This window comes from Rhinichthys klamathensis, unplaced genomic scaffold (assembly GCF_029890125.1).
Source record: "Rhinichthys klamathensis goyatoka isolate OS25496 unplaced genomic scaffold, OSU_Roscu_1.1 h1tg000011l_1, whole genome shotgun sequence".
Classification (NCBI taxonomy): domain Eukaryota; kingdom Metazoa; phylum Chordata; class Actinopteri; order Cypriniformes; family Leuciscidae; genus Rhinichthys; species Rhinichthys klamathensis.
Window position 1 is genome coordinate 11,978,519 of NW_026606564.1, and position 72,089 is coordinate 12,050,607.

Consider the following 72,089-nt stretch of genomic DNA (forward strand, 5'->3'; position numbering starts at 1 on the left):
TATCACATAATAATTTTTATATTCTTTGTGCTTGTGAAATTATATTTTCTTAAATGCATGTGATGTAAATAACCAGTTTCTTTTAGGTGCATTCCAATCTTACTTTGAGATTGCACGTAGTACACGCAGGACACGAAGGCCACGTAACCCACAAGGCCGTTTGTCTCTTTCTCTGGGATCAGTAGAAAGGTTAGAGGGTCCTAAAGGCAGCGTGGGCACATATGATTCTTCGCTGGACATATGGTCAAGCTATATTGAGCGTTACTATCAAACTTTATTTGTTGTATTAAAATGTATTCTTTCCAGTATATTTCCTTCCTTGGGAGTAAATGCCAGTGATCTGTTTTTCTCCCAAACGAGTGAATGTTTTAGCATTATGTTTTGGTATACTTAACTGATAATAAGGAGCTCAGACTCTCTTCAGCCTTGATGGGAGCTGTTATTTGCTAGTGTCTGTTATTTGTGTGTGTGTGTGTGCGTATGACATTCTATGTAGGTTCTGGACGTTCGGACCAGACACCCCGGCGCCCTTCTCTAACCTGCGAGGCCACCACAGACCTAAATCTAATGAGTGGACGACAACTATCTTGACTAATGGCGATAGGCACCCCTATCTCCTCACATGTGTTAAATTGTTTAGGCTTTCATGTTTCTTAGCCAATGAGAATCATTCAACCTGTAAGTAATGACGTAGCTTAGACCTTGGAAATGGTATAACTGCTGTGATCTTTGTAACTGTAAGGGGGCGGCCTACAAACTCCTGTGTGAGTCTTGAAGCCAGGGATGCATCAGGAACGATTCCGAGAGAAAAAATTAAAAAAGTTGTGACCCAAATTGGCGTGGACCAGTATATGTAACTGTGATTTTGGAGTATACTTTGCAGTTTCATCACGCAGAAGCCAAGCTGTGTTGTTCAAAGATCGCCGCCTCCATTTCTGCTATAACTTCAGGTGAGTATGAACCATGATTAAGATATGACAGAAAAATATAATAACTTCTTGATCAGTAACCTGAAGAGTCCTGAAACAAATAGTGAGACAGGAAAAGCAAACGCTGGAAGCAGCTGTGCTCTAAAGCCCTCACTTTAAATAAATTTGCAGAAATGATTAAGTAAATGGTAGTCAGGATTTTGATTCTGATTGGAAATTTAAACAACTTGACTGGCTACAAACAAACAAAGAAACGGAAAGATTAAAATGTTTAGCCTCGTATTGCTTACGATGATTACAAGAAGCAAGGGAAAGAAATTCTGGGTCTGGGATAATTTCCCTCGACAAGCGACTAAAGTTAAACAGGCACTTTGTGAAAACAACTTAGAATATTTTGGAGCATTTCGATGCAGCTTATGAAAATGGATGTTCTGCCAATAATAATGATGAAGATTATGATTTGGCTATTGTGAGGGAATCCACCATTGGTGGACTGTAAAAAGAATACAGAGAACTGCTTATCAGTGGTTCTGTTTGCATTCCTGAATGGGACACACACTGCTTCAAGGGTGTGATGCTGTAGTTGAGGCTGAAACAAATTCACCAGATGACAGAGAGTGTTTTAATGGTAGTCATCAGGACCATTTAATACGTAACTGTAAATTCCCACAGAGAAGGTGTTTAAAAATGTGATAAAATGACAACACATTTCTGGTAATAATATTGGTTTGAAAGTAGATCAGTGTTTAAATGACGACAGTGACATTTTTCGTCTGAGAAATAAGAGATAAAACAAGGTCAAAAGATTGAAGTCTTAAAGTGAATCCTTTTGAAGAAAAGATCTATAATAGTAATTGTTATAAGTTGATGTAAAATGAATGACTCCAACAAATGTGAGTTGCAAAATATATCAAAGTAACTAAAAGGATGATTGTGTTGTAATTCAACATTTTAAAAAGGTTTTAGATGATATAGAGAGACTAATCTCACAGATGATTTACAATAACTGCAAAAGTATCACAAGCAGAGAGTGCTTGCCTCGTCAAACTTAGTGTGAATCCTAATTGGTGATTGGAGATTGATAAACTCCAAGAGAAAACTTAAGTCAAATATTAAACTATGGTTGAGAACTTGACAATTAAAATTGAGATTGAGAAATGTGAAACGTTAATGAGAACTAGAATAATTATTTTTATGTAAGAACAAATAAGCAGAAGCAGTACTGGATTAACAGTTGCTAAATGCTGATTAAACAAACAGCTTGAAAAGTTGACCATGAAAGAACTAGAAGCTGATGTTTTGCTTTCAAAAGATAAGTTTGTTATTGGCTGTAATGAAACAGTTTGCTTATCTGAATCTGATGATGTGTGTGCATAAATAATATGTTTATTTGAAACTGTATGTAATATCTGGCAAAGATGCCTTAAGCTGGGATAGAGTTAAAAGATGGTAGATAAAGTTAGACGTTCAGAGTGCAGTGTACCAGTCCCTCCCTCATTCAATGTCTCTCTCTCTTCAATGTCAGCTAAAAGCTGTAAAACTGAATGACTTTAAAGAAGTCTTTAAAATAATAATGCAGATCTTAAACGATAGAAGACATTTTATTTTATTTTAGGACCAGTAACTTCTTTGTCTCATTTAGTCCCCACCATTCAGGACCGATGGCTCCGGCTACAGATGAAGTACACTGAATGTACGGTTGTGATCTAAATTCACTGAGTATAATCTAAGCAGCTAGGTTTCTGCTTTTAAGATGGTTAATGGATTTAAGTGATTAAATACTGTTGTTATTGACCTGTCTCACTGTGTGAACACTATTAGGCAGTTGGAATGGCTCTGGTGACTCTTGAACGTGCCTTTCCTAAGCTCTAGAAAACAGCTGAGTTCTGTTGAAGCAAACAGCCTGTGATGGAAAAGAGCAGGTACCAGTTGTGCACGAGGTGATTTCTCGACGACGGGTAAGACCTTCTTTGGCCAGACAGAGGGCAACCTAAGACAGAGAGTCACCGCAGACACTGGGCATCTTGAGATGGAGGTGTTTATGTGAGAAAGGTATGAGAGTGGAGCGGATGACTGTGAGGCCAGCAGCATCCTTTATCGTTAGGGCGGATGAGCTGTGAGGAGTTACAGGCAGTCTGACCCAGAAACGTGAGTGTTCCTCTATACCAATCACCAGAAACCGCATTCATTGTATGGCTTGTTTTTCATTGTCTGCAAATATGCCAGGGGACCACACCCTGATGGAGATTATAGATAAAGGGCTAACAGAAATGGGCTTTCAGGGGCCAGCTGAGAACAGGAGGGGATTGCCATTAGTTGTTGTGGAGACAGTAGCAAAACTTTTTATGTACTGGTTGCCTTACGGGCAAGGAAAATCATAGTGTTGATTTTGAACTAATGTTATAACATAGTTTTAACTCCTGAAGGTCGTTAGACATGGTGGTGGCTAAAGATGAAGACAGCTTTTGTAGATTTAAGAAAAGTCTGGATAACAAAGGTGAATGGTCAAAGATTATTGTAACGAATTTAATATTACATTTTATATAAGTTACAGTCTTAGAAATTTATTTATAGTGAGAGAGACTGCTTGAGCGGAGGAAGGGATGGTAACTGTGTCTGTCTTTCTGTCATCGGCCTGCTAGAGCAAGCTGAAGCAAAATAATGATAATGAAACAAAACAACCCAGCTGACCTTGTTAAATTCTAATGAATAATGAACAGGCATGCTTTGAAACTGGTTGGGAGACCATGTAAAATTAGGTAGAAGCTACCGGAAAATGGGAAGTTTAAAATCTTATTTAAAATTTAAATCTTTTAGCAATAATATAAAGAAAAATGAATATTGAAAATGAACAGTTAACATATGTGTGTCTAGTATGAGTGCGTGTGATGGTGACAGCACTTTATGTCTTGTATGTATTAGTTTGGGGTACTTTTATTTCCTGATTTTGAGGATATTGTGTCATTAACCTCTGGAATTAGTGTTTTATCATTACAGATGGGTTAAGTGAAATGACCAACTTTAAAAAAGTTGATAATTCTAAGACAATCTGATGAAAAGACAATGCAGAACATGGGACGAGCTTTAATTGGAGTGGTTTTCCAGCTCTGTCTGCTATTGGTAATTATGAATGCTTTTGTCATTTATGATATTGAACTGAATTACTCTCTGGATTAGTATTTTATATAAATTGGAATTGTAAAGAAGATTGCCGTCCATTCTGGGGTAAAACTCTTGTCTAAATTCAACTGAGGGTCTAAATTTAAATAGACAACTAGGTGGGATCATAAGGATAAACGTAGGAAAAAAAAAATATATATATATAGACTTGACGGCAGAGAGACAAAGTGGCACATTGGCTAAGTCACTATCCAAATTATCCAGAGTGAGCTCCCTCATTTTTATTGAAAGGCCGGAGGGCGAACAAAGGAGGAGTGAATATAACTTCAAAAAAAAAAAAAGGTTTTATTTCTCAATCCATTAAATGGATGTATGACATTAGATGTCTAAGAAAACTACAATTTAATAAAGTTAAAAAGAGAAAGCAGCTATATGGCTGTGTGTGAATTTTAGGGCTTGAGATCTGAGTAACATAATATTTTGATTTGTGAAAAACAGTAAAGATAAGTGGTACTTAAACATTTCTAATTAGATTTTTGGATCTTAAGACTAACCATTTGATAGACAAATACTGTGAGAAGTAGTTATAATGAAAAATAAAGTTGAAGTTAATGATAAGAAAACAAGAGTGTTGAAGAATTAATAAAATGCCATGATTTCCCAATTGAGGGAACTTTAAGTGTCACTAGGTTGACAGTGGTGAGAGACTCGGATGCAGAAGGAACTGGCATGTAGGGCAAGATGGAAGAAATATAGTAGAAAAAAATGTATGTTATGAAAATACAATTTCTGATAGGATTTATGGAAGTCAAATTAAGTTTAAATGGTATGAAAAAGGTTAGGGTTAGACATTGTATGATTGACAGGGATTCAAGTGATATAAGGATAAGGAATGAACAAAAGCTTTATTAAGCAGAATGGGGAACGATTCTATATTTTAGTGGTAAAATAATGACTGAAATGATGATGTGAATTTGTTTTATTTTATTTCTATTTTTGAAACAAACAAAAAAGGGTATAAGATGTTATACAATTAAAATGGTACATGCTATGTGACTGTAAACTGAAGGATGATTTCAGTAAAGACTTAAAGTGCTTACATCGATTATTATGGGTCTTAATTATTAATATTTTATTGTTTGTTGTTTATTTTTAGTTAGACAACCATTGTGTTTTAAGCCTAAAGGGTCTATAAAAGGGGTACTGAAAATAATGGATTAACCATCCAACTTTGTTTATAATAAAAGGATTTGGAAATCATAATTTTATAAATAAAAAAAACTAGTGCATATATTCTGGTATTCATGATTATAGACAATGTCTTTATTTAGGATCTGTGTAGTGACTGTGGATCTAGCCCATGCTAGGAATACAGCAATAGTGCTTGCTTATTTAGCCTGGCTTCCAGAGAATAAATATGTACTTGTTTCGTAATCAGTTATGTGTTCTATAAAAATTTTAACCTGACTGATAAACTGAGGAAGAATGACATTGATGTCCTGTTGTGAGTGGAAGGTGGGAGAGCCTCTTAATGGGGACTGGAATTTTTAGTATCCAGCATGTCCGTGACGAGGTGAAGAGACAAGTGTGACCCGTCAGGGGAGCATGCGTCACCACTCCTCCCTTCCGTAGTGACCTCACTGGTTAGACACGTGGCGGTATTGGACCCCACATTGGTCTAAAACGGGGGACTGAAGGGTTGGTCAAAATCCCTTGCCTCTTCAAATACATATATAATCATATATCATTTTGAATGGTTATATACTTCCTTTATAAAAATCAATAATCAAATATATTCATTATCACATAATAATTTTTATATTCTTTGTGCTTGTGAAATTATATTTTCTTAAATGCATGTGATGTAAATAACCAGTTTCTTTTAGGTGCATTCCAATCTTACTTTGAGATTGCACGCAGTACACGCAGGACACGAAGGCCACATAACCCACAAGGCCGTTTGTCTCTTTCTCTGGGATCAGTAGAAAGGTTAGAGGGTCCTAAAGGCAGCGTGGGCACATATGATTCTTCGCTGGACACATGGTCAAGCTATATTGAGCGTTACTATCAAACTTTAATTGTTGTATTAAAATGTATTCTTTCCAGTATATTTCCTTCCTTGGGAGTAAATGCCAGTGATCTGTTTTTCTCCCAAACGAGTGAATGTTTTAGCATTATGTTTTGGTATACTTAACTGATAATAAGGAGCTCAGACTCTCTTCAGCCTTGATGGGAGCTGTTATTTGCTAGTGTCTGTTATTTGTGTGTGTGTGCGTATGACATTCTATGTAGGTTCTGGACGTTCGGACCAGACACCCCGGCGCCCTTCTCTAACCTGCGAGGCCACCACAGACCTAAATCCAATGAGTGGACGACAACTATCTTGACTAATGGCGATAGGCACCCCTATCTCCTCACATGTGTTAAATTGTTTAGGCTTTCATGTTTCTTAGCCAATGAGAATCATTCAACCTGTAAGCAATGACGTAGCTTAAACCTTGGAAATGGTATAACTGCTGTGATCTTTGTAACTGTAAGCGGGGCGGCCTACGAACTCCTGTGTGAGTCTTGAAGCTGACTTCTGCTGATGAAAATGCAAACCATCTTCAGTAAAACTTTTCTTAAATTTTTTTATAATTCTGACTCCGGGTCTTCATTCTTCATATCTGGTTCTGGGTCTTTGACTGTACACCCCTTACAGGTCACACCACTGCAAACTATCAAAGATTATGTCACACCAGAAAACTTCATGCTAGCAGTTACTGCAGTAAGACACACAGCGGGTTTCAACGAGGAAACTAGTAAATACAAAACTGCATCACTTGCTCTAAAGCTTGGACATGGACTGAAAAATTTGTCCATGCTCCTTGAAACTGATGCAATGATGAAAGGTGATAGTGTTGGTGCAACAGCGGCTCGCTGCTTTCGTCAAGTGTATGATGCCAGGTGGAATGAGCTTATATCAGCCAAAGCCTTACAGGGGCTCACAGAGTCCAAGTGGAATTCCCCACAGCTGTTACCTTTTACAGAAGATGTAAAAACTCTGCATTGCTACCTGGATGACAAGCAGCGCCAGTTTTACAGTGACTTGACATCAGTGTGCTCATCTTGCAACTGGGCTAACTTGACAAAAATGACTCTGGCACAAGTCATTTTATTCAACAGGCGTAGAGAAGGGGAAGTCTCCAAAATGCTTGCTTCTACATTTATCCTAAGAGACAAATCAGAACATCATGAAGATGTTAATGTAGCTCTCTCTGAGCTAGAGAAAAGTCTCTGCAAGCATTTTGTGAGACTTGAAATAAGAGGTAAGAGAGGGCGGAAGGTGCCTGTGCTTTTAACCCCTGCGATGGTGGATTCCCTTCATTTGCTTGTGGAGAAGAGAAAAGAATGTGGAGTGGCTGATAACAACTTGTACATGTTTGCAAGGCCATATGCAGTGTCCCACCACAGAGGGTCAGATTGCATTCGCTACTTTGGGAAAGTTTGTGGAGCCAAGAACCTTCTCTCACTCACCTCTACAAAGCTCAGGAAGCATGCAACTCTCTCAAAAGTACTGAATCTCAATGACACCGAGCTTGACCAACTAGCCGACTTCCTTGGCCATGATATCAGGGTCCATCGCCAGTTCTATCGTTTACCTGAGGGCACTCTCCAGCTTGCGAAGATCAGCAAGATCCTCATGGCACTTGAGCAGGGGCGTTTATCAGAGTTTAAAGGAATGTCCCTAGATGATATCAACATCGCCCCAAATGGTACCAATCCCTTTTTATTAGACAAATTTGAGAAAATGCAGATATTGTTTTTCCAGTACACTCCGAATAGCGCTGGGATGGCTTTTTTACCTGCCTTCTTTTTATTTTAGAGACAATCCTGTGTGACAGAGAAATCCAAGAGGCCAGACTGGAGGAGAACATGCCAGGTATCTAATTCAATACTTGCTTTACTTGTAGATGCATGTCTGCATCAGTTTTTCCTGTCTGAGGTATTTGCTTCCAGAAAGATATGATTTGAGTTTGAGTATGGTTTTTACTGCTCTTTTAACACAATTTGGGTTATCAAAAAGGAATGTTCTCTTTCTTTACTAAGCCAAATCCTAACTCCTTCATGCCTCCACCTAGAATGGGGTGTAAACTAGCTTTGAGGTAATATAAAGCAGCAGCTTCTGAATTACTTTCCAACATCATAAATTAGGCTGTGTATATACACTCACCTAAAGGATTATTAGGAACACCATACTAATACTGTGTTTGACCCCCTTTCACCTTCAGAACTACCTGTTAAGCTGCAAGCCCACTTTTGAAAAATCCCTAGAAATGGCATTCCCAAACTGAAACAGATACAGTTCATGAACCCTTTGCACTAAAAGCACAAGTATGATCTCATTTGAAAGCTTACACCTGGTAGTTTATTGTAAATGTAGAATTAATTATTGTCATAATGAATTTTTTTTTTTAAATAGCTTCAAAGTTTTGTAAAGTTATTAGAAATTTATTTTTATGAAACATCTTCATGAAAATAAAATTTAAGTTGGCCCTGGAGCAATCTAGAAATGCACTGCAGCTAAAGCCATATGTGTGACCATTTTATATTTAAAATCTGAAAATGATAAGTCTAAAACTCTGTATTTAGTTAAATGTTTTTCAAGATCATGTCAAATTACTTTATTTTGATTAGACTGATTTAGTATCTTCAATGCAAACTGATGTTTAGTCATCTATTCAGTCTATTGTCTAGCTATTGTTTTGTGGTGCAAAACGAGCAACATTCAGTCTCAGTCTCCCCTGCACGCATTTACACCTCTCCAGACTGGTTATGGCTCTAAATATGCATTTCTTTTGTCTGCATTATAGCTACTAACGACTGGCTATTCACAGGCTATTCATAGGGTTTCAAACCCTAATTTCTTTTATCAAAGTTCTCACTAAATATTTGAAACTGGTATCAAATGCACTGAAACATTTCAGTAAGCATTCCTATTTAGAAAAAAATCATAAAACAATAACTGCTGGTATAGCAGGTGCACCTGGGCTAGCTAGCATGTTAGCTTAGCACACCATCAATACACGACCATTTATGAGATTAAAACCATGTCTGTTCTCCAAACTTACTTTATAACGCAAGTCGAGTGTTTTAAAAAATCTTCTGTGATCTGATTTGGCTTCAGATAAAAAAAAAATCAGACAGAAAATGTATTATTTATAGTGTTCTGCACGATGATGAAATCTATATCGATTAGCATTACATTATAAATATAATCTATTTTTATGAAATACCTGGCATGGCTTGAAGAACACAGGTAACTCAAATATCATTGCAATCATGTTTATTGTCTTCAAAACATCTTTATCTGCACTTTACAGCGATCTCTGGAAGCTTTGTTTTTGTGCATAGACAGTAAAAGAAAGTTTTTGTGGCAGGACTTCCTGAATGTCACATGGTTATGCACTTATTCGTGTGTTCCATATATGGACTTTACTGAACACACAGCGCCCTCAGACTGTCAGTATGAATTGAAAACACAGTACATCAGAGTATACAGCGCTCATAATGATTACATCGACGCATTTGGGTATAAATTCAATAAACATTATTCCTGTCTATAGAAATCTGATGTAAACCTATGAGAATCTATTAATATTTCTCCAAATCTGCACATGTTTGAGCTAAAAGCCCTGATGGACGTTGTTTTGTCAAGCGCTGTCATGACGATCGCACGGGAGTTTTTTTCTGAATGAGAGCAGCTGACGCTCATAATTCATATTAAAGGTAACGGCTCATTTTTTAATTTCAGAACTCCTGACACAAATTAAGACATAACTGTCACTATAAGTTTCTCAGAATACAATAGTGGTCAAATACTGAAACTTGAGTCTTATATCTTTAATGATGTAAAGTTTGTCAAGTTAATAACATTAATTATGATAGTAACTTTGAACTATTAAAAAAAAAAAAACGCTTCAGAGCGCCCACGCTCTGGTGAAGCTTAACAGGTTAATTCTATGTGGCATTGATTCAACAAGGTGCTGAAAGCATTCTTTAGAAATGTTGGCCCATATTGATAGGATAGCATCTTGCAGTTGATGGAGATTTGTGGGATGCACATCCAGGGCATGAAGCTCCCGTTCCACCACATCCCAAAGATGCTCTATTGGGTTGAGATCTGGTGACTGTGGGGGCCATTTTAGTACAGTGAACTCATTGTCATGTTCAAAAAAACCAATTTGAAATGATTCGAGCTTTGTGAAATGGTGCATTATCCTGCTGGAAGTAGCCATCAGAGGATGGGTACATGGTAGGGGTGGAACGGTACATGTATTCGTATTGAACCGAAACGGTACGGGCGTCACGGTTCGGTGCACGAATTTGCACGGAGAATACACGGTACAAATAAAAAAAAAAACCTCTTAAATAGCGATAAATTTCGCTCTATTCGCTTTTGGTGTGACTGTGAACGCAGCAATGAACAGGCTGCGATCAAGATTGCAATGCTGGAGTGTGTGTGTGTGTGTGCGAGAGAGAGAGAGAGAGAGAGAGAGAGAGAGAGAGAGAGGCGCGATTAACAGTGTGTGTGTGTGTGTCTGTGTGCGCGCGCGTGCGAGAGAGAGGCGCGGGCGCGAATCGCGCGATCGAACTGTGTGCGTGTGTGTGTGAGAGAGGCACGGGCGATCAAACAGTGGAAACATAAAAACATACTCCGTCATTTTTTTCATACAGGACATCATTAAAACTGCAAATTGTTCACTTATATTTGTGTACACTCGCAATAAAACACAACATTGTGCTTTTGTCACACTCTAAACTCTTATCAAACTGTAACCTACAACTGTTGACAAAAGTTTTTAGTGGTAGTATTATTTTATACGGAAATCAATTATTTATAATTCAGATGAGAATAAAGTTAGGGTTAATTAAAATGAAGGAAACAAATATATTGATCTGAAATAGCAAATTAATTTTAAATTCATTCAGGTACAATTACCAAACATATCTCAAGGTCTTTTCGTCTTTTTAATAATTTAATTAATAAACTAATTATATAAAACTACTGTCAGTGCACTACAAATAAACTGGTTATATGCCTTTATTAATAAAACTTATTTTAAAAATACAAGGTTTAAGACATTTATATAAAAAGCCTTCTATATTTTTGTTTTGCTATTCACTCCATTGTACCGAAATCGTACCGAACCGTGACGTCTGAACCGAGGTATGAACCGAACCGTGACTTCTGTGTACCGTTCCACCCCTAGTACATGGTGGCCATAAAGGGATGGACATGGTCAGAAACAATGCTCAGGTAGGCCGTGGCATTTAAACGATGCCCAATTGGCACTAAGGGGCCTAAAGTGTGCCAAGAAAACACCCCCCACACCATTACACCACCACCACCACCAGCCTGCACAGTAGTAACAAGGCATGATGGATCCATGTTCTCATTCTGTTTACGCCAAATTCTGACTCTACCATCTGAATGTCTCAACAGAAATCGAGACTCATCAGACCAGGCAACATTTTTCCAGTCTTTAACTGTCCAATTTTGGTGAGCTCTTGCAAATTGTAGCCTCTTTTTCCTATTTGTAGTGGAGATGAGTGGTACCCGGTGGGGTCTTCTGCTGTTGTAGCCCATCTGCCTCAAGGTTGTGCGTGTTGTGGCTTGACAAATACTTTGCTGCATACCTCGGTTGTAACGAGTGGTTATTTCAGTCAAAGTTGCTCTTCTATCAGCTTGAATCAGTCGGCCCATTCTCCTCTGACCTCTAGCATCAACAAGGCATTTTCGCCCACAGGACTGCCACATACTGGATGTTTTTCCCTTTTCACACCATTCTTTGTAAACCCTAGAAATGGCTGTGCGTGAAAATCCCAGTAACTGAGCAGATTGTGAAATACTCAGACCGGCCCGTCTGGCACCAACAACCATGCCACGCTCAAAATAGCTTAAATCACCTTTCTTTCCCATTCTGACATTCAGTTTGGAGTTCAGGAGATTGTCTTGACCAGGAACACACCCCTAAATGCATTGAAGCAACTGCCATGTGATTGGTTGATTAGATAATTGCATTAATGAGAAATTGAACAGGTGTTCCTAATAATCCTTTAGGTGAGTGTATATAAATTACTGCTGTCAAACGATTAAAATATTTAATCGTGGTTAATCGCATTAATGTCATAGTTAACTCGCAATTAATCGCAAATTTTTATCTATTCTAAATATCTCTTGATTTCTTTTTGTCCTATTTTTTTTCTCTCAATTTAATGCTCTTATTAACATGGAAAAGTGGATCGGCTTGCTTTGTGCACATTTTTTTTTTTTATTGAAAACAACATTGCCATATACTTTGTTCAATTTCACACCAACATTCTCACTTGGAACAAATAATTGTCATAATGATCCAAATGACAACAGGAAGCAAACGCGAGTTGACTCTTTTAATAAGGAAGTAAATGTCACAAACAAACTGGAACAGTACAAGCCGATGGTAGTGGGTGGCGCAGGGACTTCGATGGTCAGACTAGTGAAAGTGCCGTGATGAGACGATGGTGAGAAGACAATCCACAAGGTGACGAAATCCAGAACGACGAACAACGGGAACACTGGGCAGGAACACGAAGACTTGAAACACCAACACCGACGACATCAAACAACTATCTGACAAAGATGAGAACACAACGGTGAGCATATAAAGCGTGGTGAGAGTGTCTGCAGCTGGTGATGTAATGATGATCAGCTGGAGTGGATTAGGTAATGACATACACTCACGCCCACTACACACGTGCACTCATACAACAACATAAACACGAGACTAGAAGGGACAGAGAATGTGTCTACCGTGACAATAATCTCTTACACAATGTAACACTGTCCATCAATAAAAGGGTGAAAGAAATACTGACGAGGTCCTGATATTGACGAGGGGGCAGATAATTCGCATCAGCTGTGTGTGCTTGGCCATCAAGTGGTATTTCAGACTGGACATGCTGCGATGATGATAGCTCAGTTCACAACGACAAAACATACAGATCACTTTGGTCTTGTCAATGGAACCATTTGGCAACTTTTTAAAAGTAAACTTTCCATTCAGAATCTTATTGGCATCCATTTTGGCGTCTCACGCTCGTCATCCACTTAAAACGAAACGTTAACCCAGCCTACTACTCTTTGGCCGGCTCGCAAGCCCAAACAAGTGTGTGCGGGCATGTCTGTTGTTTTCTGTCTAGCTAGATCCGGTGTTGTGTTGTAGTTTTACTTTCAGACAGGATGTGGAATGCGCAGCGTTGGCCGCTGGGTTCAGCATTGCCCTTCAGATACAACTCGATTTGCGCTGCGCTTCGCCAGAGCACTATTTTGAACTTCGACCGTGGCGTGCACGCCACTGTGCTTGCGCTTTGGTAAACAAAGCAACAAAGCGTCCTCGCACGGCGCAAGCCATTGAAATCATGATTGAAATTAATTTTTTACGCTGTTAAAATGGGTTTGCATTAACGCCATTAATAACGCATTTAACTGACAGCCCTAATATAAATATATATATCTATATATAAACTGATTCTGCTTTGTCTCGGGTAAACAGCTGTTGCGACGCGAGCAATAACGGCCGTGTAGACACCGTGTTAAAGCTCATTCTGCCTGATAACGCTACGTTACAACATCAAGCAATATTCCAAAAGTTTATATAATTATAACACTTTATATAGGGCCATTTTGCATTAAGAGTAGCCTAGTTTCACGTTTAGTACATTTTGCTTACTAATTATTTAAAATAGTATAAAAGTACTGTACATGTATTTAAAAACGTTTTCATTATGATATTATTAATTTTACTTTAGTAAAAAGATCTGAGTTCTTCCTCCACTGGTAGAGATTAGAGGAATTAAGAGTAAAAATAGAAGATAATAAGGTTTTGTCAGTGACACTTTTTATATATTTATTGATACAAGTTATGACTAAATTAAAAGACAAAGTCGTTAGTGAAGATTATGCAACAGTATTTAGAATATAATATAATATAATATAATATAACATGCAATGCAAACTAGTTTGGTTACAGCTCAGCTGTATAATTCTCATTCTATCATTCCCCCTGCCTCCATTACATATCTGTGTCACACAAGTGTATGATTACCACATTTGAGTGATCATTGCAAAACTTGTTTATAAAATATATTTATTCTGTTTATAGCTCATGTGTAAAGTACCCATCAAAAGTTTGTACACACCAATAGGAAAGTGTCCAAACTTTTGACTGGTATACTGTACTATAATACACAAATAATATTGCTACTGTACTATAATATACACATAAATAATATCGGCCGATATATATCGGGCTTTTTTTACTCTCTAATATCGGCATCGGCCCCCAAAAATCCATATCGGTCGGGCTCTATTATGTTTATCAGTTTTTGAAAAGAGCGTATCAAAATGGGCTCTGAGATTTGGCAGTGTTTTTTTCTAAGTGAAATATGTAGTTTGGAAGATATGGTCGCTGAATGCGTTAATGCATTAATACAATTGAATGACAGACATTTGCAACACTTCTACAGTAATACCATATTAAAATATATTCAGAATCTAAAAAAATAAATACTATCAAAACAATTAGATGTAGCTGAACACATACAGAGGCATTAATCTTTCAGTTTCATCACCATCTATACAAAAGATGAAGCTTGGGGGGAAATGTGTACTGTAATGTAAACATTTACCATGTGACATAAACTGCTGTGAATTCTGAACAACAGAAAACAGCAGAAATATTTTATAATGCTAAAAAAATGTTAAAAAAATGGAAACAATGAGTATTGAGAAATCTGTCAAAAGGGGAAAAGAAGAAAAAAGAAACAAACCTGTAATAGCAGCTGTAAATGGAGCCTTATTTATCACTCAGAATTAGTGTTAAATACATTTACACAAACACATGTAGATCACTGTCTCTCTAGAGTCTTCCACACCGTCATAATGAGGGACAGAAGACACAGAATGATAATGTGTTCCCCACATCACACCAGGATATTTCACCCAAAATTTTAAATTCACTCAATAAACTGATTCACACATGGTCAACTGATGTTAAAAACAAAAACATTGTATGGTGACCTCTCCACATTCTGTGTTGTTACAGCACTACAAAAATGGCAGAAATGTTTCTTTATGAAATAGCAGACACAATACCCAGTGGGGGCGAAAACTATCACCTCAGTTTTGTCTTCATTTATAGACAAAAAGTTTTGAGCAAGCGGAGGTTTAACTTCATCTAAGCATAATAAAAGAGAAATTAATGCAGACGGATCATTTCTCTTGATAGGTATATATATTTGGGTGTCGTCAGCATAAAAATGGAAGGAAACACCATGTCTTATTAAAATAGAACCCAATGGTAGCATGTACAACGAGTAAAGGGAGGGCGCCAAGATCGATCCTTGTGGAGACACAGGAGACGTGAGTGACAGAAGAGGAGAAATGACCTATCTTGACCAAAAACTTCTGTTCGATAAATAAGATTATAACCAGTTAACAGTTAAAAAGATAATTTAAGTCATTTTCAAACTAAGTAATACACTACACATATCAGCCAAACCTGCGTGTAAAATATTGTTAAATACAACTACAACATTGTTTACAAACAAACCCTAGAAACACTAAAAGGGCAGTATTATGCAAGCCAGGCCATAGTTGATGTCACATTTAAAAAAAAAAAAAAACCCCGGTGAACACGTAACACTCATGAACATGTGACCATAACTACGCATGTGAACATGTTAAATGCTTGTGCATGACCAGCCTGATCTCATGAAAATGCATCTCTATAGACCCCTTTTCAGTTAGTAAACATGGTGACGTTTTATGTGGGCGGAGCTTAGGTGGAGGCAGAACAATCCCCCTGGCCGCTTCACTAACACTAGTTTGCCAGTTTTGTTAGCTTGTTTTTTAACAACGACTGGAGAAAATCAGATTTTATCTTAATGTGTTAGGTCACTCACTGTCCAGGACCGCGATTGTTATTGGCAAAAGTTCATTTTAACGGACGGAACTACCAGATTGGCCGACCCGTACACGCTCACTCAATGGATGGACGATCTGACAGGATAACGTTAACACCAGTGATGGGAACGGCGTTATAAATAACGCCGTTACTAACGGCATTACTTTTTCCAGTAACGAGTAATCTAATTGATTACTCTTCTCATCTTAATAACGCCGTTACCGTTACTGCCAAAAAATGCGGCGCGTTACTATAACTGATGAAGCTGTTTTTTTTCATCAGACCAACTAGATCTCCGAGCGAGAGGCAAATACTTTTTTTATTGTTCTTCCTTGGTTAGTGGGCAGAGGGAGCACGAGACAAGCGCATACATGCTGACGATTGGCTGAGGTAGAGTAAAATGTCATTGTAAGCCAATCAGAGGTAGAGTTGGGCGGGTGTTCTAAAGCACGCATAGTAGTGATGGGCATTCGGCTCTTTTGACTCAGCTCACTGAAAAGAGCCGGCTCTTTTGGCTCACAAACGGCTCTTTAAATTACTTTGACTATAATATTTCAATTTTTATTACATAATTATTTAATTTCTATAGGCTAAATTTGTAAGAGTCGGCTCTTCAGATATGCGAGCCAGCTACCGACGTTCACCTAAAAGAGTCGGCTCATTCGCGAATCGCGAACGAGTCGATCCATCATCACTAACGCTCATTCGCGAACGACCCATCATCACTAACAGCTAACGCTCATGAATTGCGAACGACCCATCATAACGCATAGTCGGACAGGACAGGACACACAACGAACAACACAAGCCAGTCAGTCAACGAGAGACAGGTATGCCGACGAGCCCAAATAATCCAAAAGTAGCCTTCTCTAAATGGTATATTGCTTATGTTAAGTTTTCATTTCCGTCCGTCATGTCCATGCACAATATGTTGCGATCATCCATCCACTAAAGAACAATCCAGATACAATTTCTCAGTGTTATTTATTTGTTAGTTTTCATCTCAATGCGCTGGCATAACATCAGTGCACGAGGGAGCAGCAGCACGACATTCATCTCAAGGAAGGAACACAAGCTGAGTCAAAATAAAAGTCCCCATTTGTTCACACATGCGCACAATGAACTCTTGCACATTTTTAGTATACAACCGTCAATAGCATAAAGTAAAAACAAAATAACAGTAAGAAACATAAAATAATATAGTTAATGAGAACATATAACTCCACAGCTTAACAAGCTTAATTTAATTTTGCCCAGTTGTGGCCTGTTGAGGGGCAATAAATATCAAAAGTTCCAAAACATCTATTGTGTTATTTGCATTGATCCACTATATAAACATAATATCTACATACTGGCATTTGATTGGAGGCTAGTCTCACTTTGTCCACCGGCAACATTTTTTTTTAGATGTGTGTACAATGTTTCATGTTTCTGTTAATAATGTATTGTATTAAGTGTCCATTTCATTATAAAATTCAGATTTATCATAAATAATTGAACATGCACATGTGTTAAAATCCGTTAAATAGGGGTAGAGGTGGGGTCACATTTGAGCATTTAAAATTTAATTTTACTTGAAAGTAACGCAATAGTTACTTTCTTAAGTAACTAGTTACTTTTAAAATTTGTAACTGAGTTACTAATTTAGTTACTTTTTGGAAGAAGTAACTAGTAACTGTAACTAATTACTTTTTAAAAGTAACTTGCCCAACACTGGTTAACACTACCTCGGTTGAGTGGCCTGACTTCTACACCAACCTGATAGAGAAACCAAGCATAAAGAGAAACTGAGGGTGTATGTATTTGATTATTCATTCTTACCAGGTTTTTCAAAACGTCTAGTCACAATCAAACACAACAATGTAGGCTATACAATCATAGATGATTCACAAATAATCACAATAGTTAAGAAAATATTATGCGATACAATTTCAAATTGGAGCCTGTACTCCGTCGATTTTTGCACCCAACAACACAACAAGATGACATTTAATTATAAAAATAATAATATTTTAAGCTCCTTATTATGTAGGTGAATCAGTGCTGATTTGCTGGGATGGAAATTAGCACCCGCCACCAGCCAAATGCTGGTGATTTTGTGTTGTGCCAGGTAAACTCGCTTCACCTACCGGCCACCGTGGCGGGTAATCCAAAAAAAATGTGGCGTTACATCGCAGGCGTAGAGGTCTGCAGAGAAAAATCATGGTGTGTTCACACCAGACGCGAATAGAGCGTCTGGCGCGAGTGATTTCAATGTTAAGTCAATGCAAAGACGCGTTACGCGCGTAAAAAATTCCGGCGCGAATGAGGCGTAGAGCGCGGCGCGGTAGACGCAAATACGCCTCGTTCGCGCATCTGGTGCGTTTCGCACGAATTATTTTATTGAGTGCTTTTTGTGCATTCACGCGTTTGACGCGAATTCGAGCCCGAGTTGAAAAATCTCAAAATAACTTTGGCATCAATTTGCGGTGCGTTAACCAATCAGGAGCCTAGCTGCTGTCACGTGGTGAAGTATCTGGACGCTTCCAATACATTTTTTTGTAATATGACTAAATGCCTGGTGTGGTTCTAATGCACAACAAAGCAAATATTTGATCACTTAAAACTTGATTTCAATATATGTGACACATTCATTTTGTATTGAATGCTATTTATTCCATTCCATATCTAGATTATATGAAATATTATTCTAATATAAAGGCAACCAACATACAGTTCGTGCAGTTCGTGTCTGGAGAGTGTTGTGTGAGAGAGAAAAAATCACAGGACAGGTTATTTACTTTTGGAGGCTGGCTCAATTTATCATCAAAACAAAAATAAATGACAGATTAGGTGGATGAGGCCGAGGGTGAGAGAAAGAGAAAATGTCAGTATTTCATTGAGACTTGAGATTAAATAAACTGCTTAAGTATTCTTGTAGTATTAATTTTCACATGCAGTTACACATTGTCGGTTAAAAAGCAAGAAAGTGGCTGGTAAAAACATTGAGTGGCTGGTAGATTTTGAAATCCACCAGCCACAGTGGCCGGTGGACAAAAAAGTTAATTTCCATCTCTGCTGATTTGTATTGGCTGCCTCCAGTTTTCCCTTTGTTTTGCCTCCAGCTAACGCCGTGACGTAATTGTGACGTCGGCGCAAAAGGGGTCTATAGCACGGATTGTGTTTATCGTGCAATTTATACGCGAAAATGTTTTTTACGTGCATATGATATGCACTTTATTGCGTATAATACACACACACACCACACCACTAATCCTAACCAAATGTATAATACACACGTGCCCCACACCACTACTAAACCTACCCTAAACCTACCGATGTGTATCATTTGCACGTAAAAACTCCTTTTCGCGTATAAATTGCACGATAGACACAATGCGTGCTATAGAGACACATTTAGTGACCAGGTTGGAATGACGTACCATTTTCACAAATTTACGTTTATGTTGTTTACATGCAGATAGTAAAGGCATCGCTTTCAAAACCTTGCACTTTGAAACTTGTTTTCAAAAGCTTGCATTGTCAGACCCCCAAAATGACATTTTTGTGTTTAAATGAACGGCCAAAACGCATGAAAAATTTTCTGTTTTCAGTTGAAAATAATGTTGTGTAAACAGACCTTAAAGCGTGTACTATTCTTTACTATTGCGTGTACTATTCTTCTTAATTGTTCATTTGAGTAGGCCTATTTATTTTATATACAGTTATTTATACACTTTTACTCTGGTTTACTATGTTCACAGAAACACTGTGGGTGCTTGATGTGACGGTGTGTGAATTTTCATGTTCTGTTGTTTATGCTGCTATTTGCACATGTAAATCTACATCTTTTAGGTATTTGAATGGGTCACAGACACTTATCTATTCTAATTCCATTTATTTCTAATCTAACCTTCAAATCATGTCAGTTACTGGTGACTAGTTAACAAGCATCAGCTGTCAGTCAGAAATCAAAATGTTAAATGAACATCCCTAATTCATATATTTCAACTAAACCAATGTCAACATAAAAAGTCAACATAGAATTTTGAGATTGACCTCCAAAATCTTTACAGTGTGTTTGTGATGGCAAGAAATGTACAAAGCAGCCAAACAAGTATCGTTCTTTCTTTGCCATCTGACTGGGGACTCGGAAGTTCATTTTGATTAATAAAATCATTATTCACTGTATAAAGTAGTGACCTGAAATTGTTACCTTAAAGAGCTATTTCCGTTAGATTTATCCCATAAACCCTAAAGGGCCTGCATAACCAAGCATATAGAAAGTATCTATGAAGGGAGAGCGTTAAATAAGAAAAATAATATCATGAATGATAAGACGTGTCGTCTCCTCTGCTTTTGAACTATTGCCGCCGGTATTTAAAAACAGATTAAAATGATCTTTCCTCAAAAAATTCTAATTTAAAAATGTTTCGATAATGGTTTGGTAATTCATTTTTCTTTACAACAGTATATAATTATATATTAATATTAATATATATATATATATTATATATTATAATTCTGTATATAGAGATTATTGGATCTACATTTTGAATAGTTGGCTCAACTAAAATTTCAGTTTAAATGTTCAACAAAAATATATAATAATAATATTATTTTTGACTATAACAAAATAAGTTATTTAGATTTGACCATTTTGACCATCATTCCATGCCCATGTCCACACAAGTTAAAGTGCACTAAAGTCCCCTGTTAGATAGCAAATTACAACGTCTGTTTGATTGCTTTTACATTTAGCAAGATTTCCCAATCTGACCATCCATCCAACCATCCATCCATCCATCCAACCATCCATCCATCCATCCATCCATCCATCCATCCATCCATCCATCCATCCATCCATCCATCCATCCATCCATCCATCCAACCATCCATCCATCCATCCAACCATCTATCCAACCATTCATCCATCCATCCATCCAACCAACCATCCATCCAACCATCTATCCAACCATCCATCCATCCATCCATCCATCCAACCATCCATCCATCCATCCAACTGATTAATTTGATGGGATTTTCTCAGTGAACACAGATCAGTCCTTCATTGTTTTTTTCAACTGGTGCAAGACATTTTTGAAAGAATCATTTTTCTTTACAACATTATATAATTATACATTAATATGAATATATATTATATAACTATAATTGTATATATAGAGATTATTGCATTTAAATTTTGAATAGTTGGCTCAACTAAATTATCAGTTTAAATGTTCAACAAAAATATAGGCCTAAAATAATAATAATATTTTTGACTATAACTAAATAAGTTAATTTAGATTTGACCATTTTTATTCATCATTCCATGCCCATGTTTACACAAGTTAAAGTGCACATGCTAAATTTAAGCAGCAGAAGCAGCATGAACATGTTTTAGTCATTTCACTACACAAAAGGACACGAGTCCCCTGTTCGATGGTGACGAATGATGTGTTTGAATCCTTTTACATTTAGCAGTATTTCGCATTCTGACTATCTCTGAAAGTGATAGCAATGTTTACAATAAAGACCGGTTCTTGCCATAAACATACACTCTAATAATATTTTTAAGGTCAAAATAATGAAAATAAAGAAATGGCAAAGCGACCACATAGGTGTCACACTAACACTAAAGTCCCCTGTTAGATAGCAAATTACGACGTCTGTTTGATTGCTTTTACATTTAGCAGTATTTCATATTCTGACTATCTCTGAAAGTGATAGCAATGTTTACAATAAAGACCGGTTCTTGCCATAAACATACACTGTAATAATATTTTTGAGGTCAAAAGAATGAAAATTAAGAAATGGCAAAGCAACCCCATAGGTGTCACACTAACACTAAAGTCCCCTGTTAGATAGCAAATTACGACGTCTGTTTGATTGCTTTTATATTTAGCAAGATTTCCCAATCTGACCATCCAACCATCCATCCATCCATTCATCCATCCATCCAACCATCCATCCAACCATCCATCCATCCATCTGATTAATTTGATAGGATTTTCTCAGTGAACACAGTTCAGTCCTTCACTGTTTTTTTCAACTGGTGCAAGACATTTTTGAAAGAATAATTTTTCTTTACAACATTATAGAAATATATATTAATATGAATATATATATTATAACTATAATTGTATATATAGAGATTATTGCATTTACATTTTGAATAGTTGGCTCAACTAAATTATCAGTTTAAATGTTCAACAAAAATATAGGCCTAAAATAATAATAATATTTTTGACAATAACTAAATAAGTTAATTTAGATTTGACCATTTTTATTCATCATTCCATGCCCATGTTTACACAAGTTAAAGTGCACATGCTAAATTTAAGCAGCAGAAGCAGCATGAACATGTTTTAGTCATTTCACTACACAAAAGGACAAGAGTCCCCTGTTCGATGGTGACGAATGATGTGTTTGAGTCCTTTTACATTTAGCAGTATTTCATATTCTGACTATCTCTGAAAGTGATAGCAATATTTACAATAAAGACCGGTTCTTGCCATAAACATACACTGTAATAATATTTTTGAGGTCAAAAGAATGAAAATGAAGAAATGGCAAAGCAACCACATAGGTGTCACACTAACACTAAAGTCCCCTGTTAGATAGCAAATTACGACGTCTGTTTGATTGCTTTTACATTTAGCAGTATTTCATATTCTGACTATCTCTGAAAGTGATAGCAATGTTTACAATAAAGACCGGTTCTTGCCATAAACATACACTCTAATAATATTTTTAAGGTCAAAATAATGAAAATAAAGAAATGGCAAAGCGACCACATAGGTGTCACACTAACACTAAAGTCCCCTGTTAGATAGCAAATTACGACGTCTGTTTGATTGCTTTTACATTTAGCAGTATTTCATATTCTGACTATCTCTGAAAGTGATAGCAATATTTACAATAATGACCGGTTCTTACCATAAACATACACTGTAATATTATTTTTGAGGTCAAAAGAATGAAAATGAAGAAATGGCAAAGCAACCACATAGGTGTCACACTAACACTAAAGTCCCCTGTTAGATAGCAAATTACGACGTCTGTTTGATTGCTTTTACATTTAGCAGTATTTCATATTCTGACTATCTCTGAAAGTGATAGCAATATTTACAATAAAGACCGGTTCTTACCATAAACATACACTGTAATATTATTTTTGAGGTCAAAAGAATGAAAATGAAGAAATGGCAAAGCAACCACATAGGTGTCACACTAACACTAAAGTCCCCTTGTTATGTTCTGGGTAAAAGAGCGACCTCTTGTGGTGATTCCTAACCTAGCATGTTGTTTACATTTTATTAGTAGTCTCGCGTCAGTTCAATGTCACGGCGAATTAAGCGGTCTCATATTTTTCTCTCTTGATTTAATTTGGCCAGAAAACACGTTTGCCTGTAAGTACGAAGTCTTATAGTTATCTCATCATCTAGCATTAGGAATGATAGTAATGAGTTCCTTTGTTAATGAAGTTGAGTTCGTTCTAAATGTGTATTTTGATCGCATATGCTAAACGTTAGCCTCGTAATGTAAATTCCCTTAAAAGTTAGCATTAAGCTAGCGCATTTATTTTTATATTGTTTAACAGATTAAATTTCAATATTATTCATAAACAACTTCTGTATTTGAATGGAATACTGAAATGTATTATTCTTTGCAGTTTTACAGTGCTTCCTGAGTAAAGTTTGGAAAGGATAAACAAGCTTCATTCTTTGTCTTGGGGAAACTGTTAACTTTCTGCCGAGCTGATGTAACCGGCTAGGCCACGCCATACACACACAGAAGCGGAGGCAGAACAGTAAAAAGGCAACTCTTCTAACGGCCAGCACTTGTCGATCTGTAAGTAGAAAATCACCTAAAACAACCATCATGGCACACAGAATAGAAGAAGAGGATTTGGATGGATTAGAAACCAGATCACAAATATCTAACTACTCAAGAACCAGCAGACAATCTGTGGCTAATTCTATGGCATTGAAAGCACGGGCTAAAGCAGAATCTGCACGTGCTGAGCTTGCATTTGCTAGAAAAGAGGCAGAGCTAATAAAACAACAAGCCATTCTAAACGCCAGTTTGCATGAACTGAAATTAGCAAAAGCGGCGGCTGCTGCTAACGCCGAAGCTGAAAGCCTTGAAGCAGCTGCTGAGGAGGAATATGAACTGTTAAATCCACTTCAGCAAATTCAAAAAAACTCAATGCCTCTAACTCCAGTTGAAATTCATTGTGGAAATGCTGCAATGCAGATTCCTATTATACATCCAGGTCACCAGCCTTATCAGAGTGCAAAAGCAGCCAATACAGTAAATTTAGTTACAGTTTCACAATCAGATGCAAGACCACAAACGACCTCACCAGTGTGCCAGCTTTCCATGGACAGCAGTGAAGCGAACAGATGTGACAAACAGGTCAACGCGTCACCAAGTGAAATCAGTGAACACAAGTTTCTTGAGCAAACTCACCACTCGTACAAAGGAGAGCCAATCTGGACCCCAAATCAGATATCCAGCACTGCACAGAGAAAATCATACAGCTACGGTGAGCTCTCCCACAATGTGAAACAAACCAGTGACGATTTCAAGCCTCTCCAATCTTACTACACACAGTCACCACCCCCCATATACAACACAAGCCCACCAAGTGCAGTGGCTGCAACAGACCTAGGGAAGTACCTGATGCGACGAGAGATGGTGAGCTCGGGCCTACTGAAGTTCGACGACAAGCCGGAGAACTACTGGGCCTGGAAGGCGTCTTTTATCAGCTCTACTGATGACCTGAAACTCTCCGCTAGAGAGGAACTTGATTTGCTGTGCAAATGGCTCGGGCCCTCGTCATCTGAGCAAGCTAAAAGGATCAGAGCGGTACACATTCACAATGCACCCACAGGCCTCAGGATGTTATGGCAAAGACTGGAGGATGTTTATGGCTCACCTGAGGTGATTGAAAATGCTCTTCTGAGAAAAGTTGAGGAATTTCCTAAGATCTCAGGCAAAGAAAACCACAAGTTAAGAGAACTGGGAGACATTCTCATGGAACTTGAAGCAGCCAGAGCAGATGGATACTTACCTGGTCTCTCATATCTCAACACCTCCCGTGGAGTAAGCCCAATAGTCCAGAAACTCCCTCTCAACCTACAAGAGAGGTGGATTACTGTAGGATCACACTACAAAGACCAACACAGGGTGCCATATCCTCCCTTTGGAATCTTCGTCAACTTTGTTTGTGAACAGGCAAGAACACGCAACGACCCTAGCTTTGCCAGCATTACAGGAGCATGGTGTGCAACAAAGACAGAAAAGAGTGTTTACCAGCCAGCCAGTCATCACGTGAGAACATCAGTTGCTGTGAGGAGGACTGAAATCTCAACAAGTGACAGCGATAATACAACAGTAGTCAGGAAACAAGAGGATCCCGACAAACAGTGCCCACTACATAACAAGCCTCATCCATTGAGAAAATGTCGTGGCTTCAGAAACAAAACTTTTGAGGAAAGGAAAGCGTATCTGAAAGAAAAACGCATCTGTTTCAAGTGCTGTGCTTCATCCACTCATGTTGCTAAGGACTGTAACAGGCCTCTGCTGTGCCAGGAGTGCAATAGTGACAAACACCTGTCAGCGTTACATCCAGGGCCCGCCCCATGGAAAACTGATGTACATGTGAGTACTATAGATCACAGCGGGGAGCGGCAGCCGCTGGAGGCCATTCCGTCTGTGACGTCCAAATGCACAGAAATCTGTGGGAGTGTGAACACGTCAAAATCCTGTTCCAAAATCTGTCTCGCCTTAGTGTATCCTGCTGGCCAAAGAGACAAAGCCATAAAGACCTACATTGTTCTTGACGAGCAGAGCAACAAGTCCCTTGGAAGAACAGAATTCTTTGAACATTTTGGAATTCAAGGCACAGGGTCGAGGTACACTCTGAAGACATGCTCAGGAGTGGTGGATACAGCAGGGCGACGCGCCAGCAACTTCATGGTGGAGTCAGTAGACGGTAACATCCACATTCCCTTGCCTACTCTGATTGAGTGTGACATGCTGCCAGACGACAGGTCCGAAATACCTTCACCAGAGGTAGCTAGACATCATCCTCACCTCAAACACTTGGCAGACAAAATCCCAGCCCTGGATCCCAACGCGTCCATCCTCCTCCTACTTGGGCGAGATATAATACGGCTGTACAAAGTGCGTGAACAATGTAATGGGCCACACAATGCACCGTTTGCTCAGCGACTAGACCTTGGATGGGTGATAATCGGAGATGTGTGTCTGGGAAGAGCACATAAAACCACTACTGCCAGCGTCTTCAGAACCAGTGTGCTGATAAGTGGACGCCACTCCATCCTTAACCCATGCATCAGCAACTTAATGGTCAGAGAGAAGATTGACAGCGCTGTACCAGCCCACACCTTTCCATGTGTGTCTCAAGCAGCCAATGAAGCAGATAGCCTGGGCAGAGACGTGTTTCAAAGAACACAGCGCGACGATCAGCTTGGCCTGTCCATCGAAGATGAGTTGTTCCTTGACCTCATGGATAAGGAAGTCTACATAGACGAAGCAAACTGCTGGGTAGCACCGCTGCCATTTAAGCCAAACAGGCCGTGTCTGCCCAACAACAGACATCATGCTGTCAATCGCCTCGCCTCCCTCCGTCGCATGCTGGAGAAGAAACATGGCATGAAAGAACACTTCTTCAACTTCATGCAAGCAATGTTTGATGCTGATCAAGCGGAGGTTGCCCCAGCACTGAAGCCACAACAAGAATGCTGGTACCTACCAATATTCGGTGTTTATCACCCACAGAAAAAAGACCAAATACGTGTAGTGTTTGATTCCAGTGCGAAACACGAAGGCACCTCCCTTAATGACGTTCTTCTCAGTGGGCCTGACATGAACAACACCCTACTGGGGGTCCTCATGCGTTTCCGCAGAGAGCCTGTAGCGGTAACTGCAGATATCCAGCAGATGTTCTACTGCTTCATTGTCCAGGAAGATCATCGTGATTTTCTACGATTTTTGTGGTTCAAAGACAACGACCCAAACAAACACATCACTGAGTATCGCATGAAAGTGCACGTTTTTGGCAACTCTCCTTCCCCTGCAGTAGCCATCTACGGCCTGAGAAGAGCAGCCTTGCATGGAGTAAAGGAACAGGACAGTGAAGCTACACAGTTCGTCATGAGAAATTTCTATGTTGATGATGGACTTTCCTCATTCCCCACCGACGAAAAAGCCATCGCTGTACTGAAAAACACAAAAGAGATATTAGCAGAGTCAAGCATCAAGTTACACAAAATAGCCTCTAATAGTCGTACTGTGATGGATGCCTTTCCCCCTGAGGAGCGGGCCAAAGACTTGGTGGATCTAGAGCTAACTGTTGACCCCTTGCCACTGCAGCGGAGTTTGGGACTCACCTGGAACTTGCAGTCAGACACGTTCACGTTCCGTGTATCTAGAGAGAAGAAGCCATTTACTAGAAGGGGGATCCTGTCTACAGTCAATGGACTTTACGACCCCCTAGGGCTTGTAGCACCTGTCACAATCAAAGGAAAGGTCTTAGTCAGGGAGCTGTCTGCCGATCAAGCTGAATGGGACGCTCCTCTGCCAGCGCCGAAAGAGGAACAGTGGAGAATGTGGACGGACTCACTCTGCGAGCTTGAGCAGCTTCAAATTGACCGACCATATGTGCCAGTTTCCTTGTGCTCCACAAAACACAGAGAACTCTGCATCTTCTCCGACGCCTCCACTATGGCCATATCAGCAGTGGCTTATCTCAAAGCAACAGATAAAAATGGACACACTCACATTGGTTTCCTCATGGGCAAGGCAAAGCTGGCTCCTCATCCCCCGCACACTGTACCACGGCTCGAGCTTTGTGCTGCTGTCTTGGCTGTTGAATTGGCAGACTTAATTAAAGAAGAGCTCGATGTAGACATCCACAAAGTCACATTCTACACAGACAGTCGGATTGTATTGGGATACATCAACAACACAAGTAGAAGATTCTATGTATATGTCGCCAACAGAGTCACACGCATCAGAAAGTCTTCAAGCCCGGAACAATGGCACTTTGTCAGCACAGAACACAACCCTGCAGACCATGGGACTCGCTCAGTGCCAGCAGCCATGTTGAAAGACACCAATTGGTTCAAAGGTCCAGCCTTCTTAGCCAAAGACACCTCACCACCAGAGAAGTTTGAGCTCATTGACCCTGAAGCAGACGCAGACGTGCGCTCACAGATCCAAACTTTCATAACCAAGACCGTCAAAGGAGAGCTGGGATCAAACCGATTTGAACGCTTCTCCAGCTGGAAGTCACTTATTCGAGCCGTTACCAAGCTCATACACAAGGCCAGGTCTTGTGCAAAGGGCTCAATCAGCAATACGGATGAGCCGACACAGGCAAGACTAATAGTTGTCAGAAACGCTCAACACGATACATTTGCTGAGGAGATAAAATGCCTTTCCAGAGGTGAAGTCGTTCCAAAGTCGAGCTCTCTGAGGAAACTGAATCCAATTGTGGATAAGGATGGCCTGCTGAGAGTTGGAGGACGCATTCCTTTGGCTGACATACCCTGGGAAGAGAAACATCCCATCATTGTCCCCAGAAAACACCACGTAGCTACCTTATTGGTGAGGCATTACCATGCAAAGGTCGCTCATCAGGGAAGACATCTGACAGAGGGTGCTGTTCGCTCTGCTGGATTGTGGCTGATTGGAGGCAAGAGACTGGTGTCAAGCATCATACATAGATGTGTGACCTGTAATAAGCTGAGAGGAAGATTGGAAGAACAAAAAATGTCAAGCCTACCTTCTGAACGACTCGACCCAGGTCCTCCGTTCACAAATGTAGGTGTCGATGTGTTCGGCCCATGGACCATAAGCTCAAGACGAACTCGCGGCGGCATTGCAGAGAACAAACGCTGGGCAGTCATCTTTACTTGCATGGTAACAAGAGCTGTGCATATCGAAGTGCTCGAGTCTCTGTCCTCCTCAAGCTTTGTTAATTCATTAAGGAGATTCACAGCTGTCCGTGGTCCTGTCCGCCTGTTTCGTTCTGACCAGGGAACGAACTTCATTGGGGCATGCAAGGAACTTCAGATCAAATCTGATGATCAGGAACTAAATGCTTACCTTCACAATCAAAGCTGCACCTGGACCTTTAATCCTCCCCACTCTTCCCATATGGGTGGAGTGTGGGAGCGTATGATCGGTATTGCCCGTAGAATACTGGATGCACTGTTGTTACAGACAAACACTGCCCACCTGTCTCATGAAGTTTTGGTCACACTCATGGCTGAAGTCATGGCCATTATGAATGCTAGACCCCTTGTTCCTGTGTCATCCGATCCAGACATGCCCACAGTGTTCACACCTGCCATGCTGCTAACACAGAAAGTTGACCCAGTACTGCCACCAGCGGGAGAGTATGACCTTAAAGACCTATACAGCAAACAGTGGAAGCAAGTACAGGCGTTGGCCGACTCATTCTGGAAACGCTGTCGTCAAGAATATCTGGTGTTACTCCAACCAAGGAGAAAGTGGCACATGGACAAGCCAAACCTGAGCGAAGGAGATGTTGTCCTGCTCAAAGATGCTCAGGTCAAGCGGAATGAATGGCCTGTTGGAGTGGTGGTGAACGCCATTCCCAGCAAAGACTCTAAAGTTCGCAAAGTGGACGTGAGGGTGGGCAGACAGGGTACTCAGCGGGTGTATTCTAGACCAGTCTCAGAAGTTGTTCTACTTGTAAAAAGGGAATAGTGTTATAATACATTATAACAAGCGGGGAGTGTTATGTTCTGGGTAAAAGAGCGACCTCTTGTGGTGATTCCTAACCTAGCATGTTGTTTACATTTTATTAGTAGTCTCGCGTCAGTTCAATGTCACGGCGAATTAAGCGGTCTCATATTTTTCTCTCTTGATTTAATTTGGCCAGAAAACACGTTTGCCTGTAAGTACGAAGTCTTATAGTTATCTCATCATCTAGCATTAGGAATGATAGTAATGAGTTCCTTTGTTAATGAAGTTGAGTTCGTTCTAAATGTGTATTTTGATCGCATATGCTAAACGTTAGCCTCGTAATGTAAATTCCCTTAAAAGTTAGCATTAAGCTAGCGCATTTATTTTTATATTGTTTAACAGATTAAATTTCAATATTATTCATAAACAACTTCTGTATTTGAATGGAATACTGAAATGTATTATTCTTTGCAGTTTTACAGTGCTTCCTGAGTAAAGTTTGGAAAGGATAAACAAGCTTCATTCTTTGTCTTGGGGAAACTGTTAACTTTCTGCCGAGCTGATGTAACCGGCTAGGCCACGCCATACACACACAGAAGCGGAGGCAGAACACCCCTGTTAGATAGCAAATTACGACGTCTGTTTGATTGCTTTTACATTTAGCAAGATTTCCCAATCTGACCATCCATCCATCCATCCATCCATCCAACCATCCATCCATCAAACTGATTAATTTGATAGGATTTTCTCAGTGAACACAGTTCAGCCCTTCGCTGTTTTCCATCCATCCATCCATCCATCCATCCATCCATCCAAACAATTGATATGTTTGATTGCTTTTACATTTAGCAGTATTTCGTATTCTGACTATCTCTGAAAGTGATAGCAATGTTTACAATAAGACTTAAACACCAGTGCTTGCCATGAAAATACACTGTAATAAGATTTTTTAGGTCAAAACTAGGTTGATTCCTTCATTGAAAATCTTCAGTTGGTTTAACAAATTAAGTGCCAGTGTTAAAAGAGATTCAGTTCACATAATAAAATGTTTCACTATATATCTGGCTTCATTATCTAACTTATATATTTCAGATAGGCTATATATATATATATATATATATATATATATATATATATATATATACACTCACCGGCCACTTTATTAGGTACACCTGTCCAACTGCTCGTTAACACTTAATTTCTAAGCAGCCAATCACATGGCGGCAACTCAGTGCATTTAGGCATGTAGACATGGTCAAGACAATCTCCTGCAGTTCAAACCGAGCATCAGTATGGGGAAGAAAGGTGATTTGAGTGACTTTGAACGTGGCATGATTGTTGGTGCCAGAAGGGCTGGTCTGAGTATTTCAGAAACTGCTAATCTACTGGGATTTTCACGCACAACCATCTCTAGGGTTTACAGAGAATGGTCCGAAAAAGAAAAAACATCCAGTGAGCGGCAGTTCTGTGGGCGGAAATGCCTTGTTGATGCCAGAGGTCAGAGGAGAATGGCCAGACTGGTTCGAGCTGATAGAAGGGCAACAGTGACTGAAATAACCACTCGTTACAACCGAGGTTTGCAGCAAAGCATTTGTGAAGCCACAACACGCACAACCTTGAGGCGGATGGGCTACAACAGCAGAAGACTCCACCGGGTACCACTCATCTCCACTACAAATAGGAAAAAGAGGCTACAATTTGCAAGAGCTCACCAAAATTGAACAGTTGAAGACTGGAAAAATGTTGCCTGGTCTGATGAGTCTCGATTTCTGTTGAGACATTCAGATGTTAGAGTCAGAATTTGGCGTAAACAGAATGAGAACATGGAACCATCATGCCTTGTTACCACTGTGCAGGCTGGTGGTCGTGGTGTAATGGTGTGGGGGATGTTTTCCTGGCACACTTTAGGCCCCTTAGTGCCAATTGGGCATCGTTTAAATGCCACGGCCTACCTGAGCATTGTTTCTGACCATGTCCATCCCTTTATGGCCACCATGTACCCATCCTCTGATGGCTACTTCCACCATGTCACAAAGCTCTAATCATTTCAAATTGGTTTCTTGAACATGACAATGAGTTCACTGTACTAAAATGGCCTCCACAGTCACCAGATCTCAACCCAATAGAGCATCTTTGGGATGTGGTGGAACGGGAGATTCGCATCATGGATGTGCAGCCGACAAATCTGCGGCAACTGTGTGATGCCATCATGTCAATATGGACCAAACTCCCTGAGGAATGCTTCCAGCACCTTGTTGAATCTATGCCACGAAGAATTGAGGCAGTTCTGAAGGCAAAAGGGGGTCCAACCCGTTACTAGCATGGGGTACCTAATAAAGTGGCCGGTGAGTGTATATATAGACATATATACACACATTGCCCATCTGAAATATATATATATATACACTACCATTCAAACGTTTGGGGTCTTAAATGTTTTTGAAAAGTCTATTCTGCTCACCAACGCTGCATTTATTTGATAAAAAATACAGTAAAAACAGTAATATTCTTGTGAAATATTATTACCATTTAAAATAACTGTTTTCTATGTGAATATACAGTAAAGTGTAATTTATTCCTGTGATCAAAGCTGAATTTTCAGCATCATTACTCCAGTCTTCAGTGTCACATGATCCTTCAGAAATCACTCGAATATGATGATTTACTGATCAAGAAACATTTATGAATATTATCACTGTTGAAATAAGATCTGCTGCTTCATATTTTTCTGCAAACTGTGATTCATTTTTGTCAGGATTCATTGAAAGTTCAAGTGTAAGGGGTGTACAGTCAAAGACCCAGAACCAGATATGAAGAATGAAGACCCGGAGTCAGAATTATAAAAAAATTAAAGAAAAGTTTTACTGAAGATAGTTTGCATTTTCATCAGCAGAAGTCAGCTTCAAGACTCACACAGGAGTTCGTAGGCCGCCTCCCTTACAGTTACAAAGATCACAGCAGTTATACCATTTCCAAGGTCTAAGCTACGTCATTGCTTACAGGTTGAATGATTCTCATTGGCTAAGAAACATTAAAGCCTAAACAATTTAACACATGTGAGGAGATAGGGGTGCCTATCGCCATTAGTAAAGATAGTTGTCGTCCACTCATTGGATTTAGGCCTGTGGTGGCCTCGCAGGTTAGAGAAGGGCGCCGGGGTGTCTGGTCCGACCGTCCAGAACCTACATAGAATGTCATACACACACACACACAAATAACAGACACTAGCAAATAACAGCTCCCATCAAGGCTGAAGAGAGTCTGAGCTCCTTATTATCAGTTAAGTATACCAAAACATACTGCTAAAACATTCACTCGTTTGGGAGAAAAACAGATCACTGGCATTTACTCCCAAGGAAGGAAATATACTGGACAGAATACATTTTAATACAACAATTCAAGTTTGATAGTAACGCTCAATATAGCTTGACCATATGTCCAGCGAAGAATCATATGTGCCCACGCTGCCTTTAGGACCCTCTAACCTTTCTACTGATCCCAGAGAAAGAGACAAACGGCCTTGTGGGTTCCGTGGCCTTCGTGTCCTGCGTGTACTAAGTGCAATCTCAAAGTAAGATTGGAATGCACCTAAAAGAAACTGGTTACTTGCATCCATGCATTTAAGAAAATATAATTTCACAAGCACAAGAATATAAAAATTATTATGTGATAATGAATATATTTGATTATTGATTTTTATAAAGGAAGTATATAACCATTCAAAATGATATATGATTATATATGTATTTGAAGAGGCAAGGGATTTTGACCAACCCTTCAGTCCCCCGTTTTAGACCAATGTGGGGTCCAATACCGCCACGTCTGGTCTAACCAGTGAGGTCACTACGGAAGGGAGGAGTGGTGACGCATGCTCCCCTGCCGGGTCACACTTGTCTCTTCACCTCGTCATGGACATGCTGGATACTAAAAATTCCAGTCCCCATTAAGAGGCTCTCCCACCTTCCACTCACAACAGGACATCAATGTCATTCTTCCTCAATTTATCAGTCAGGTTAAAATTTTTATAAAACACATAACTGATTACGAAACAAGTACATATTTATTCTCTGGAAGCCAGGCTAAATAAGCAAGCACTATTGCTGTATTCCTAGCATGGGCTAGATCCACAGTCACTACTCAGATCCTAAATAAAGACATTGTCTATAATCATGAATACCAGAATATATGCACTAGTTTTTTTATTTTATTTTATAAAACTATGAGTTCCAAATCCTTTTATTATAAACAAAGTTGGATGGTTAATCCATTATTTTCACTACCCCTTTTATAGACCCTTTAGGTTTAAAACACAATGGTTGTCTAACTAAAAAATAAACAACAAACAATAAAATATTAATAATTAAGACCCATAATAATCGATGTAAGCACTTTAAGTCTTTACTGAAATCATCCTTCAGTTTACAGTCACATAGCATGTACCATTTTAATTGTATAACATCTTATACCCTTTTTTGTTTGTTTCAAAAATAGAAATAAAATAAAACAAATTCACATCATCATTTCAGTCATTATTTTACCACTAAAATATAGGATCGTTCCCCATTCTGCTTAATAAAGCTTTTGTTCATTCCTTATCCTTATATCACTTGAATCCCTGTCAATCATACAATGTCTAACCCTAACCTTTTTCATACCATTTAAACTTAATTTGACTTCCATAAATCCTATCAGAAATTGTATTTTCATTACATACATTTTCTTCTACTATATTTCTTCCATCTTGCCCTACATGCCAGTTCCTTCTGCATCCGAGTCTCTCACCACTGTCAGCCTAGTGACACTTAAAGTTCCCTCGTTAGGGGAATCATGGTATTTTATTAATTCTTCAATACTCTTGTTTTCTTATCATTAACTTCAACTTTATTTTTCATTATAACTACTTCTCACAGTATTTGTCTCAGTTCCACTTATCTTTACAGTTTTACAGAAACCAAAATATTATGTTACTCAGATCCCAGCCCACAGCCATATAGCTGCTTTCTCTTTTTACCTTTATTACATTGTAGTTTTCTTAGACATCTAATGTCATACATACATTCAAGGGATTGAGAAATAAAACCTTTTCTTTTTAGAAGTTAGATTCACTCCTCCTTTATTCGCCCTCCGGCCTTTCAATAAAAATGAGGGAGCTCACTCTGGATAATTTGGATAGTGACTTAGCCAATGTGTCACTTTGTCTCTCTGCCGTCAAGTCTATATATATATATATTTTTTTTCCTACGTTTATACTTATGATCCCACCTAGTTGTCTATTTAAATTTAGACCCTCAGTTGAATTTAGACAAGAGTTTTACCCCATAATGGACGGCAATCTTCTTTACAATTCCAATTTATATAAAATACTAATCCAGAGAGTAATTCAGTTCAATATCATAAATGACAAAAGCATTCATAATTACCAATAGCAGACAGAGCTGGAAAACCACTCCAATTAAAGCTCGTCCCATGTTCTGCATTGTCTTTTCATCAGATTGTCTTAGAATTATCAACTTTTTTAAAGTTGGTCATTTCACTTAACCCATCTGTAATGATAAAACACTAATTCCAGAGGTTAATGACACAATATCCTCAAAATCAGGAAATAATAGTACCCCAAACTAATACATACAAGACATAAAGTGCTGTCACCATCATACGCACTCATACTAGACACACATATGTTAACTGTTCATTTTCAATGTTCATTTTTCTTTATATTATTGCTAAAAGATTTAAATTTTAAATAAGATTTTAAACTTCCCATTTTCCGGTAGCTTCTACCTAATTTTACATGGTCTCCCAACCAGTTTCAAAGCATGCCTGTTCATTATTCATTAGAATTTAACAAGGTCAGCTGGGTTGTTTTGTTTCATTATCATTATTTTGCTTCAGCTTGCTCTAGCAGGCCAATAATGGAAAGACAGACACAGTTACCATCCCTTCCTCTGCTCAAGCAGTCTCTCTCACTATAAATAAATAATCTTTTTCAACAGCCTTCTAAGGCTGTAACTTAGACATAATGTAATATTAAATTAATTACAATAACCTTTGACCATTCACCTTGTTATCCAGACTTTTCTCAAATCTACAAAAGCTGTCTTCATCTTTAGCCACCACCATGTCTAACGACCTTCAGGAGTTAAAACTATGTCATAGACCTATTAGTTCAAAATCAACACTATGATTTTCCTTGCCCATAAGGCAAACCAGTACATAAAAAGTTTTGCTACTGTCTCCACAACAACTAATGGGAATCACTTCATGGCCTCAGCTGGCTCTTGAAAGCCCACTCCTGTTAGCCCTTTATCTATAATCTCCATCAGGGTGTTTTCCCCTGGCATATTTGCAGACGATAAAAAAAAAACAAGCCATACAATGAATGCGGTTTCTGGTGATTGGTATTAGAGGAACATCACGTTTCGGGGTCAGACTGTCTGTAACTCCTCACAGCTCATCCGCCCTAACGATAAAGGATGCTGCTGGCCTCACAGTCATCCGCTCCACTCTCATACCTTTCTCACATAAACACCTCCATCTTGAGATGCCCAGTGACTTTACGTGATCCACTCTGGCTTAGGTTGCCCCCTGTCTGGCCATTAGAAGGTCTTACCCGTCATTGAGTAGCCACTCGTGCCCACTGGTGACCGCTCTTTCCCATCACAGGCTGTTTGCTTCAACAGAACTCAGCTGTTTTCTAGAGCTTAGGAAAGGCACGTTCAAGAGTCACCAGAGCCATTCGGATTGCCTAATAGTGTTCACATAGGGAGACAGGTCAGAACAACAGTATTTAATCACTTAAATCCATTAACTATCTTAAAAGCAGCAACCTAGCTACTTGGATTATACTCAGTGAATTTTAGATCACAACCGTACATTCAGTGTACTTTTCCGTCGGCCCCTCCCCCGTTTCATGGTGGGGACTAAGATCAGACAAAGAAGTTACGGGTCCTAAAATAACCTAATCAAAGATGTCACTACAAATAGCTTATTATCACTTATGACACCGACTCAGGTAACAGCTTTTAGCTGACATTGACTGAGAGAGAGACATTGAATGAGGGAGGGACTGGTACACTGCACTCTGAACGTCTAACTTATCTACCATCTTTTAACTCTATCCCAGCTTAAGGCATCTTTGCCAGATATTACATACGGTTTCAAATAAACATATTATTTATATTTGTCTTTTGCCCACACATCAGGAAATTTAGGCATTACAAATTTCCACTCAGATTGAGTCTGTTGCACTGGCAGTTTCAGCCACAGCACACATCAGATTCAGATAAGCAAACTGTTTCATTACAGCCAATAACAAACTTATCTTTTGAAAACTAAACATCAGCGTCTAGTTCTTTCATGGTCAACTTTTCAAGCTGTTTGTTTAATCAGCATTTAGCAACTGTTAATTCAGTACGGCTTCTGCTTATTTGTTTTACATAAAAATAATTATTCTAGTTCTCAATAACGTTTCACATTTCTCAATCTCAATTTTAATTGTCAAGTTCTCAACCATAGTTTAATATTTGACTTCAGTTTTCTCTTGGAGTTTATCAATCTCCAATTAGGATTCACACTAAGTTTGACGAGGCAAGCACTCTCTGCTTGTGATACTTTTGCAGTTATTGTAAATCATCTGTGAGATTAGTCTCTCTATATCATCTAAAACCTTTTTAAAATGTTTAATTACAACACAATCATCCTTTAAGTTACTTTGATATATTTTGCAACTCACATTTGTTGGAGTCATTAATTTTACATCAACCTGTATTCATCAATTCACTAAAAATTAGTATTATAGATCTTTTCTTCAAAAGGATTCACTTTAAGACTTCAATCTTTTGACCTTGTTTTATCTCTTGTTCTTTCTCAGACGACAACTTTAATATCGTCATTTAAACACTGATCTACTTTCAAACTCACATTATTACCAGAAATGTGTTGTCATTTTATCACATTTTTAAACACCTTCTCGGTGGGAATTTAGAGTTACGTATTAAATGGTCCTGATGACCACCATTAAAACACTCTCTGTCATCTGGTGGGTTCATGTGTCAGCCTCAACGGCTCCAACTTACTGCACGCCCTTGAAGCAGTGTGTCCCATTCAGGAATGCAAACAGAGCTACTGATTAAGCAGTTCTCTGTATTCTTTTACAGTCCACCAGTGGCTGATTTAATCATAATAACCCAATCATAATCTTCATCATTATTATTGGCAGAACATTAATTTTCATAAGCTGCAAAATATTGTTTTCACAAAGTGTCTGTTTAACTTTAGTCGCTTGTCGAGGGAAATTATCCCTGACCCAGAATTTCTTTCACTTGCTTCTTGTAATCATCGTAAGCAATACGAGGCTAAACATTTTAATTTTTCAGTTTCTTTGTTTGTTTGTAGCCAGTCAAGTTTTTTTTTTAAATTTCCAATCAGAATCAAAATCCTGACTACCATTTACTTAATCATTTCTGCTAATTTCTTTGAAGTGAGGGCTTTAGAGCACAGCTGCTTACAGCGTTTGCTTTTCCTGACTCACTATTTGTTTCAGGACTCTTCAGGTTACTGATTAAGTTATTACATTTTTCTGCCATATCTTAATCATGGTTCATACTCACCTGAAGTTATTGCAGAAATGGAGGCGGCGATCTTTGAACAACACAGCTTGGCTTCTGCGTGATGAAACTGCAAAGTATACTCCAAAATCACAGTTACATATACTGGTCCATGCCAATTTGGGTCACAACTTTTTAAATTTTTCTCTCGGAATTGTTCCTGATGCATCCCTGGCAAACAACCCTATTATTGTTAGTATCCCTAACTGCCTGATTCACTTCACTAAGTTCGGGGATCCCCTATCTGAGATGGAAGAGATTGAGCAGGTTTACGGTGCCACTGGACCTCTAGCCCAGGGACGTGCTCTGCTGGGGTGGTGCTACACCAGTAATGCCCAGCGGGGCCCCCACAGAGCACGCTTCGCTTGCGCTGTCTGCTGCCGTTACCCTTAACGACGCTCTCAGCGACTTCTTATACTGTCAGCAGTATAATTAACTTACTCCTTCACTCGCCTCATCGGAGTGAAGCTTCACTCGCCTCATCGGAGTGAAGCTCTCCCGCTCTCCTTCAAAATCTCTTCCAGTCAGACAGCCCTAACAATTAACAAAAGCTTACTACCTTGTTTGTTGATTTGCCAGGGGTGTCACCGAGAATAATTGCCAGCGCATCCTCCACCATAACTGTAAGGGGTGTACAGTCAAAGACCCAGAACCAGATATGAAGAATGAAGACCCGGAGTCAGAATTATAAAAAAATTAAAGAAAAGTTTTACTGAAGATAGTTTGCATTTTCATCAGCAGAAGTCAGCTTCAAGACTCACACAGGAGTTCGTAGGCCGCCTCCCTTACAGTTACAAAGATCACAGCAGTTATACCATTTCCAAGGTCTAAGCTACGTCATTGCTTACAGGTTGAATGATTCTCATTGGCTAAGAAACATTAAAGCCTAAACAATTTAACACATGTGAGGAGATAGGGGTGCCTATCGCCATTAGTAAAGATAGTTGTCGTCCACTCATTGGATTTAGGCCTGTGGTGGCCTCGCAGGTTAGAGAAGGGCGCCGGGGTGTCTGGTCCGACCGTCCAGAACCTACATAGAATGTCATACACACACACACACAAATAACAGACACTAGCAAATAACAGCTCCCATCAAGGCTGAAGAGAGTCTGAGCTCCTTATTATCAGTTAAGTATACCAAAACATACTGCTAAAACATTCACTCGTTTGGGAGAAAAACAGATCACTGGCATTTACTCCCAAGGAAGGAAATATACTGGACAGAATACATTTTAATACAACAATTCAAGTTTGATAGTAACGCTCAATATAGCTTGACCATATGTCCAGCGAAGAATCATATGTGCCCACGCTGCCTTTAGGACCCTCTAACCTTTCTACTGATCCCAGAGAAAGAGACAAACGGCCTTGTGGGTTCCGTGGCCTTCGTGTCCTGCGTGTACTAAGTGCAATCTCAAAGTAAGATTGGAATGCACCTAAAAGAAACTGGTTACTTGCATCCATGCATTTAAGAAAATATAATTTCACAAGCACAAGAATATAAAAATTATTATGTGATAATGAATATATTTGATTATTGATTTTTATAAAGGAAGTATATAACCATTCAAAATGATATATGATTATATATGTATTTGAAGAGGCAAGGGATTTTGACCAACCCTTCACAAGAGAAAAGCATTTAATTAAAAAATAAATATTTTGCATTATAATAAATGTCTTTACTATCACTTTTTTTCAATTTAATGCATTCTTTCTGAAGAAAAATATGAATTTCTTTTTTTTTTTTATCGTATTGACCCCAAACTTTTGAACGGTAGTGTATATATATATACACAAACACACAAACACATATACACACATATATATATATATATATATATAAGACAGACTACTTCAATGCCAGTTCACTTCTGTTCACACACACACAGTTCCATTGCAGGCTATGGGAGTCCCCTGTTGAATAGGTAGAAATCGGTCAGAGTTTCAGGTCCCCTCTTGGCATTTTTTTTTTAAATAAAAAATGCATATTTGAAGTAATATTATGAAAAAAGACCTTAAAAGAAAATTTTGTATGTCATTTTTGTTTCTTCAAAATGACCAGACACAGTAGTCCCCTCTTGGCCAGTGTAGAGCGATAGTCCCCTGTTAGTAATATAGACGTGTATGCGTGTGTGTGTGTGTGTGTGTGTGTGTGCGTGTGTGCGTGTGTGTGTGTGTAAATTAATAAATAACATATGAATATAAATAGGAAGTGAAATTATAAATGATGCAGTGACACACATAAAATCACTATAATTTTTAAACACAGCACCTGCCGAATTTAAACTCCCCCTCCAATGTCAGCTTTGCAAGAGAAAACACATGAAACTCATTCTGATGACACCTATGTCCATGGAGGATCCTCTGCAGAAAAGCACAAGTCTTTTATGTAGATTTAAGCAGCACCCGCCAAAACCATACTCCCCCTCCAATGTATTACATTAACACACAATTATACTGCACCTTATTGAAACTGAGCATTTTCACTGGACTACTTCTGCACCTAAATTAATGTGTCTATATTTATTCTTTCTAAATTGTTTATATGATTATTTGTACTTATATATTTTTTTCATAACTTTATCTTTCACTCTATTATCTTACCTCACAGATGTCTGATTCATCTGAATTAATCTTATTATTATTGATATCATCCCTTGATTCTCTGTTACTATTGGAAACATTAGTACACCAAGACAAATTCATTGTACATGCAAACCCAAGGTACTTGGCAATTAAAGTGATTCTGATTTTGATTATTTAATTATTTGATTATTTTGTAGAGCATCTGCTTCGTTAGGAAAGCTTTTAAGGGCGGAGGAGAGCCCATCCTTATAGTCAACGTACTATTAGGTGTGCTTATCTATTGTGTTTGTTTGCTTGGTTCATTGATTGACATTGACCCTTCCATTTATAGACAAATTACAAGAGCACTGGAAAATACCCTGATGGATTCACAAAGACGGAAAAAAACACTTTCAGAAAAAGAGCAAACACATTTGACATTGAATGTAAGATTGATTTGATAGTAATATAGGTGTCGGGTGAAGTGTGAGTCACATTAGTGTCAGTGAGGGTAATTTACAAAAGTCAAATAGATTTTTTTTCCTAGATGGTGAACTGCTTTACAAACGCCACAAAGGCACTCCATCAGAAATAAAAGCAAAAGTTGTCTGTGGAGCACAACAGGCAGATGAAATATTCAAAGTCTTCCATGCCAGCAGCCATGGAGCTCATACTGGCCAAAAGAAGACCAGAGATGCCATCAGCAGAAGATTTTATTGGCCTGGCATGTCAGATGACATTGACACATGGGTAAGGCATCTACTGACATTGTCAAAGTAATATTGTATGTTATATTGTAGAAGTTTACTTCACAGTACTTTAATATTTTATGTTATGATGTTGATTCCAGGACTGTTTAATCATGTATTTACTGATGTCCAGTTGAAGTGGATTCATATGTAGTGCATTATTTGTATTCTCTTTATATATTTACTTTGGCAAGGTGAAGCAGTGTGGACCATGTCAGGCCAGCAGATCCTCAATAAAAAGGAGACTGAGTACACGCCTATTGTGGTATGCTTTTTTTTCTATCACAACCCTAAATAACTAATTATGAATAATACAGCATAAAGAAGCTACAGAAATAAGCTCTATATATGTGCATGCAGATTAAACAGAAAATTGAATATTGAAATATGAAAATTTAAAATAAGAGACAAACTGTAGGCCTAATGATGTTGATAATGTTCCAAATATTACTAAAGTATGGTATATGGGTTAATGTGGGTGTCTTGTAATTTTTACTAGGTTACACAACCCTTTGAATTGATTGGCATGGACCTGATAGGCAAGCTCGCAGTTACGAGTAATGGAAACCAGTACATCTGCGTTATAATCGACTACCTTACAAAGTGGCCCCAGGCATACCCACTGAAAACAAAAACAGCGCAAGAACTCACAGACTGTTTCCTAAAATTTGTGTATCAGTTTGAGGCCCCTCAAAGAGTCCTCACCGACCAAGGAAAAGAGTTTGTCAATGAGGTTAGTTTACATGCAAACATTTACACAAATACACTGATCTCATGAAGTGTTGTCCTTGTGCCTTTCAACATCTTTATTTTATAATTGAAGCTCAATGCACATGTCTGCAAGGTGCTGAACATTGAAAGGTCCCTCTGCGCCCCGTACCACCCGCAGACCAACGGACTCGTGGAAAGAATGAATGGAACGATCCAGAGGTGGGTTTTAGATATTGTATTCTGATTGTAATTAAAAGTTTGCCAATGGGGTTGTTGCCCTTGTTTGGCTGCTGCATAAGTCAGCTGTGTACATTGCTGTAGTTTAGCAGATGAAGAATGGTATTTTGATTCCCAGGACGCACACTGGAGGTCAGCTTAGTTCCAACATGGAATGGCATATCTAAGACTCATTCTAAGTCAATGTATTTATAATGTTTTAGATTTATGCATTTATAATAGAACGCATTTAAAATGTATAAAATCAAAGAGCATGGTGCAAGTGTTAAATGTTTTAAAATTGAAAGGTTGTCATATGTAATAATATACTGTATTGATATTCAGAGCTCTCTGCAAACTGGTGAAAGACCAGCCAAAAGACTGGAACAGGCACCTGGACACAGTCATGTTTGGTTTACGAACAAAAGTTCAAATGACAACCATATACTCACCATTTTTTTAATGTTTGGGAGAGAGGCACGTTTTCCCTCTCAACTTTGCAAAGCACTACAGGGTAACTGGACATTTTTTTTCACTTTTGAAACAGATGTTAACGATCACTTACATGTTTCAATATACTAACCAAGATGAGAACTTTCTTTTCAGATTGACAAGACTGTGAAGGACACGGTGTCCATTGAGGAGGTTACAGAGTCCACTCTTAATTTAAGTAAAATTTTAATGGATGTTAAGGGGAACATTAGAAAAAGCCATGAAACTGTAAAAAAAAAGGACTGAAGCAACCTCTCACAACTTTCAAAGTTGGGGACAATGTGTGGAGGAGAAACATCAGAGCCGAACAACGGAAAGGGGGCAAACTTGAATCCAACTACCTTGGGCCATTTACAATCATTTGCTTGGAAGGCAAGAGTGCCGATCTTGAAAACGTGATGGGTGTGACTTTCCCCAAAATTAACGTTGATCACTTGAAGCACCATATTGATGAACTACCCAGAGTTCCCCAAAGATTACAAAAGCCTTCCAACCCATCTGCAGTTCCTGTCACCACAGACTCCCTTGTCTGCTCCTCCCTGGCAAGTCCCTCTCCTGTTGCTCCAGCCCCCACTGTCTGCTCCTCCCTGGCAAGTCCCTCTCCTGTTGCTCCAGCCTCCACTGTCTGCTCCTCCCTGGCAAGTCCCTCTCCTGTTGCTCCAGCCCCCACTGTCTGCTCCTCCCTGGCAAGTCCCTCTCCTGTTGCTCCAGCCTCCACTGTCTGCTCCTCCCTGGCAAGTCCCTCTCCTGTTGCTCCAGCCTCCACTGTCTGCTCCTCCCTGGCAAGTCCCTCTCCTGTTGCTCCAGCCTCCACTGTCTGCTCCTCCCTGGCAAGTCCCTCTCCTGTTGCTCCAGCCTCCACTGTCTGCTCCTCCCTGGCAAGTCCCTCTCCTGTTGCTCCAGCCTCCACTGTCTGCTCTTCCCTGGCAAGTCCCTCTCCTGTTGCTCCAGCCTCCACAGCAACCCCAGCATTGTCAGACTCCACAATTGACATCGACCAATGTATGTAGTGAAACAAGATCCATCTTAATTTTTTGTAGAATTGTTTTTTTGTCGTTATGTCACTGTTTCACCATTCACTAAATTATATAAGACCAACATTTGTTTTCTCTTGCCTTTCATATTCAATATCATAAAATGTACAGAGGAAGACCATGCTTCTCTATATTTTTCATTTTACAGGTGTGAGAGAAGCCTGGGAAGGAAAGAATGTTTATGTCCTTCTCTCAAAATTGGGGCCATTTAAAATTTTCTTTGAAGACATTCGGAAAACTGCTCCCTCTGTACAAATTGAAAGTGAGGTTAGTCTTAGCTGTTTCATGGGTCTGGTATTCATATCCATATGCCTCTAATTGCATCCACATAAATTGTTCCAAAGCATTAAATGTAAAATGTATCTAGTCAAGTCACCTTCATTTATTTAGCGCGTTTAACAATATAGATTGTTTCAAAGCAGCTTTACAGTGATAATAGGAAATTACAGTAACAGAGATTGTTTAGGCTTTACAGCAGCTCTAGAATAAAGTTATTGTCCAGCTAAAGTTAGTTTTGATTAATTCACTTCTATTGCAAAGATCATCAAAATCTACTATTTATTTACTGTCTATTACTGTGTGTTATCCTATTTTACCTGAAACGGATAATCTTACTCCATTGATTCATGTAAGGTCATGAACAAAAATACAAAAATTTAATAGGGAGACAACAGAAAGGGCTGCAGCAATTGATTCATTTGAAATGACGCGCATTTTGGAAGGGGAAACAGCAAACGTGAAGGTTGGTGGAATTCTTTTTTTAATTGCACTCTCAAATCTTCATTGTAACTTTTACACATTTCAGAAGTACATTGTTATGAATGTCTTGAGCGGTTGGAGGCTCCCATTGAGGAAACAGTTGGTCAGGGTTAACAGTGCTTTTATTGCGGTGCATGGTGACAGTCACGCAGAATTGGTAGGAAGAAAAACAGAAAAACAAAAGAAACAAAACTTAGATGCAACCGAATATATAACTGCACAAACATAAGGTCAAAGCAATCTATGTCAAAAGCATAACCTGACCTGTATGTGCAAATGCACTACATAAGTAGTACTTTCCCAGAGTCTCCAGTTGCAAACTCACAAACTGTCCATGGTCTGCCTAGACCTCTCCTTCACCTCCTATCTCTGAACTATCCTACTAACTTTCTGGAGTCATTTTATAGGCCTGGCTCCTCCTACTCTGGAACATACCACCTGGAAGGTAACACATTTCACATACTTTTCAGGAATACATAATAATAATAATAATAAAGAAAACAATAACAAAATTAATAAATACAAATAAACATGTATGTAATAAATCATATCCACAAGTATATATATATATTCAAAGAAAACCCATAACTCAAGAAACTATGAGAATAAACTCTCCGGTGCCGTCACTCACATGAACATGCCACAAGTTGGCGCGGACACAAGACCTATAAATAGACCGGATGTCCAACCGAACAGATTTGGCCAACGACTCATCAAAACGTGGTAAGCATCATCTATATCTCTTCCACTTTATTCAATAAAATATGTAAATCAAATACTTGTGGTGGTGATTTATTTCCGTATGAGAAAAGACACTTCTATTAGCATAATCATATGCACTCGTATTACGATTGCTAGTGGTCATAACTCAGATAAAACTACATACAGACCATAATACAACAAGTTTACAACACAATGATATCGAATGTTACCCAGGTCAATGCATACATAAATATATGTCGCTAACAGACTGTAATACATGACGCCGGTGTATGCGACTAACGTGCATGTGAATGTGTGTGTGTAGTCCATGCACAGTCGCAGGCTTACCCCGTGACATACATGTAAGATTACAACTGTTTAAATTTTAGATGGATCCAATGCTGTACCAATTTATATTTGGGATCATCAATGACTGTCATCACTGGACTTTGTTGGTAATATTTTATAGTTCTAAAATCCATTGTGGGTAGCAACTTGGTAACTTTATATATTATATATACAGCTTAAATAATAATTTTGCCTATAATACAACATCTAATGTGTGAGTAGGTGGGACTTTTTTGTGGATTTTGTAAAACATTTGTAATATTCCAATTATTAAGGTTATGATCCCAAAGGAACAGCGGGTTCTGTATTTGGATCCTCTTGGGGAGAGGCAACCTGACCTTAACCCTCTGGGGACCAAGGTGTTTTTGGGGTCCTTGAGATGTTTTGACATGTACTGACATTTGTGCTTTTTTCAGTTGCTTATAAACATATTAATGGCACAGGTGAAATTACACTCTATTTAGCACAAACAGGGCTACCATAATATGTGAGCAACATGTATGTACATTTTGAGAGAATATTGTTTATGCATGGTTATTGAAAAAACTAAAAATTAAAGTTTCTGAAATAAAGCCACACAACACACACTAAATATGTGTCCACAAGACTTTTGACTAATGGATGTTGTGGCCTAGAGTTTTTGCTTCAAAATGATCTGAAAATCATCCTGTCTAATCATTCACATAACACAATAGATTCTTTTAAATTGTGAAAAAAAAAAATTTGTTAGCCAAGGCAATATGCGAATGGGCGTGAACGGCCCAACCCCGTTGTGAATAATTAGGTGGTTCTCGCCTGAGAAGACAAAAGACCTGCATAATGAGCCTTTCATTCAGGTGTGTCACATAAGAAAGAATGCAAGAACAATATATACACACACACACACACACACACACATACATATATATATATAAGAGGTGGGCATAGATTAATTTTTTTAATCTAGATTAATCTAGATTAATCTTGGAATTAATCTAGATTAAAATGGCTCATTTGAATTTTGCCGAAGGCATGCAGAATATGTGTGCTACCCACTAAAAGTAAGTCCTTGAGAATGGGTTTCTCAAGCCAGGTGGCGCATTAGACCAGGGGCTCGTCTCCTGTTTCCAAAATGCATCACAAACTGCTTGAGAAAGCTGTTCTACTATGATAATTGGTGATGAAAATAAATCATGCTCAATCAGATGTACTTGTTTACTAACTGTTTATTCAGTTAAACATGAATTTTGAACTGTAAGGCCTACATAAGAGGTCGTGATGAACTGTTTTACAGTCAGTAGCTTTGTGTCAATCAGTCCAAGCTCTATTTCTCCTTCTTCCACCAGTCACTCAGGCAGACCAGCTTGTTCACATTTCCTGGTGACAAACTAGATCTCCTCTTCTGCACAATATGGCCTGCTAAAGAAAAAAGTCTCTCGCATGGGACAGTTGTGGCAGGAGTCCCCAAGTATTTACGGGCAATGTGGGCCATCTTACCATAGACAGCAGTGTGCTCCGACCACCACTTCAGTGGACACTGATCTAGACTGGCACTGGGTTCTACCTTGTACCTCTCCACAGTATTGTTTTCTGGTGTCTCCTCATCTGATTCTGAGTCTGATCCCATCAGTAGCAGGGCTGTTTTCTTCTTGGGTGGCTCAGGGTTCTCCTCCCCGAGTGGCTGCAGAGCAGGTTGTTCTCCCTTCACCAACTCACTTAGCTTTGCCCACACTGATTCTCTCTCTGCTCTGGGCAAGCACTTGAGGTCCTTAAATCGTGGATCTAGAGCAGTCGCCACCTTTGATGAATAAAAAATAATAATTATTGATTGATGAATATTTCACTTTCCAAATCCAACCTCCATATTTCTTCATGACTCATCTATCCATTGACCGATCTACTGGCTTAACAGTCTATAATGGTCAAACAATGCAGTTATCTTCTGGTCAGTCTGACATACCTTAAGCCATTCCAGGTTTATTTTCTCGCTCCGCTGGTTAAGGTCCTTGGTGAAGGCAGCCTTGAATCGCACAATATAGGCAGGATCATCATCTGAGATCTTCATCGCGTGCTGGAGGTGGCACAGGGCAGGTAGAACCACAGAGCAGGATACATATTTATCCCTACCAAGGAGCTCAGTGATGTACCTACACACACACACACACACACAGACACAGACACACACACACACAGAAACGAAGCAATAAATAATGAATGACTGATTCATTTAACTCAGATTACACATTTTTAAAGTTCTTAATCACATTACATTTAAGGGCATGTGTTTCTTAAATACAAAGTGACATTTAAAATAACTTGTATGCCAATTCATGAACACGCTATCGCCCGATAAGAGTCTCACGTTAACGCAGCACGTTAACGCAGATAACGGCCCAGCACTAATATATATATATAATCAAAATATAAATGAAAGTCAAAAGCACATTTTTAATCATACCTGGAAACAAATCCTGTTCAAATAGGTTATATGGGCCATTCTACAGAATTGGTTCAAAGTTAGAGTTGGAAACATCTTGAAAAGAAAATGGTCTTTTTCCATAAATGTCTTAGTAGGCCAATACATTTTATCATACATATTTCAAAGTTAAGGATTCATTATTTTGATATAGCTTGCATTGGAACAAACACTATAACATCTTAGTTGATTAGTTTATTGACAAAACATACTATATATTTAACATATGAGCAGAAACTGCAAAAAAAAGCTTGTTTGATGTCTATTTTAGAGTTAAAACTTTATAATCTATCCAAAACTAGTCACACACACACAGAAACATGATTCAAATTTAAACAGTAGGCTATTTTTGCGTTTACAGACACTAACGTTATTATATATCGCGATTAGAACAAAGCACAAGAATAAAACAGTTACAGTTCAGCTCGCTCCTCGAAGTGAAAATAAACCAGCACTTGTTCTGAGGTAGGTAAATGTCCCAGGATTATTCCTCACAGCCGCGCAAGACGACAGTACATTAATCTGACTAAATATAGTGTGTTTACCGAGTTTATGTGGGCGTTTACACGCCTCAATGTGTTGCTTCAGATCATTAGCGTTTGAATAGCGCGCGCTCTCCGTGGGCGTGTCACATTAGCGGAATAATGAGATGCGAGAACGATAATGAGAACGGCTGACACCTCTCTCTTTTTATATAGATTACATAAACAGAGAATATTTATATTAGTTTTAAATTAGATAATTTAAAAGTACAAACTTAAATGATCATAAACATATATTGCTCATGTCTGGGTGAATAGTATTCGCTGAGTTTTGTTTATGTTTAGAGACGTGCTCCAGAAAAAAAGTTCACGGACACGGAGAGGCAGAACGCACACCCTGTTTATTCTCTTTATTTTACAAAAGCACAATATTTTATTTCGATTGTAGGTGGGCACATAAAAAAGTAGACATTTAACAGTTTATTTTTTAATATGTCTTAACTCTGTATGACCAGAAATGATGGAGAAGTTTAAGTCTATTTTTCTGCTATGTGAAAAAAATCTGCCAAAACGCACCGGTGCGTTTGCCGTCCCCAGAGGGTTAAAAGATGCCAAGAAGTGACAAGGTAATTACACCTTTTAAACAAGTCCTATGATGAGGCTGGTCTGATTTTTTTTTATTTTTTTTTTTTTTTATTGATTACAGGTCATTCATGAATCAAAAAGGCATACATGTGTCCACGTGGGCATGTGACACACTGCCACACCAACGCCAAAAGGACAGCAGTTCCTGTGGGGCCTTTGTCCTAAAAGTAAGAATTATGGAATTGGCTAAGAGTACTGATTAAAAAGTAGTCCCTAATCTATAGCATAAAAATCAGTTCAAACTCCAGCGTTAATATGCTGACCACATTCACCACTCACTGACAGTTACACTGTAAGATTTACATAGTGTTCTTTCTTTATTGATGTCAGTGTATTGACTGCAATCTTTGATACCAACACAGCTGTTTGTCTTTATTACAATGAAATTGTTCTAATTGTTTATTTTTAGTTTGCTGAATGTATGCTGGACAAAAAGCCAGTTCTGTTTTCAACAAGCAAAACAAGTGTGAATTCCATCAGATTGACCATAGCTACTTGGCTCCTACAAAACACGGGTAAGTGTGGAATACTATCCCCTTGCCAAAAAATCCAAATATTCAGACTGTCTATTTAAAGTAGTCTATTCAGGAGCCTGTTTAAAGGTGCCCTAGAATTTGAAATTGAAATTATTTTGGCATAGTTAAATAACAAGAGTTCAGTACATGTACATGACATACAGTGAGTCTCAAACACCATTGTTTTCTCCTTCTTACTTAAATCTCGTTTTTGAAAAACACCCCTGAAAAATAGGCGAATCTCCACATAACACCGACTGTGACGCAACAGTCGGGATCATTAATATGTACGACTCCAAGAATTTGCATATGCCAGCCCATGTTCAATGCCAGGCGGAACTGCGCAGCCGACGCATGGCAGTTGCTCAGTGTTTGGATGTACACATGAACACAAAAGTATTTTTTAGTTCCTTCATCCGAGCCTCTGAAGAAACAATGGCTTAATTTTATTTTCTCTGGAAATTTCCAAACATTTCACCGACGATCGTTTCCTTAACTTGGGCCAATACAGAGCTGGCCTCGGATCGAGCTACCAAGCAACACTTTCTGATGTGTAATTGTTCAAGTTCAGACAGGTAATCTTTCTCTCAAAATCGATCAATACTGTTTATGCATCAGTAAGTCAAGCCAGTGACTAAAATATCAACTTCACATCGTTTCTTTTAGTAGGATGAAAAAAAAACGTATTTAAATTGTGAATAAATTATATACAGAAAGCGATCAAAGAACAATCTTTCCACAGCGCGAGTTTATCTGGATACTTGCCAAACTCGTTATGAATTCAATGACGCACGTTACACTGCACAACGAAGCTCTTACTGTATTTACATGATCGTGTTTGCATTGGTGAAAGCATTAGAGAGAGTGCAGAAACTGCGTTGCAATGATAAGATCTTCATGCTCGCGATCAACAGACTGTGATCCGCTTGCTCAATGCTCAGTCATCACGGCAACATTGTATGTGATGGGAATAGATCTAAACACTTTAAAAACATCTCACGATTCGTTAATCTCGATAGCTGTAATAGTAAAAACGTATAATAGCTGTAGTAAAATTATTCGAGAGAGTTTCACATGTAATACAAAGCTATTTCATATGCAAGCATGTCAGCCAATCACAGCAGAGGCCGGTTACACACAGCAGACAAGCCCCTTTTATTTCTAAATTATGACTATTTTTGATCTAAAAAAACATACTAACATTATAAGGGCAACCCAGGAAACATTATAAAATAATATAAAAAAAACCATTCTAGGGCACTGTTACGGGCGGTCGGACACCACCCTTAACATAAAGGAGAGACGCACACAGATCGGCTCGTAGCAAAATTAATAGGGGTATGTTTATTTAACAGGTTCGGTTTTCAAACAGTAAACAGGTAGCCACAAGATCTACTACAAAGGCGGAACGCTTCAGTACTGCCGGGTGGACAGCAAGTAGGCAGAAGTTTCAAAGACAGAAAACACGGCGGTGCGTCGCTTCTGTTCTCAGTCTCTGTGTGCGCCCTCAGGATCGGTCCTAGAAGCCTAATATAGCGCAAACTTAGGCTTTGCTCAGGTGTAGCTCATCTGCAATTAAGAAAGGGGGAGAGACACTGTACCCAAATGCACGTGTAGCAGCAAACACCAGAGCTGGGGGACGTAACAGGCACCTTTAAAGTAATTGTGAGGTTTGGCCTTGTGTTAGAGGTGGGCAGATCGATACTAATATCGATAATATCGATACCAACGTTGGTATCGGTATTGATCGATACCAGCGTGAAAATATCGATACTTAAGTTTCAGTTTCTCTCGTTTTGCGACCTGACCGTGTTTGTCAAAATAATGCTGCTGTCACAGAGCAGAGCAAGCTCTCTGTAATCCTCCTCCCAAGAGTGCTCTGCTCTCCTCCCCCTCTCCTGTGTTGTACGTCACGTGACTCACCACTAGCGCGCTACTCAGGACTAACCCCACCCCTACCTCTACCAGCAGCAGTCGCGCGCATTTCTAGTAGTCTACACAGCAGGCACAGTCAGTCAGAGACGAAGAATGGCAGCAGAGAGAAAGAGGAGTGTTGTATGGCTGTATTTGCAGGCCGAAAATGAGACAACAGCGACTTGTACCATTTGTAGAAAGTCTTTAAAATACAGTGGCAATACAACTAATTTGTACAAACATATGAAAAATCACAGACCAGAAAATGCAGAGCTGCAGAAACGGAGAGAGGAGGAGAAAAATCCCTCACCCCCACCCCCTGGCCCCGACAGACCCGCGACTCAGAGGTCACTGCCAGAGGCATTTCAGTTTGGCAGAGAATATCCAGGTAGATAAGAGTGATGAAAGACATATTTTAGTCATCTTCAGCATTAGTTAATACTAATTAATAACTGGTCATTTGTTACTTTAGTCAACAATTATGTTAAGACCTAGAAGTAATACATTAATTCCATTGAAGCGTGTTATTTAAATGAATACATTTACTGGAACTGAAACAAATATACTGAAAATAATGTAGGTCATATTTGATATTTGAATTTTAATTACCCTTTTTGTGTTAGCTGTGAAAGGGATACTAGTTTCTATATTTAAACTAAACGTAGATGTGCACCAGACTTAATTATTTTTATTATTTCTCTTAGCTGATTCTCCAAGAGCAGTGGATATTACAAGGCGCCTAGCAGAAATGATTGTGAAGGACCTGCAGCCTCTTTCCATAGTGGAAGATGTCGGCTTCAGGAATTTTGTAAAGACACTTGAGCCACGGTACAAAATTCCAAGTAGGAAAACTCTGATGGAGGGGAAACTGCCTGCACTTTATGAAGACTGCTCCTCTAAGGTCAGAAAGGCATTAAGCAGTGTGGACAATGTTGTGCTGACAACTGACATGTGGACATCAACAGCGACAGAGGCATATTTAACAGTCTCATGCCACATCATAGATGAAAACTGGCAAATGCTGGCATACGTGCTTGAAACGTGCTCTGTTTCTGGACAACACACTGCAGACAATATTTGTTCGCAGTTAACCAGAATTGCGGAAGAATGGAGCATTTCAGAAAAGATTCAGGCTGTAGTAACAGACAATGGCGCCAACATGGTTGCTGTTGTGCGTAAAGCAGGTTGGTCACACTACCCATGTTTTGCGCACACTTTAAATTTGGTGGTGAAAGACTCTATCAAGGCTCACCCTGACATACTAGAACTCCGAGAGAGAAGTAGTGCTATAGTTACTTTCTTTCACCACAGCACTAGAGCTGCAGACAAGCTAAAAGCAATCCAAAAGCAGCAGAAGTTCCCTGAACATAAACTTCTTCAAGCAGTTGAGACAAGGTGGAACTCTATCTTCTACATGTGGGAGAGATTGTTGGAGCAAAAAGAGGCAGTTACCACAGTCCTCTGTCTACTTGGCAAGAGCTCGCTTTGCTTAAATGAGGAGCAATGGTCTGTTATCAGTCTCTCTATTGAGGCACTGAGACCATTTGAAGAAGCAACCAGGGAGGTATCTACTGAAAGACATGTTTCAGTTTCGAAGGTGATTCCCCTGGTTTCAGTGCTCCAGAGAACTGCTTCAGCTTCTGAGCGACAAGGTAGCAAGCTAGCTGCTGAGCTGTCAGCACAATGTCATCGTTGTTTCAGGGCTATTGAGACATTTTATGGTCTTGCTGTCAGCACCTATCTGGACATTCGATTTAAAAACCTGGGATTCCGTGACTCTGCATTTCTGTAATGAGTCGAGCTTTTACAGCCTCAACATTTGCAGTCAATGAGTGAGACCTCAGCACCTTCAACATCTGGATTAAGCTCTGCCACCAGCTCTGCCACCAGCTCTGCCACCAGCCCTGCTACCAGCTCTGCCACCAGCCCTGCTGCCAGCTCTGCCACCAGCCCTGCTGCCAGCTCTGCCACCAGCTCTGCTTCAGCCCCTACAACTAGTTCAAGCTTGTCTGCAGGGTCTCCTGTATCCTCACCTGCAGCAAAAGGTGGGATATGGGAAAATTTTGACTCTCAGGTCCTTGCATCTCAGCGGCATCGAACAACTAGCACAGATGCACTAATTGAACTGCGCAGGTACTCAGAAGAGAGGCCAATTCCTCGTAATCAGGATACACTACTTTGGTGGAAAAACAATGCACAAACATTCCCCTCTCTTAGCAAACTTGCGAAGAAAAACCTGGGAGTGGTTGCAACATCAGTGCCAGCTGAGAGGATTTTTTCAAAGGCAGGACACTTAATTAGTCAAAGGACCATGTGCAATAAAAGCAAAAAATGTGAACATGATTCTGTTCCTGAACAAAAACCTCTAACCAAAACCTGTTTTCTGCACAGGGGAACAGGGACCACAGGGGATTCTGGGAGTATTTCTTTGAACTGAAGGCTTTGGGTACATTTTATATTTTGTATTTACAGTAATTGTTTTTTATTTATAAAGAAGTGCACTAAAGAGGAGAAACTTTATTTTATTCTAATTATATCTTATTACAAGGAGAATTTGTTTTACATTTTTTATATTTATTGTGAAGTAAAACTTTGTTTATTTAAGAAAAAAATCCTGAAAAGTGCACTAAAGAGGAGAAACATTTTTTGTTAACATGCTACTTGAAGAGAGAATTTGTTTTTAAATTTTTTTTATATTTGTGAAGTAATAATTTTGTAACTTTGTTTATTTAAATAAAACAGAAGTAACCAAAAGTTGTTTCTGAACAAAAGCTTTTGTAGTACTGATTTTAACTGATTAATAACCCAAAATGCAAATCACAAAAACAAATGAAAAGTCATGAAAATACATTTAGAATTAGGTTGAAGACGCATCCACCTTAATTATTAAAAAGTATCGGTATCGGTATCGGCCATACTGGCCCTGTATTTACTTGGTATCGGATCGATACCAAATCTAGCGGTATCGCACACCTCTACCTTGTGTCTTATATTGGCTTTTCTCCCCTGACATCTAACTGCTTTTTATTTTATGGATGTTAAAAGATAACTGTGGTGCATACTAATATTCACTTTGTCCCTATGTTAAGATTGGCTGTTATGTGTGCCCTCGGTGGTATCACTGTGACTGCGCAAAAACATCGATGGAAGTTACCAACTACTTGTGTCCAGCTTGTATGAAATAAATGTATTTATTGTCAAGTGTTGTAGTAGTTTCTCTTTTTTTTTTATTGTTTAGTTTGTAATCCTATTTAAGTTATTATTCTCGAACTTGTGCGTTTTTGACCTGCTCATTGGAGACCACAATTCAAAAGACAACAACTTGCACATACAATAAAAATAATTATTTTACTGTGACATGTACATAAAAGGGGGACCAACGGTGAATGCAATGAAATGACATTTTCATTGAGCAGATAATAATAAAAACATTCCTGAATGACTTCACAGTTATAGGCGTTTTACATGTATTTCTGTTGTTTTTTTATCACCGAAATGCAGTTAATCATCCTGAAAACAGAAAGTGTGCACCGTCAAAATACATTTAAAGTTGTAGGTAAATGTCGAAACGGACAACAAGTGTTATGTCCACTTCAGATGACTAGCCACCCAGTTATACTGGCAAATATCAGCCAGAATGAACTGAAAGTGCCTATCACAATACAATATCAAATGTAAAACACAGAAATTATTTTACCATCCATAGTAAGAGGTGTAACCAGCCTGAGTTTCATGTGTCTTTGACTTTGCAAACCTGAAAAATTAGGGAAGTATGATTTATATAATTTGCTTACACCTGTGCTTTGGACACGAAAATAATTCTGGGGTTTGATTTAAATAAAATGTACTGGCAGAGTATATCTAAGAATCTATGTGCAGAATTAAGTAGAACTTATTGCACATGGTATTATTGGACTGTCTATAGTAGTAAACAGTGCACAATGGGAATAAATGTTAAATATTAACATTTCATATTTGACTTGGTAAGTATAGTGCACTTAAACATAATATCCTGTATGCCAGTGATCGGTTTTTGCAACGCTTTCTGGAAAACACTGATAATTATATTTATTAATAAACACCTGTAAAAAAAAAAAGACACCAAACTTTAAGTAACACAAACAGACGAAAAATAAAACAGTCGCACCAACGTCATTGCGCGTGCACGCGAGGGGGAGTCAGATTCTGGCAGGGAGTCGAAATTCGGCACAACACCGGCGCCTCCGTGTCGTGATTTATCTCTGCTATATTTACTTCTTATTTATTAAATCCAGGTAATTGGTTGATGAAACATTGATTAAAATTAAGATACAATTAATACAAAACGAAATTCACTTTAAAGAAAGGCTTTGAGCTTTCTGTTTGAGGTCTCTGTGAAAGTTTTAGTGCCGCTTCCAGAGAACTGTCACGTACGTAACATGTTTTTTTTCTCATAAATGCGAATAAATATTTTATGTTCTAGGGAGAACCAACCCTTCTTCAATCGATAGTAGGCCTATTACTTTTGGTTTGTGCAGTGTAATTCACAGAATTAGGTAGCCTACTAAAACAATATTTTGCCACCTAAAAGTTAAAGATGTTTTGGGTCACGTCTGTAACGCATGTGTACTTCCCTCATATTAAATATAAAATGCATGTGTAGACTTATATTTTTCTAATGTCTGGACTCCTTTATTAAGGGAGTATTGATATATAAACAGAAGTTTCAATATATTGGTATTAAATGCAATATACGGCTTATTACGGTAATTCCGTCAGCAAATGACAGCAGCTTTCTGGCAGAGCGGGAAGGAAGGATTTGAACAGAGAGATACGAAGCGCGGCAGGTTAGAGTGTTTTGGATTGCATAAAATAGTAAAAGAAACTAACAAATACCGTATATACCCGAATATAAGACGAGGTTTTTGTCATAAAAATAGGCTGAAAAATGGGGGGTCGTCTTATATTCAGGGTCATCTTATATTCGAGTGGAGGAATCGATTGATAGCCTTTTTCTCTCGCACCGTCGACTGATGAGAGCGCCGAGGATCTCGATGCGGTGCGGACGCGCTTGGAAAAAACGAGCGCGTCGCTTTCATTATGAGCGCGCATACCGCGCGCCTACATTTGAAATAACGAACTTGAGCGCACAAAAGACGCGATATGTGAACAGGGGGGGGCGGGTCTCTGCTCGCTTGTCTCCGTCTGCTCTGGCATCCTCTGTGAACGGCGCTTTTTCTTGCGCGGCTCGAGCAGAGGGAGAAAGAGAGCGGGAGCCGGATCGTCGTCGAAAACGGCCAGACGACCCCGCAGGGTGGTTAAATCCATCTCGTCGCACTCAGGGCAGCCGGAGTCATCATGGCCAATCAGGAAGCGCATATGTCCCGGTCTCCGCCGACGAGCGGGCCAGGGCCTCTACACGAGGCACAGGTGATGCGAGGCATTTGGAACAACGCCTCGGAAATTTGCTCTTGAAAATTATTTTTTGTTGAAAACCAGATTTTTTTCACAAAAATAAGTCTGGAAAATGGGGGGGCCGTCTTATATTCAGGGTCGTCTTATATTCGGGTATATACGGTACATCGCGAAAGAAGTGATAGACAGCAGAAGAGGGGATTGGGATGATTTTTAATTAAACTTGGGAGGCGGATGGTCGTTACTCTTTCACGTATCTTTACACGTGGTGTATGCATGTGTATGTGTGCGTGCCTATGAATGGACGCATTTCTATGTGTGCGACTGTGCGTGTATGAAAAAAGTATCCTAAATGAAAACTGTGCAACCCAATGTCACAAAAAGACGTGCATCTGATGTATTATACTTCATTTTTCAACTTTAAAGTGTTAGTTCCTTTTGTTTGTGATTTTTCAGTTTTTTTCTAAATAAAAATCAGAAAATGTATTCTCGTTTTTAATTTTTTTTGTCTATTTAAATTCTATTTACAAATTCACCACACACAATAATGCTCAATAACTGTAATTTGTTGAAAGCTAATCTTTTTCACCTTGCACATGAAGATAGCACATTATTTTAGAATTTTACAGTCAAAAAATCTAAATGTGTGAAAAACACCTATTTTAGATTTGTTTGCCAAGTTTGTTATGGTTTGGATGTCAAGAGGATTAAGATGATCTGTGTGAAGAGACGTCCAAAAAAGGTGAGCATAAAGTGAATATGTACAGTATTTTCATTTATTGTTTACTGTGAACATAAATAATTGCCTTTTTTATAAAAAATTTTACTACAGGTCAACATCTAACTGAATATCACTGAACATTCTGTTGCAACAAAAACTGAAAAGATAAGCATACAGTATTGATCCCTTATGAACGTGAATCATTTTAAATTTAAGATAATAAAATAAATAATTAAATTAATTGCAGACAGAATCTTAACTTTTTACATCTCATTAAATATTGTAAAGATGTTGAAATTATCTAATTTAATATCAGTTAAAAGATCAATCAAGGGAAAACAACAAACAATGAAAAATATGTCCCAAACGAGGACATATTTTTTCCTCTTTTCCTATTCTGCAAAGACTGCCTCTGCAAAGTGATACCTCCCTCTGTTGTCTATTTTTGGGTTGAAAGTCTCAATCACTTGGTCAGGTGTCACACAAGCCTTATCTTCCATCACAGGTAAGATGTAGACAAATCCAGCACTGTCATTCCTTCTTAAAAACCTTATTTCCAGTGCCACCTGGTCTTGGTTGTTAACAAGTCCGACAAACTGTCTGACAGATTTGTTTGCCCTGAATTGGACCAAGACACAGTCTCCAGTTTTGATGTTCTTTACAGCTGCTGGGTGGAGCTCAGAGGACTGGTGTGCGGGACTTTCAGAAGATGTACTTTCTGAGAGCAGAAATCTATGGACACTTGACTGTTCTGCCTCTGAGAAGATTTTGTGACGCACTTCTCCCCAGGTGACTGGCTCAAAATGATGGACTGACTGAGTGCCTGAAAGAGCTGTGGTAATGACCCATCTATCAGCCAGCCTATGATGCTTTATAAAATCTGAGATTTCGGTGGATTTCGGTGGGCTAATTTAAGATTCTCATGATAACGGCAGAGACAAACATTTCTTGGAGTATCTGAACACCGGAGTACATGAGATGGTCGAAGCTCAGCAAATTTAGATTTCCCAATTATAAACTCCGGATGTTCACTCTTGAAGCCGTGGTAGGCCTCTAGAATAACATTGTTAAATGTCGTTTCTGGATATTCTTTTTTACTCCTCCCTCTCTGACTGTGAGCACATCCCCGGTGCTTGCCTTGAGATGTCATCTCTCTCATAGAACTCCTTGACTTCATCATATGTAGTAGTTGTGGTATTATTCTTTTTCTCTTCAAGAAGGCACAGTGATGTTGCGATCTTTTATTTATTTTTTAATATATATATATAACTATAATATAATATATAACTGAAGATCAAAATCAACAGAGTAATTTGATTCTCTTTTGCACTGATAAGGAAAAAAGTGAGCTTGTCGCGCCGGCGCGATAGCCGACACCAGAGGGTTAAAAAGAGGGATCACTCCTTTTTTTATACTTTTTGTTGACAGTAAGCATTTTGCAGAAAGATGGGAGCAACTTAGAAAGGGTTTTGATATTTTGAAAATAACTTTTTTCATGGCACGGTTGACATTTGCATGGAATCGCCATTTTCTGGAAGCTGTCTGCTGTGATGTTTCCGCTCTGTTTCAAAAAGAGGTCAATAAAAGAGAAAAAAAGAGAACAGTAAAACAGATAAAATTATAGAATATACTACACTTTGAAAAGTTAAAAAAAGGTACAAATGCTTGTCGCTGGGGCAGTACTCTCAAGGGGAACAAACTTGTACCATATTAATGGGTACAAATAAGTACCCCTACAGTTTGTGCCTTTTAGGTACAAATATGTTCCTTCAAGGGTACAAATGGCTCGTTGCTGGGGTGGTACCCCGAGGTACAGCAATGGTACCCTTACCATAGGTACAGAGTTGTACCCTTTTATACTGTACCTTTTGAGAGACAATTTGGTACCTTAGCAATACATTTGTACCTTAATCCACTGGTACAAAAAGGTACTCCATTAGATGGTACCAATTTGTTCTCGTTAGGGGTACCACCCCAGCGATGATGCCATTGTACCTATAAAGTGGCAAAAATGTCCTTGATAAATAGAAAAGAATGAGAGCAAAAGAAAGCAATGTTTTGTTTACCCACAATCAATGGTTTAAAAGAAGTTAAATTGTACAAATTAAAATACTGGAAAGTGAATAACTACCGCACACCACAATCTTCGTTTGCAATAAACTTTAATGAACAAAGTTTTTCACATTTAAACAACTTTAATGGAGAATCACTTTATGAATGCATTACTTACTGCAGTGTAAGAACATAACATGTTATCATACTTTATACTGATTAAAAGCTACTGTGAGTGGTCATTGTATGCTTAAAGAGAAAGGCAACATCAAAAGATTAGTCGATTAACAAGTGCTAAATTATTTGTACAATCTGAAAGTGTAATTTTTCTTAGAATGGTAAAACTATTCTTACACAGTATTTCATTGCCACAAATACAGATTTCCAGGTACCTCATCTGCATGCGTGCAGGTTTCAGATCACCCTCTATCCTCTACCCTCTATCCTTCCCCTCAAATTTTTTAAAACTATTCTTACACACAGTATTTCATTGCCACAAAGATATCACCATCAACTGTATACATAGCAAGGGCATTAAAATCTAGCTCTACCCCAGGCTGTATCGCAGTCCATTCCTGGTCAAATTTGACTGAATAAGCATAAAAGTGCTGGCTAAAATACTTCGGAAATATCAGTTTTCCACAAAGAACCCACATTTCACTTGGAAAAAAAGAGGAATTCTCTCACCGTGCAACACATCAAAAACATCTTGTGTGGCATACTTGACAGTGTTAAAGTTTACTTCTGAAACACGTTGAATGACTTTATCTTCACTAAAAGAAACATCAGTAAAATATTGCTCTAGACAACTAGTTAGACAACAATGACTATCAGTGCTCATTCACATGGTTTAAAATGATCATGGAGTAAATTAAGCAAAGCTACTTACATAGCCATTTCCCGTAACATCCTTCAGGAATGGGTATTTCCGGATTAATGCCTGGGCTACCTTGACATATTCTGCGTGAGTGGGATACCTACCATAGAACAGAAACAAGTCAAAGTTAATGCAGAATCGACACTGAACCTGTCGCCAATCATAATTACAAGCTATGGGAATGCAGAATACAGGGACACCTGTCTAACCTGCACCAGAACCTGGTAAGCACCAAGTGAGTGAACATTACATCTAAAGGTTTGGTCGCAGGGAGGTACTCCTAATGCATATCACTATGCATTAGGAGTTTTGTATGCAGCTCCCCACTTCCCATAAAAACTGACAAATGATGTTATGACCTTAAAATGTGCAGCTTTAAATGTCTCGCTAGCTGTGGTAAAAATGTTCTTATGCCAAGTGAGAGAAGGAGAATAAACAATAGCTTATCTACCGAAGATAAGAGGTGGACCTAAGACGATGATTAGTGACAGATATAGCATCTGGATTGGTGAATGGACAAGTCAGAGCATTCAGCAGAAACAGTGCCAACAAAAGACGGAATGAGCAGCAAGAGACAAAAGACAAGACACACAACACGGGACAAAGAATACAGCCAGTAGTACTTACATAGTATACATGGCAACAGTCTCATGCAATACTCGTATTATTTTGTGCCTGTATTGTGGAACTCTCTGGACCTCCTCTTTGGCATCCAGCTTTGCTTGAAGCTCTTTAGGGAATGATGGGAGGACATAAACATCGGGCAGTCTCCCAACGGACTGAGAACTAGTTCTACAAGAAAAAATAAAGACAATTTACATCTGTTAATTCGTTATAGTAAGTACTACGGTACTTACTGCAAGTTGGCCGATCGTCACACACTCACACACACACACACACACGGCCACAGCGCAGGCAGAGGTGGGGAGAGAGAAATACCCTTTTCTCTTCAGCAGACTTGTTTACAAATTATGACAAAGGCTCTATCAGTCTTATGGTGTGTTCACACCGAACGCGAATTTAATTATTTGCGCGAGTTTGTTACATACAAAGTCAATGCAAAGACGCGAATAGACGCATCATTCGCGCCGGGCGTTGCGAATGACGCGAATTGGGCGACGCGTTTGCTGCGAATGTCTTCCGCGTAAATTGAAAAATTTGAAATCGAGCTAATGTTCAAGCGTCTAACTAGACGCGTATTTGACGCTCTATTCGCGTTCGGTGTGAACACACCATTAGAAAAGGCACGCATAAGTACCCCAGAGGATTGTGTACCCTGTCACTTGGAAAGTACTTGTTAGTACCCCACTGGAAGTGTACCCTTTGACTTGAATAAGGTACTTTTTTGTACCCTACAGGATGTGTACCTGAAAGGTACTTATTAGTACCCCATGGGAACACGATAGGACCTTTAATGGTACATTCTGTGAATGTTGTACCTTAATTACTTTATATCCTCCTGGGACCCAAGAATAGACTTTTGTCCACTGTAGTGGACATTATATTTTAGTGAATTTCTCTGACATCATGCATGTCACATGACACAACCTGGGTGTCCTGTAAAGAGCACATTCAGGACTTTTCAGAGATACCAAATGTTTGGAGGTTTCACCATGAAAACAACTTCTCCTTGGTCTTTAAAAATGTCTGACATTAATTTAGTGATCAAATGTAGCAATATGATAATATATTGTAATTATAATTTAAATTGGACTACTTTTTCAAATTGTATTTCATAAAACAACATCTCAGGAAAATGTTAAGGGGTTTCAAATAAAAAATTTACTTTGTTACAGAACAGGGCATTGATTTCAAACGTGTCCACTGTAGAGGACATCAGGACTAAAATCATGTTTATCAGGCATCCTGGGAGACACAACAAGTGAATATGGAAATAAATTATACATCAATATTCCTATTAAATATTAGATAATATTATTAAAATGTTGCCAATTATTACACTTCTTTTTTCATTAAATGTTGCTCCAAGAACACATTAATGTGCACATTAGATACAGTGTATAGATACATTGCATTGAATGGGAATATTAATTTATGACCATTTTACCCACATATTGCAAAAAGTAAAATGGTGTATCAATTTATTCCATTATTTCTTTCATAACATAGTTGAGAATAATCTTTATACAAATTTTGGTTGAAAAAATCCTGAAACCCCAAAATTTATTGGTGATTGAAAAAAAAATCCCATTGTTTTTGCCTATACATATAATTTCATGTCATTTTATTTTTTAAACAACTTAGTCCTGGCGTCCACTATAGAGGACATAGCATAACGTATGAATAAAATATTATTTTATATATATGTTTTTTTGCCATTTGTTTATTGTGCTCTAAACAGTGTGATGACATGGGAAAAAAACTAAATTCAAAAAACTTTTTTTTTCTGGGTCTCAGGAGGATATATGACAATGTACCTTTTAAAAGGGTACCTATATGTACCTTTCACCATGCATATTTCATTGTGTACCCCTTTTCTTTGGAAAGGTACTTTTTGGATACACGTTTGTACCTTTGCTGGCACATTTGTGAAATTTGTATCTTAAAGTACTTAATTGTACCCTCACTGTACCTTTATTTCTGAGACTGTATACACTGGTGTATTTGGGGGACCTGGCCATTAAACATACAGGATATTGTGTGCAATTCAGTCTAAATCTATACACAAAGAGGGCTACAATATCAATATCAATTAAAGCTGCAAGCAGCCTCTAAGGGGCCAAGCCTTCAATGGTTCCATGGCTTCAAAAAGTAGTTAAAAATACTTTGCTTTCAAAACTTTAAAAGAAACTTTAATAACCAAAGTATTCTTACTTCTTAACTTCTTACCTCACAGAAGAAATTAGTTCATCCAGCTGCTTCCAGGTTCAGTAGTTAAAAAGAGAAAGAACTCAAAATGAAGACTTTGTATATAATTGAAATGCACGGTATATTTAATAAGAAATAATAGTACAATGCTTATCAGTATGATAAAGGAATTGAAATGACAACTTAACACAATTTTAAAGATGTCCCACATGGGGCTCGAACCCACTATCTCTGGGTCAGACGCCTGTCACTCATCTCATTGCACGACTGGGAAGTTGTGTTTTCGCCAAGATGCAGAAGGTCGTTTCGCTTGTTTGGATACATGATTTATTAAGTTGTCTTGTGAGAGCCAACTTACTGAAATCCTATTTAAACTTATTTTTCTTCTTAACAAAAAATGTCTGACTCTAACTCCCTAACTCCTCCTAGAGCTTTAACTCTACATACTCCAAACTTGGCTCAGACACTCAGACTGTTCTGACTCGATTTGCTATATCTTTTCTAACTGATTTGACTTTCAGTTTTCTTAAAAATTAATATGAAAAACCTTAAAAATCCCATAGACTTTCATTGCAGAATGTTCAAATTGAGCCAAGGCTACGGTGGCCCAGTAGTGCACAAAAACTCAAATCTAAACTCCCTGAAGCCCTAGACTCAATTAAAGCTATGATATACGATTTTGAAAATCGGTCGAGAAAGCCTGAATTTTAAAAAAACGCATCCCGCCCCTCCACACACACACCCCTCCCCTCTGTGCTACCTGATCCCTCCCACTGGGAAACGAACTGAACTACGTCACTCAGTCAAGCTGTGATCATCGGTAGTAAACATCGGAACTGAGATGTAATGTCAGTTTCATGTAATGTTCAATCTAATGACCTCGCTATAATGACACATCATATGTAAAATTGCCTTTAGACACTTGAACTTAGTTGCTTCATCAACAATTCAATGTCACGTTTGAGTTCACGTAAACGCAAGATTAGCAACACATGAAATGTTCTAAACTCCCCACCACCATTAGTATAATCCTACTAGTATTGCTAAGGTTTTCAGTAATTGTTATTGCAGCACACAGCGCATCTTGTTCAAATTTCGATCGGCTCGAACAGAAACCCACTAGGCCTACTGAAATATGTTCAAGGACTTCAAGAAATATAATTACTTTGACCCGTGATAGGCGATGCTAAACGGCTAACATTCCAATGCCGACCGACAGCATGAGCAAGTTGTCAAACTGATAAAAAGCTATTTATGTAACACGTCACACCATAAAAGTATAAATAAATGTTTACCTGCTCAACAAAAAGTCAGCCGTGTCAGCGTCGGTCTTCAGTCCCAGATCTTCCTGAAGCTTCCTCCAACGGTCAATGGTGGAGGGTCCATATATTTATCCTACTCAAAGTTCGGCGTTCTTCACTTTTTTTTTAAATCTCTGCTCGTTCCTCTAATGACTTTCTCTTTCGTCCTAACTTTACTGTAGGGACAAGCAGGGGACGCTTGATGCTGTCTTTTTTTTTGTATCCATTGCTGAAATGCTACTTAGCTAGCTACCATAGACTGTCAGCTGCTTACGCGCGCAATTTCATGACGCAGGAGGGGGGCGGGTGCGGTGGAGACGCGAGCGCCAGGCGGAGTTTCAAGTGGAGCTGGTGATTGGATGAGAGCAGTTGACCAATGTAAGCTGTCCCGCCGGACAGCTTACATTGGTCAACTTCTCTGCGGCTGTACAGCCAATAGAGTGAATGGATTTTTTTTATTCTTTTTTTTATTCCTATTGTTAGGATTGTACTATATAACCATAACCAGCATCTAAATGAGGATATTAACAATGAACAATCTTTGAAATCCTATACCCTAGCTTTAAACTACCATTCAATGTACTAATAAACTTATCTGTCTATCTATCTATCTTTTCTTTCTTTCTATCTTTCTAAAAAATCTTTATTTATTTATTTCTAACTATTCTTTCTTTTTACTTTCTAACTAATCTTTTTTTTTTTTACTTTAAACTATTTAAAACTTTAAACTACTTCAAACTACTTTAAACTACTTCAAACTACTTTAAACTAATTTAAACTTCAAACTACTTTAACCTTCTTCAAACTTTTTGGTCCAAAATTTCACAAGCCAACTTAAAGGTTGTCTCGAAAAACTTTTTAATCTAGTTTTTTACTAGGAATCTTTTGAACATTCCACAATTCACATGTTTTAATGCTTGCTACACATTGGATTTGATTAAACAATCTTCAAAGTTATAGCCTTTTGCTTTACTCAGCATTTGCTTTATACTCATACACTGTGATTTGCTTAATTTTACAGAGACTTAAGTTGTTGAAGGTAGAACTGCAGCAATTGGCTCCAAATTACATAACATTACTCAATCATCTGAAGTTGTATAACATGGGTCAGAAGCCTGTCACTCACCTCATTGCACCACTGTGAAGTTGTGTTTTTGCCAAGATGCAGAAGGTCCATAGTTCAAGTGCATAAACCAAGGAATATAATGACATAAAGCAATCACATTTTTAACTATGATTTCAAAAGTTATAAGCGTTTTTGCAAAAAAACTTATATCTCTGGAACACTAGGTAACGCTCTGTTCAAACTTCTCATGTACCTTCAGGACATGGTGTTGATCCATACTAAATTTTGGTATCTGTAAAATTGGTATCCACGTATCGACATGACACAAGGAATCCATAGATACCACATTTATGATTTTCTGACAAACTGTTCAAAAGTTATTGGCCAAGTGGAGTAGCGACGGATTTAGCTACTTGGGGGTTCATATCACAACGGCCGTGTCTGACTTGTTCCGCAAAAATTTCTTACCTCTGGTCGCCAAAACTGTAAGTGATTTCGACCGATGGGCAGTCCTACCACTCTCCCTCGTAGGGCGGGCAAATTTGATTAAGATGGTTATCCTCCCCAAATTCCTTTATCTGTTCCAGCACATCCCAGTATTCATTTCCAAATCTTTTTTCGACAAGCTGGATACAGTGATATCTAAATTTCTTTGGGGCGGCAAACCTGCCAGGATCCGCAAAACGATCTTACAGTCCCCTAAGTTCGAGGGGGGCCTGGCCCTCCCCAACTTTAGACGATACTATTGGGCAGCTAATATGCAAAAACTTTTATACTGGATGGGTGGGGATGACTCACCTCCTGCCTGGGTACATTTGGAGCGATCAAGTGCACACCTCCCGTTGCGGTCGGTCTTATGCTCCCAACTCCCTTTGCCCTTTGGACCTGCAGGCTCGTGCCCGATTGTATCCCTCTCCCTTAAGATCTGGAGTCAGATTAGGAAGTGCTTAGGTTTACAGGGTCCCTCCATCTTGACACCACTGCTCCAAAATCATGTCTTTACTCCCTCAAGGTCAGATTTGGCATTCAGGGCCTGGCATAGTAATGGTATCATTTGTGTTAAGGACCTATACAAGGATGGCATATTTGCATCCTTCACAGAGCTCTCTTCTCTTCACAACTTGCCAAAATCACACCTTTTCCGTTTTTTTCAGATTAGAGACTTTGTTAAGAAAACATTTCCCCACTTTCCAAACCCCCCCCCCCCCCCCCCCCCGAAAACCTGACTGACTCCCTATTGGTGATAGATCCCAGTCGTAGAAAATGCATTTCCGTATTGTACGAGTCACTAGGATCAACCGCTGCATACCCTGGTGCCCTTTCAAAAGCCGCGTGGGAGGGCGAACTGAACATGGCGTTTACGGACGAACAGTGGGGCTGTGCTCAGGCTATGGTTCATTCTTCTTCCATATGCGCCCGTTATGGTCTAATCCAGTGTAAAATCCTTCATAGAGTTCATTACACAAATGCAAAATTATCTAAAATATACCCTAATGTCCGAGATGCCTGTAGCAGGTGTAACCAGTCCCCTGTCAATCATACGCATATGTTTTGGTCCTGTCCGAAGCTGACAACTTTTTGGATTAACTTTTTCTACACCTTGAGTAGAGCCTATGAACACACTATCCCTCCCAACCCTTTGTCAGCCATTTTTGGCATTTCCCCAGACACTGACCTCCCTGTTGCGCTGGAGCGGGTCCTGGCATTTACATCATTGCTAGCTCGAAGGCTGATCCTGCTCAACTGGAAGCTTCCCCGCACCCCACACACATGATTGATGTATTAAAGAAGTGCTTGACAATCTGAGGTTGGAGAAGCTCAGATTCTCTTTGAAAGGCTCTACCTCAACATTTATGGGCACGTGGAGCCCTTTCCTGGGGCTGATTGACTCCCTCAACCTGTCCCCTGTTTTGGAGGTTTGAATCCCTACATTTTATTTTTAACTTTTCACTGACCTAATTATCTAAGTATTACTATTATTATAACATATATATTTTTTTTATTATTATTATTTTTATTATTATCATTATTTTTTTGGGTGTGTGTTTGTACCGGTAAATGTTTGTTGGTATGCATGGGTCTGTGTGTCTGTCCTCGTTTATGGGCCTGTGTTGGGTTAGTTCATGGGTGGGGGGGTGGGATATCGGGTACAGGTGTCATTTCGGTCCCACTTTGTAATGTTTATTGTTAACTGTATATTTGTCACCTGGTGTTAAAAAATGTACAATTTACTCAAAAAAAGTAAAAAAAACAAAAAAAAGTTATTGGCCAAAATATCTATTTTTCATATCTCATGACCCATAGGTGGCGCTGTTCCCAACTTTGGCATGGACCCTCAGACCATGCTTCCGATGAAGCGTACCAATTTTCGTTTCGGTTGATCAAAGTCTGGCCGAGATACAGCCTCTGAACCAATTTTGGGTCGACCTCGTTAAGTTTGCAACATCATAACTTTTTTTTTTTACCAGTATGGCATGAAATTCTGTTCAGTTATTTCTGTGCATCTCAGTCCATAGATCATTTGAGCAAATGTTTGGACAAAATTTGGAGGAGTTGGTTTAAGAGACTCAAAAATTTGTCCAATTAATATTCATTACAATCACTACAAGTGTGCCAAATTTGAAAAAAAACAGCTGTTTCATTAGTACAAGTGAAAATGATCTCAAAATTAAGATTTTTTTATATAAATTTGCTGCATGGTATATTTATGGAATTCCTTTCTCAGATAGACACCATGGGTGCTTCTCAATATCCCTCCTCGTCTCCTCGATTCTCCGTCCTCCATCCTATGACCCGGAAACCGATCGAGCTCAGCCATCTTGAAGCGACATCTCAATTCTCTAATTGCACCGCGAGGAGGCGAGGATCGAGGAGGCTTCCAGAGGAGCTATGAGCGAGGATGCACAGTTGCATGCTTTGCAGAAGTGTTTTATCGACTAAATGTGACGCACGTATACATTCTCCTCCCCCTTCACATCAGCCACAATCATTTTAATTTATACTTGACCTTTGCAGTTTATATAAACCACACATCTCACATATTTCAACAGGGTATCTTGCTTTATTATTATTTATTACTAATTTCTTAAATAACCAAACTTCAACAACTTAAGGGCAGATCCTTTGAGCGCTGCTGTTGACGCAGTGAAGTGACGCTCGAGTGGTCAAGTATTCCAAAGTATAAAAAAAACTTTCATTCGATTCCTCCGTCCTCATTTTCTTTCCATGCAGCCTTCCCTCGCATCCTGCAGGGGGTGGAGCTGAGATGCGAGGAAAGGAAACGAGGATGCACCCCATGTCTGGAACTGAAATTTTTTTTCCACCACTTAAGGCCACAGTACCTCTTGCGGTCTGGGCATGTGCCACACAGGATTCGAACCCACTACCGGAATGGTTCGGGATTCGTGACACGTGGTTTAGCAAAATGCGCCACTCAGAGGACATAAATTACAAAGCTGCAGAGGAGAGGCTTCAGTGTAAGAATAAGCACACAAAATCATGTTAACGAGATTAGCATGCTAAGCTAGCTTAATGCTAATGTAGCTTATGGTTATCCTGATAGCTGAAGAGCCGCATTAGAAAGAATGGCATCTGGTTTGTAACGCTCAGCCTCCCTTGAAGCAGGTTACACCTCTAAATATAATTCGGGGGAGAAAAAAACCCCTTTATCTAAGTGAAAAATAAACTTATCTAAGTGAAAAATAAACTTGTTCACATTGAATACAAAAATAAACAACAAGACGGATGGATAACCACAAAATGTATTAAATAACCAACACCAACAATAAATTTAACATATGTAGAGTCCGGTAAGTACGAGTGTTTCTGTCCAATGTGTGTGTGTGTGGGTGTTGAATCGGCCTCACCGGTGAGCCGACCAAAGGAGGAACAGCGCTGACCTGTGTAGTGATCCAAGGCGAAATAATCCAATTGAATAATCCTATTTCCACAAGGAGTCCTTCCTACTCAGTCTATGACAAGCCTCTCCAGTCGTGCGATCGATCGCTATTTCCACAAGAGCAATTGTTGCGTTGCTCTCGAACGCCCATCTTCCGGCTCTTTTAACCGGAAGTAAAAGTCATTAAGCCAGCTGATGCAACTGACGTCACGGGGATTCCCTGGAGCTCCGCGAGCTCTCGCGATAGTAAAACCAAAACACAATAACACAAAGACTTGCGGGCAACAAAGCCCGGTAAAAATAATCATATTCATGCAGCTGTCTTACAAAGTATAACATTTATACTAAACAGCCATACAATTATTATTCCCTATGTGGCCAGGCTACATAACCCCCCCCCCCCCCCCCAGCCAGCGGCATCGGGGAAGAGCGTCCATAATAGCCCTTCAGGTTGACCACATTTAAAATATCCGTTCTTGGTGGATTGCCCCAGCACACTGTGTAATTTATTGGCCCTGTTTTACCTTTGATTTCAGCTGGACCCTCCCACTTGGGCGCTAGCTTGGCAGAGAATTTGTTTGACGAACTAGATAGAGGATGGGTTTTGTCTTTCTACCAGGGAATATGCAGCTTGATCAGGTGAAGGCGGTCGGTGGATAAGACGTTCCAGTGGTCCTAGAATTTGCCTACCCAGCATGAGCTCAGTAGGTGTCTTTCCGGTGGTTTCTTGCTGGGCGGTGTTAATGGCATAATGGAATTCTGGTAACCACTCGTCCCACATTTGATGTTGTTGACCCACATATGCAGCAATCATGGTTTTTACTGTACGATTGATTCTGTCTGTTAGGTTTGACTGTGGGTGATAACTCGTGGTGAGTTTCTGAACACAACCCCATGTTTTGCACAGATCGCTCAGCAGGCTGGAAGTGAACTGGGGACCCCTATCGGACACCAGGTATTTGGGTACCCCCCACCGTGTAAAGATCTCCTCTCGTAGGATTTTCACTACTTTCTGGGTCTTGCTGTCTCTTAGAGGGAACATTTCCACCCACTTTGTGAAATAATCAACAATGACAAGGAGGTACGTGTTCTGTCGTTTACTGGCGGGGAAGGGTCCCATTAGATCCACCCCCAGTTCAAAGGAACCTTACGGTACCACACACCTTGGAGATTCTCAAAGGCTATGGATTCTGCTTTGACTGATCGAGGTGGGATGTTAGAGTGCAGCATGATAGCCGCATGGTCAGTGAAGACGTCGAAGGGTCTTCCCTCTAGATAATGTCTCTACTTTTCGACCGCCCACACCACTGCCAGACATTCTTTTTCTGAAGTGCTGTAATTTTTCTCAGCTCCATTTCAGGTCCGTGAAGCATACGCCACCACCTTTTCACCCTCTTCCACCTGTTGTGTGAGGATGGCCCCCAGTCCTACCTCACTAGCGTCAGTATGAACTTGGAAGTCTTTGGAGGTGTCTGGTTGTATTAACACAGGTGAGTTTTGTAAAGCTAGCTTAAGAGCATCCATACTGGCTTGACATTCTGGGGTCCACTCCCACTTGACTCCTTTCTTTTTCAGATTGTTCAATGGAGCAGAAATGTCAGCAAAGTGTGCGATAAATTTATGATACCACCCAGCCAGGCCTAGAAACCGCTGCAAGGCTTCCAAGTTCATACTGAGCCTAAAAGATCTTGATGGAGGGAGTGAGGAATAGAATGAGGATGAGCAAGGGGCTGTATCACCAACCAGCATCTCCTGGACCCGCGACAAAGCATCAGGTCCCATGTTAAAGCAGCCTTTCCTGTGATGGACCTGGAAGTCAAACTGTTGCAGGCGGAGTGTCGAGCGAGTTAGGCGTGAGGAGGTTTTAGGACAATTGAATGCCCATGCTAGAGCCGCATGGTCAGTAAAGACGTCAAAGGGTCTTCCCTCTAGGTAATGTCTCCACTTTTCGACTGCCCACACTACAGCCAGACATTCTTTTTCCGAGGTGC